Raw genomic sequence first — 72089 nt, 5'->3', positions numbered from 1 at the left:
TGGATAATGAACTGTGTTTCAACTTCTTCATTTATGATCAACATCAATGGAAATTTTCATGGTTATTTTCAAGGGAAGAGAGGATTGAGGCAAGGCTGTCCTTTGTCTCCCTATCTTTTTACCCTTGTGATGGAAGTCTTCAATTTGATGCTTAAAAGAACTATTCATGAGAATATTAGGTTTAAATATCATTGGAGATGTAGAGCTCAGAAGATAACCCATCTTTGTTTTGCAGATGATTTGATGCTTTTTTGCCATGGAAACACTGGATCCATTAGAATTATTAAGAAAGCTATGGATGAATTTGCTGGAACTGCTGGTCTTATTCCAAATTTGTCAAAAAGTCACATTTTCTTTGGTAATGTGAAAGAGCCTTTTAAGAGAAGAATTCTTGATGTGCTTCCTTTTGTTGAAGGCAAACTTCCCATGAAGTATTTGGGAATTCCTTTAATTTCTACTAGACTTTTTACTAGAGATTGCAAGATCCTTGTTGAAAGAGTGAAGTTAAAAGTTAATAATTGGAAGAATAAAATGCTGTCATATGCTGGGAGATTTCAATTAATTAGATCTGTTCTTGCTTCTCTTCCTGTTTATTGGGCCTCTGTGGTTTTGATTCCGAAAAGCATTACCAAAGACATTAAGAAAATCATGAGAAACTTTCTTTGGAATAGTGGGGAGAGTAGGAAAGGAATAGCTAAAGTTGCCTGGAATGAGATTTGTAAGCCTAAGGGTTATGGTGGCCTTGGGTTAAAGAATTTGAGAGATCGGAATATTGCCCTGTTATCTAGCAGAATTTGGAAGATTTTAAGTGGGCATGACTCTTTGTGGGTGAGATGGGTGAATTCTCATCTTCTGGAGGGTAGAAGTTTTTGGGATGTGCATTATAAAGACAAAATAAGCTGGAGTTGGAGAAATCTCTTAAAAATTAGGCCTCTTCTTCGTGATTATTTTTATGTTCAAATTGGAAGTGGGGATGGAACCTTCATGTGGTTTGACAACTGGCATCATTTGGGGCCTCTAAGCTATGTTTTGTCTCCTAGGGAGATAGCCAATGCTGGATACAACATTAGAGATAAAGTGAGTGATGTTATTATTAATGAAGATTGGAGATGGCCTGAAGAGTGGCTTAGATTGATCCCACAACTAGGAGATTACCATGTTCCTAACCTGATCAGAGGAAAAAAAGATGTTGTGTTCTGGTTGAATTACAAAAATGACTTAGTTCCTTTTGCTGTGAATCAGGTTTCTGCTTCTCTTAATTGTCGTGAGGTTCCTGTTGAGTGGCATGATTTAGTCTGGTTTCAAAATAGAATACCAAGTCATTGTTTTATTTTATGGCTTGCTATTTGTGGAAGGCTCAGAACTCAAGACAGAATGGAAAATTGGAAGAATTCGAATGATTTCTGGTGTGCGTTTTGTAACAACCAAATGGACTCTCATTCCCATTTATTTTTTGAATGTAATTTTCCTCTGATGGTGTGGGAGAGTGTGAAAAATAAAGTGAAATTAAGGCATAATTCGGGTGATTGGTTTCATATTGTCCAGGAGCTTCAAATCTCTCTAAAGAGAAAATGCATTGGTAATTTCATTCAAAAGGTTGCTCTAGCTGCTTCTATATATCACATTTGGAATGAAAGAAACAGGAGATTGTTTGGAAGGAAAAGAAATTCGGTGGATGATGTAATAAAGAATATCATGGAAGACATTAGACTAAAGATGTTCAGCCTTAAATGGGGTTATCTTGGTCTTAATGAGGAAATTTGTAAGGAATGGAATGTTCCTATTAAAAACAAAGATTATTTCCATGGAAGTCGAAATTAATTTGAAAAGCAGGCTGTATGAAGAATTATCAGAGGGGCTGGCATGGAATTGGAGGGATTTGAGCTTTTATGGAGCTCGGATTGAGAATATAAGAAAGAACGTAAATAAAAGCGGAAATTCAAATAAGATAATTAAAGGGTATTTTGGTCAAAAATGGAATTGTAATAAATTGGATGAATTATTAGTGATTATCTTGAATTTTGAAGGTAGCGGCTATAATTCTGATACAGGGGATGGGAAGAAGATGGATTTGGATAATAAAGATAGCAGGTGTGTTTCTTTTATTCAGGGGCTGTTTGGAGTTTGGTCTAATAAAGAAGCGAGTGGAACAGTATATGTCGTGGGTGATAAGCTTAGTTATATTGAGAGAAGGAAGTCCTTGCGTCTCAGCAGTAGTTGGTACAGAGAAGGAAAAAATAAGAAACAGGGGTATTCTGGGATTGAGGGGTATTTCGGTAATTCTAAACTTTTCTGGTTTTTTCTTCCTGTTCGAGATAATTGTGGGGGAGAGGATAATTGGAAGACTCTTACAAAAAATGAAAAATTAAAAATTTGGATTAAAGGATATTGTGGTCAATGTTGGGGAAAAATTAATATGGATGATCAAACTGTGAATTGCTTGGGGATGATCGAAATTTGGAGGAAGGGCATAGCGAATGGGAGTCTGAAGGGTGGGTTATTTGATAAACAAGTGAAAGATGAAATTGGAAATGGGTGGAGTGATATTCAGCGGTTTTTGGATTCAAATAAGATAAATAACAAGCGAGGGCAATTTGGGCATTTTCATAATATTGATGAATTTTGGTGCTGGAAAGATCTTAATGGAGGTTGGCTGGAATTGCAAAATGGCTGGAATAAAATTACTGAGAGTCAAAATTCTTTTCATGTTCGTTTGAAGAGGCAGGGGCATTTTGGTCAAAATTATGAGAAGAGAGTCATTTTTATTCAATACATGATGATCCTTTGGAGTTTGGAAATTAAGATACAAAGAAGGAACTATTGGATATGGATGAATTCTTTTGTTTTAGAAGGAGTTCATATCCAATATCTTTACAAAAGAATTGACGGATATGGGATTTTTACCAATTTTTCCCTTAAAATTGGATTGCAACTCGGTTTAATCTCGAGTATCATTTGGTTTATACCTCATGATGTGGTTAATTTTCATCAATATATGGAATTTATTTCCATTTATTGTGAAATTCCGCCTTGGAAACAAGGTGTGTACTACCAAGGATTTGACGGAAATGGGAGTTTTTTCATTTTTTCCCTTAAAAATGAATTGCATCTTGGTTTGATCCCAAGTTTCATAAGAATTTTTTCTTGTGAAGTGGAATTCATAAATTTGCATATGGGTCCTATCCCCATAAGTTGTGTTTTTTATCCTATTCATTTAGGATTCTCCACGTTTGTGGGTGCCACTACTGGTTCGATCAGTAAGTGGTGGGATATTCACCCGTTAATAACCAGGCTTGGGTACGTCATCCTTAGACTGTACCACCATATTTTTGGCATTTTTTGGTTAACAAAATGTCGCTTTTTTTGGTTTTTTTTGTCTTGGAAACGAGACATGTATATAAAAGGAATTGACGGAATCAGGATTTTTATCACTTTTTCCCTTAAAAGTGAACCCCCGCCTTGGAAACAAGGTGTGTATATCAAAGGAATTGACGGTCTTGGGATTTTTATCACTTTTTCCCTTAAAAGTGAACCCCCGCCTTGGAAACAAGGTGTGTATATCAAAGGAATTGACGGAATCAGGATTTTTATCACTTTTTCCCTTAAAAGTGAAATTTTGTCTTGGAAACAAGATAGCTTATTCAAGGAATTGACGGTTTTGGGATTTTCTCACTTTTTCCCTTAAAAGTGATTTTCCGCCTTGGAAACAAGGCGAGTATATTCAAGGAATTGACGGATACGGGATTTTTATCACTTTTTCCCTTAAAAGTGAACACAAACCATGGAAACATGGTTTTTACATTCATGGAATTGACGGATATTCTCCTTTTAGTTTTGTTGATGATGGAGAAATTATAGAAAACTTATTAAGAGTTGTTGGGTTTGAAGAAGATTGGAAGACCTTATTGTTGAGGATTTTGAAGAGCTTGGATATGCAAAGAAGAGGGTTTGATGCAAGGAAGAATTGGAGAGAATTTGAATATTCATATATTTTTTGGGAGTCATAGGGATAAGGATTGGAAAAATTGGAAAATTGTGAATAGAGATGATAAAAGAATGTCTACTTTTAGCATTACTTTTTCGCTTTGTTTATATGGTAATAAAGATGAAAGAAGGGAAAAAAGAAAGAAGATTGCTATTATGGGTTTTTTTGGGAATTGTAATGTAGATACTTCAAGTATTTTATTGTGGAATTTTTGGGGTATCTTTAATCATGGGAATTGCATTAAGTTGAGCTTTGGGATGTGGAGCATACTTAGAGATGGTTTATATGAAGATTGGAAGAGAAGATGGCAAGTTCAATTTGTGTTGGAATGGATTTTTGAAGACCACTCCGGTTTGTGGAGTTGGGATAAAATAAATTGTATTTCCATTGGTTACAATGTCGTTAGGCCTAGTCTTTATTTTTGGTATCTTCGTGATATTTGGATTCTGGTCATTTTTGGGGTTTGTCCAAAAATGACATAACTCTTGTTTTTCTTTTTCTATTTTATAAAATTTTGCCGGGGCTTCGGCCTCTTTCCCAAAAAAAAAACAAAACCGATAACGGCAGAATACGTTTCGGGGTGGATGACGTAGTGTACGGTATCATCACAATTGCATAATAGTAAAAGCAAGAAACATACAACCATTTCGTTTACATAATAGTAAAATAAAGTGTATTTATTTACAAGTGTGTTTTATAATGTTTGACAAACACCAAAAGTAAACAAAAATAAGAGATGGGTCTTGCATGCTCCATCTTCTCCGAAAATGCTGCAGTTGTACCTGTCTATCTTTGACCTGAAGATACAAGTTATTTTGAAAAGAATATCAGCATAAAGCTGGTGAGTTCATAAGAGTTTAGTGTGAGTTCTTATATAAAAAGCATTAAAATCATTAGTATGAAAGCTGAAGTTTATAGTCATAAGTAGTGGTAAAACCTATAAAATCCTATATTTTCCAGAAATGTATAGTAAGTGAAAATCTTTAAGAAATATGATGTTTCTATCTTTGAAAACCATTTATCGTAGAAGTATAATAGTGACTCACCAATAAGTAAAGCAATATGGTAAATTATACTTGAAGTAAATAATAGTGGTGCAGCTTCCTTTAGTATTAGATACTTGTTTACTTCGGGGTATTCACTTTATCTTTTGATTAACGTTTTAGCACGGTTATAGTGTATTTCCTGTATGTTGCTAATAGTGTGAGTAATAGCGGACCCCCAGGGTTGCCCACTATTTATACCACCTTATAGCCCCCATCCTCGCCTCCCTCACCCTGAGAACGCAGTGTTAGAACCCTAAACCTCCCTTGAAGAGCTTATATGTGTTTTGGTGCCATTTTGTGAAGGTGTGAAGAAGGAGAAGAAGGAAGAAGCAAGGAGAAGTGTTGTAGTGCAAAGATCCAAGGCCAAATCAGAGTTAATTGAGGTATTTTCGGAGTTCCATCTTGTTATATGCTTTAAACTTCCATTAGAGCTCTCCTAAGAGCTAGTTGATGCTTGTTCCAAGCCTTACACTTGCATGAACGTCTTATTAAGTCGAAATAGCTATGGATCTGAATGTTGGGGTGTTGTAGAGCCCAGATCTACTGTCTTTTTGGAGTTATATTGCATGATAACCATAGATCTACCCATTTTATGCATCTTTTAGCCTTATTTCCCTTATTCATGAGGTTGTGCACGTAAAGTTGGAAACTTTACGTGGTAAATCAGCTTATTGGACTCAGATCTATCAATTGTATGCATTGGATTCAAACAAAATCGAGTAAAAATCAGTTGCATGGCGGCAACTCGGCGAGTCGGAAGAACGACTCGACGAGTTGGGTTGCGAGTCCCGAGTTCTTCAGTTTTATCAGTGTCGAGTGGACGAGGTGAGTTAGAGAGTGGACTCAGCGAGTTGAGGGTGAACTCAGTGATGGAGGGACTCGGCGAGTTGTTCATCAACTCGGCGAGTCCAAGGCAATCTTCTTGGGATCAAGAACAACTCGTCGAGTCTGTTCATACGACTCGGCGAGTCGGATGAAGATTGTCTGAGTTCTTGGATCAAGAGGGTACTCGTCGAGTCGATGCCAGACTCGACGAGTAGCAGTGAGTAAAAGTGAAAAGTGAGAGTAGGACTCGGCGAGTTGGGTGGCCCAACTCGGCGAGTCAACCCAAAGGAGAGTTGACTTTGACCGAGGGTAAAAGAGTCATTTTACCCCAAGCGCAGTATTTAGTATTTGATTGAGTGTGTTTATGGATTTGTAGCCGAGGAGATTCAGGAGCAGCCGCCGTTAGCTTTCCGAGCCACACACTCAGCAGCCAGCTTACGAGGTGAGTTTCCTTCCAGTAGGAACGGGTCTAAGGCCACAATGCCGGCCCGTTCAGTTAGCAGTAGTTTCCGGATTTAGGTCCGATGCAGTAGTTAGTATGTTCGATGCCTTCGTGGTTCGAACAGGATTTGTGTGCTATGTTTTATGTGTTAAGTATTGTGTTCCGGGCCACGGCCCGATGTAGCATGTCGTATATGTGTTATGCTAGTTGATGTGTATTGCTATGCCATGTTCAGTCAGTCAGTTCCGGACTTCGGTCCGATGCAGTTAGTTCCGGACTTCGGTCCGATGCAGGGGACAAGGTCCCAGTCAGTTCCGCACTTCGGTCCGATGCAGTTAGTTCCGGACTTCGGTCCGATGCAGGGGACAAGGTCCCAGTCAGTTCCGGACTTCGGTCCGATGCAGTTAGTTCCGGTCTTCGGTCCGATGCAGGGGACAAGGTCCCAGTCAGTTCCGGACTTCGGTCCGATGCAGTTAGTTCCGGACCTCGGTCCGATGCAGGGGACAAGGTCCCAGACAGTTCCGGACTTCGGTCCGATGCAGTTCCGGGCTTCGGCCCGATGCAGTGGGCAAGGCCCAATATGTGTTTATGTGTTATTGTATGGTATGTGGTAGTTTGGGGGAGCTCACTAAGCTTCGTGCTTACAGTTTCAGTTTGGTTTCAGGTACTTCCGCAAGCAAAGGGAAGAGCTCGGGGTGACAGCATCGCACACACCACAGCATAGCTTTTATCCTGGGGATGTCTCTTGATGTTTTGGATTGATGTAGTATGATACAGTTTTCCGCACAATATTTTATTATGTTTTGGGGATACATCGCGTATGTTTTATGTTATGATACTTATATTATGGTTTTGATTACATGGAAAAACGAAAAAAATTTTGGGTCGTGTTTTTGGGTCGTTTCAAGTTGGTATCAGAGCCCTGGTTTGAGGGATTCGGATACACTTCCGGGTGTATCTGAACTCAAACTAAGGGAAATAAAAGATTTTAGTAAAATAAAAATGTGTTACAAGAAGAATTTTGAAAGCACTTAGAAAGAAAAAAAAATTGTTTTTAACAAGATAGAGGTGTGTGCATGCGGTCAGCCGAGCTCAAGTAAGTACTCCCAAATTACCCATACAAGTTATTTGTTCAGTTTCAGTTTCAGTAGAACAGCATGCTAGTATAGGGCTAAGGATCTAGGAGAATGCCTTATGTGCCTGCTTATGTGTTACAGCTTTATGAGTATTGCATGCTAGAATTGAGTAGACAGCAGTAGGATAGCCTGTTTAGGTTATGCCTGATAGTATGAGCTTAGCATCCTATGCTAGTGCAGTTTCTTGTTATAAGAATAGTTTTGCCTGAGTCTGTTTCCCTTGTCCGAATGCTGCTTGCTTCGTGCTTGGTGGGGCTCTGAGTAGTGGGAGTTAGCCATTAGGTGAACACGTCACACCATATGTGATCAGGTTTGAATAATCCCAGAGTGCTGGAACTGGCCCTATTGCGCAGCTCTTGTTTAAGTCCAACCGTTGTAGGGACGGATCTTTTACTTGAAGGATTATCTGATCCTCATCACATGTGATGGTGTTTAGGTGGTGGCTAACTGGCATTATGAGGAGACCTACAGCAGCTGAGGACCAGTCGCGTTGAGCTTGAAGTTTCCCTAGGGCAAGCCTAGGATGAGAGTAGCAGAGAATGGCAGTAGTAGAAGTGACTTGGTGGAGTCAAGGCAGTTCTTGAGGAAAGTACGGATAGATGTGGAAGGTAGTAGGGGCCCATACTACTGAAAGCAGAGGATCCGTACTCGAATTAAGGAAGGCCAAGACAAGACCAGGAAGCTAGTAGTAGTATCATGGTCCCTTGAGATATTTCAGTGTTCTGGTGTTGTTATGATATGTTTCAGAATGGTAGTTTTGCGTCCGAGGCCAGCAGCCGGCAGTTCAGATACCGGAGGGGGATCAGGATCGGGATCAGGCCCGGAGGCCGGGCAGATGGATGAGCAGACTAGGGAGTTCCTTTCTTCTGAGGTTACCCGCATCATACTAGAGCAGACTCCTGTGATCTTCGGTTCGATCAAGGAGAGTATTTTAGAGCTGATGGATGAGAGATTGAGTACTTTCCGTGCTGAGATAGCGGCCGTGATGGGGTCGCGCACACTTACGTTCAGGGAGTTCAGGGCATGCGGGGCTCCAGACTATCATGGGGCGCGGGACCCCATAGCGAGTACTAGATGGTTGGCGGATGTGGCCAACTCTTTCCGCACTAGCAGGTGTCCCGAGGGGGACAAGGTCAGATTGGCGTCCTGTCTTCTGAAGGACAGGGCACAGGATTGGTGGGAGGAGGTCGGACATGCCATCGGGGATGATGCGGCATTAGATGCCATGACCTGGGCTGATTTCTCTACCAGGTTCAGGGCGGAGTTTGCACCGGTCATTGAGGTGCAGCAGTTAGCTAGGGAGTTTCAGGACCTTACCCAGACTACAGAGACAGTGGCGGAGATCACCGCCAAGTTCAGGGAGAGGGCCCTTCTTGTTCCTCAGTATGCAGCCGATGAGGATATGAAGAAGGCCCGTTATCATGAGATGTTGCGGAGTGACATTCGCATGTTTGTGAGCCAGTCCAGTTGTAAAACGCTGGACGACATGATTGCCAGAGCTAGAGAGAGGGAGATTGATCTCGAGATGGAGAAGAAGAGGAAACCGGAGGCGTTTTCGGGTTCAGGCAGTGTGGGCAAAAAGCCCAAGGTTTCAGATCACAGGTCTAGGGGTCAGCAGAGCCACGGTCGGTGTGGCAAGTGTGGGAGATTGCACGAGGGGGCGTGCAAGGCAGGGAGTTCCGGTTGCTACAAGTGCAGTCGGACTGGGCATTTGAGTAGGGATTGTACGGCCCCTGCTACTACGGTTACAGCATCAGATCTGATTTGCTTTAAGTGCAATCAGAAGGGACATAAAAGGTCCCAGTGTCCCAGTTTAGCTGCAGCAGGGAAGGTGGTTGCACCTGCCCCTGCCACCTTGAGGATTACGGATGGCCGGCAGGGCCGAGCTGATGCGCCGGTGGCGAAGAGCAGGGCATTTCAGATGACAGCAGAGGAGGCGCGAGCGACTCCTGATGTGGTGACGGGTATGAATCTTTCCTTCATCTTTAATTGTTATTATATCGTTTGAATATTACTTGATGATATGTTTTATTTAGGGTCGTTCTCGGTGAACGGCATTCCTGCTTTGGTATTGTTCGATTCGGGGGCTACCCGATCATTTGTATCGCTTGCGCTTAGCAAGAGATTTAGTAGAGCTCCAGGGGAGCTGGATTGTCCACTAGAGGTTGAGATAGCAGATGATAGGACCGTGAGGGTCGGCAGAGTACATAGAGGGTGTTCCCTTCAGATATTTGATGAGCAGTTTTCAGTGGACCTGGTTCCTATTCCCCTGCGTGGGAATAAAGTTATTGTGGGCATGGATTGGCTGAGCCCCAATGGGGTGGTGGTTGATTGTGAGCTACAGCTAGTGAGGGTTCGCACTCCCAGTGGGGGAGAGATAGTGATTCAGGGCGAGAGGCCCCAGCGAGGACCGATCTTTTCTTCCGCCGCAAGGGCGAGGCGCTATGTTCAGCAGGGTTGCGCCGGTTTTGTAGCTTACGTCTTGGATGCCCGGGAGAAGGGCAAGATGACGATTGATGATGTTCCTATTGTTCGTGACTACCCGGATGTGTTTCCCGAGGATTTGCCGGGGATACCTCCAGAGAGGCAAGTTGAGTTCAGGATCGACCTAGTTCCTGGTGCGGCTCCGATAGCCAAAGCACCGTATCGACTTGCTCCCCCTGAGATGCAGGAGTTGTCTACACAGCTTCAGGACCTGTTAGACAAGGGTTTCATTCGGCCGAGCAGTTCGCCTTGGGGAGCGCCGATCTTATTTGTGAGGAAGAAGGATGGGTCGCATCGTATGTGCATTGATTATCGGGAGTTGAACAAAGTAACGGTGAAGAACCGTTACCCACTTCCGAGAATAGATGACTTGTTTGATCAGCTTCAGGGAGCGTCTTGGTTCTCCAAGATCGATCTACGCTCCGGTTATCATCAGATGAGGGTTAGAGATGAGGATGTACAGAAGACTGCTTTTAGGACCCGGTATGGTCATTATGAGTTCGTGGTGATGCCATTTGGGCTCACCAATGCCCCAGCCACATTCATGGATCTCATGAACCGCGTGTGCAGACCGATGCTGGATCGGTCAGTGATAGTGTTCATAGATGACATCTTGGTGTATTCCAAGACACAGAGGCAGCACGAGGAGCACCTGCGGGAGGTGTTGGAGACTTTGAGGAGGGAGAGACTTTTCGCAAAGTTCTCTAAGTGTGAGTTCTGGTTGCGCGAGGTGCAGTTTCTTGGTCATCTTGTCAACCAGAAGGGTATTTTGGTAGATCCGGCCAAGATTGAGGCCGTTATGCAGTGGGAGGTCCCGAGGTCTCCATCTGAGATTCGGAGCTTCCTGGGGTTGGCAGGGTATTATCGGAGATTTATTCAGGACTTCTCCAAGATAGCAGTGCCGCTCACCCGACTAACCAAGAAGTCGGTGGTTTTTCGTTGGGGGCCTGAGCAGCAGGCGGCGTTCGAGACTCTCAGGCAGAGATTGTGCGAGGCTCCGATCCTTACCTTGCCAGAAGGAGTAGAGGATTTCGTAGTCTATTGTGATGCATCGATCACAGGTATGGGAGCAGTATTGATGCAGCGAGGCCATGTAGTAGCTTATGCCTCGAGACAGTTGAAGCCTCACGAGGCTAATTATCCTACCCACGATTTGGAGCTGGGGGCAGTTGTGTTTGCCCTCAAGATTTGGAGACATTACCTTTATGGGGTCCGCTCAACTATATACACGGATCACAAGAGTTTGAGATATCTTATGGATCAGCCGAGTTTGAACATGAGGCAGAGGAGATGGTTAGACGTGCTGAAGGACTATGACTGTGAGATCCTTTATCATCCAGGGAAGGCCAATGTGGTGGCCGACGCCCTGAGCCGCAAGGTGTCGACGGCCCCTATCAGAGATCTGTATATGAGGATGACAGTGATCACTCCGTTGTTGGAGCGGATCAAGGAGGCTCAGATGGAGGGCTTCAAGGAGGAGAGGCAGAAGTGTGAGAGGATAGTGGGCCGAGTAGCTTCATTTGATTACGACAGTCGGGGTTTGTTGACGCTTCATGGTAGGATATGGGTACCGTACTGGGGTGGGGTACGGCAAGTATTGATGGACGAGGCTCATAAGTCTCGATTTTCTATCCACCCAGGAGCGACGAAGATGTATCGAGATCTTCGATCTGATTATTGGTGGCCCTGCATGAAGCGAGATGTCGCTTGGTATGTGGAGAGATGTTTGACCTGTCGGAAGGTCAAGGCGGAGCACCAGAGACCTCACGGCAAGATGCAGCCGTTAGACATTCCTGTGTGGAAATGGGAGGACATCACCATGGATTTTGTCACCAAACTCCCCAGGACCGCACGCGGGGTGGACTCGATATGGGTAGTATTGGACCGGTTGACGAAGAGTGCCCATTTTATTCCGATTCAGGAGAGTATATCGGCGGAAAAGTTAGCCGATATCTATGTGCGAGAGATTGTGGCACGTCATGGAGTCCCGGTATCGGTGGTGTCGGACCGAGATGTTCGTTTCACGTCCAGATTCTGGAAGCGGTTCCACGACGAGATGGCTACTCGTCTCCATTTCAGCACCGCTTTTCATCCTCAGACTGACGGGCAGAGCGAGAGGACGATTCAGACTCTCGAGGACATGCTTAGGGCATGTGTTCTAGATTTTGGGGGCAGTTGGGATACGTATCTTCCGTTAGCGGAATTCTCGTATAACAATAGTTATCATGCGAGCATTGATCGACCTCCTTTTGAGATGTTATATGGCAGGAAGTGCAGGACCCCGATTTGTTGGGGCGAGGTCGGTCAGCGAGTCATCGGGAGCACCGAATTGGTGCTCAAGACGACTGAGTTGATCCAGCAGGTCCGTAGTAGGCTGCAGACTGCGCAAAGTCGGCAGAAGAGCTATGCCGACAGGAGGCGTTCGGACTTGGAGTTCCAGGTGGGCGACATGGTTCTTCTGAAAGTCTCACCTTGGAAAGGTGTCATTAGGTTCCGGAAGAGGGACAAATTGGGCCCCAGATTAATTGGTCCTTTCAGGGTTTTGGCCCGGGTGGGTCGGGTTGCTTATCGGTTAGATCTCCCTGAGGAGCTTAGTCAGATACACAACACCTTCCACGTGTCGCAGTTGAGGAAGTGTTTGGTGGATGAGACAGCAGTCGTTCCCTTAGAGGACATTCAGGTTGATAGCGGCCTAAATTATATCGAGAAGCCGGTCGCGATTCTGGAACGGAAGACCAAGACCTTGAGGAACAAGGTAATTCAGCTAGTAAAGGTGCAGTGGCAGCACCGAAAGGGGTCTGAATGGACGTGGGAGGCTAAAGGGGAAATGAGAGCGCACTACCCGGAGTTATTTGCAGATCCAGCCGTAGCAGACTTCGAGGACGAAGTCTGAGACAAGTGGGGGAGAATTGTAACGACCCGTTCCCGGTATGTTGATTTATTGGTAATTATAGTGAGTTTTTCAAGAGGGACTCGGCGAGTTCTAGCCTGACTCGCCGAGTAGGGTCGCGCCTGAGGGCACGCGTGAGCCGGGGACTCGGCGAGTCCATATCCCTGACTCGGCGAGTCCATCTGTCTGGGTAAAACCCTAAAATCCCCGGGTTGCCCACTATTTATACCACCTTATAGCCCCCATCCTCGCCTCCCTCACCCTGAAAACGCAGTGTTAGAACCCTAAACCTCCCTTGAAGAGCTTATATGTGTTTTGGTGCCATTTTGTGAAGGTGTGAAGAAGGAGAAGAAGGAAGAAGCAAGGAGAAGTGTTGTAGTGCAAAGATCCAAGGCCAAATCAGAGTTAATTGAGGTATTTTCGGAGTTCCATCTTGTTATATGCTTTAAACTTCCATTAGAGCTCTCCTATGAGCTAGTTGATGCTTGTTCCAAGCCTTACACTTGCATGAACGTCTTATTAAGTCGAAATAGCTATGGATCTGAATGTTGGGGTGTTGTAGAGCCCAGATCTACTGTCTTTTTGGAGTTATATTGCATGATAACCATAGATCTACCCATTTTATGCATCTTTTAGCCTTATTTCCCTTATTCATGAGGTTGTGCACGTAAAGTTGGAAACTTTACGTGGTAAATCAGCTTATTGGACTCAGATCTATCAATTGTATGCATTGGATTCAAACAAAATCGAATAAAAATCAGTTGCATGGGGGCTACTCGGCGAGTCGGAAGAACGACTCGACGAGTTGGGTTGCGAGTCCCGAGTTCTTCAGTTTTATCAGTGTCGAGTGGACGAGGTGAGTAAGAGAGTGGACTCAGCGAGTTGAGGGTGAACTCAGTGATGGAGGGACTCAGCGAGTTGTTCATCAACTCGGCGAGTCCAAGGCAATCTTCTTGGGATCAAGAACAACTCGTCGAGTCTGTTCATACGACTCGGCGAGTCGGATGAAGATTGTCTGAGTTCTTGGATCAAGAGGGTACTCGTCGAGTCGATGCCAGACTCGACGAGTAGCAGTGAGTAAAAGTGAAAAGTGAGAGTAGGACTCGGCGAGTTGGGTGGCCCAACTCGGCGAGTCAACCCAAAGGAGAGTTGACTTTGACCGAGGGTAAAAGAGTCATTTTACCCCAAGCGTAGTGTTTAGTATTTGATTGAGTGTGTTTATGGATTTGTAGCCGAGGAGATTCAGGAGCAGCCGCTGTTAGCTTTCCGAGCCACACACTCAGCAGCCAGCTTACGAGGTGAGTTTCCTTCCAGTAGGAACGGGTCTAAGGCCACAATGCCGGCCCGTTCAGTTAGCAGTAGTTTCCGGATTTAGGTCCGATGCAGTAGTTAGTATGTTCGATGCCTTCGTGGTTCGAACAGGATTTGTGTGCTATGTTTTATGTGTTAAGTATTGTGTTCCGGGCCACAGCCCGATGTAGCATGTCATATATGTGTTATGCTAGTTGATGTGTATTGCTATGCCATGTTCAGTCAGTCAGTTCCGGACTTCGATCCGATGCAGTTAGTTCCGGACTTCGGTCCGATGCAGGGGACAAGGTCCCAGTCAGTTCCGCACTTCGGTCCGATGCAGTTAGTTCCGGACTTCGGTCCGATGCAGGGGACAAGGTCCCAGTCAGTTCCGGACTTCGGTCCGATGCAGTTAGTTCCGGTCTTCGGTCCGATGCAGGGGACAAGGTCCCAGTCAGTTCCGGACTTCGGTCCGATGCAGTTAGTTCCGGACCTCGGTCCGATGCAGGGGACAAGGTCCCAGACAGTTCCGGACTTCGGTCCGATGCAGTTCCGGGCTTCGGCCCGATGCAGTGGGCAAGGCCCAATATGTGTTTATGTGTTATTGTATGGTATGTGGTAGTTTGGGGGAGCTCACTAAGCTTCGTGCTTACAGTTTCAGTTTGGTTTCAGGTACTTCCGCAAGCAAAGGGAAGAGCTCGAGGTGACAACATCGCACACACCACAGCATAGCTTTTATCCTGGGGATGTCTCTTGATGTTTTGGATTGATGTAGTATGATACAGTTTTCCTCACAATATTTTATTATGTTTTGGGGATACATCGCGTATGTTTTATGTTATGATACTTATATTATGGTTTTGATTACATGGAAAAACGAAAAAATTTTTGGGTCGTGTTTTTGGGTCGTTTCATAAAACAATCACATGTGATTCTAGAAATTTATACAAGCAATTTGAGTGTATTTGATGCATCATTAACATAGTTTCATGAGTTTACGGCAAAGGGTATGCTCCTAGGCCGTAAACTCTTATAAGTGACATTTTTGATGTGTTTCAAACCTTTAAACTATTTTTAGATGCATCTAGATTTTACCACAAGGCTATTGGTTGAGTTTCAAGGCATTTGGACATGTTTTAAGGCTCTAAATCCCCCTTTAAGTGGAGTTTACGGCCCAAGAATATGTCTTGGCTGTAAACTCTCTTTTGCCCCTCAAAAATCATGTTTAAGGTGTTTAGATGCTAAAACCAATGTCCCACAAGTCATATCTAAGTCCCAACTATGATTTGGAAGGGTTAATTGGCTCAAAAACCCTTGAATATGAGTTTACGGCCCAAGAATATGTCTTGGCCGTAAACTCACTTTTGTCACTTAAAATCAATGTTTTAATTGTTATAAGTCCCTTCCATTAAGTCATTAAGCCATTACTAAATGTCTAACATTGCTTAGGAGGGGTTTTAGGGCTTAAAAACCCTTGTTATATGAGTTTACGGCCCATGAAGGAACATGGCCGTAAACTCATGAATGTAGACTTAAATCATGCTTTGAACTCAAATTTGAAGGCTAAGGAGGTTATAATACAAGCTAGGGAAAGTACCTTAGAGATTTGAAGCCTTAAATTTGAGATTTGATCCCTTAAACTTGGATGAGGTGAGAGGTTGGAAGTGTTTAATGATAAATTGGCCAAAGGCTTCAAATGGAGTCTTAACCACGTTTATATAGTGTTTAAATTTTGGACACGGTGGAATTCTACCCGATACCGGCGTTAAACGAGGCTTTTGGTCGTACCCGATTGAGTTACCGTAACCCGATACGGTAGTTTCTAGAAATATTCCGATCACTAAAGTTGGGTGTTAAAATGATTTCTAAATGTATTAAGACACCCATTAAGTCATTTTAAATATGTACAAGTTAATGACTTAATTAAACGGAAGATCGGAAATCAAATTTGGAAACGACGATTGGTTGCACGAATTGTACTACGAAAGAGTTATAATAAATGGTACGGAAATTTCAGGTTGTTACATTATCCCCCCGTTAAAGGGAATTTCGTCCCGAAATTTAAAGTTTAGAACATAAGACAAGATACAAATCATGGATCAGAAAAGAGTTGTGGGTACTTCTGTTTCATTGAATCTTCCCGTTCCCAAGTGAATTCCGGTCCCCGCTTGGCATTCCAACGAACCTTCACTAACGGGATGCGACTTTGTTTTGTACGTTTGACTTCTCGATCCATGATTTCGATCGGTTCCTCCACAAAGTTAAGGTTTTCATTGATCTCGATCTCGTCTAAGGGAATTGTTAGGGTTTCATCGGATAGGCACTTTTTGAGATTTGAAACATGGAAGAAAGGATGAATGTTACTGAGTTCATGAGGTAAATGAAGTTTACAGGCAACTGGACCGATCCTGGAGAGGATCTCAAAGGGTCCAATGTACCTTGGATTAAGTTTCCCACGCTTACCAAAGCGTACAGTGCCTTTCCAGGGCGAGACTTTTAACAGGACACGGTCTCCAACCTGGAATTCTAGTGCCCTAAGCATGTCCTCCAGGGTTTGAATTGTTCTCTCACTCTGTCCATCGGTCTGAGGATGATATGCCATGCTCATATCTAGTTTGGTTCCAAGGGCTTTCTGGAGGGATTGCCCAAATCTGGAGGTAAACCTGCTATCTCGATCAGAGATAATAATTACAGGTGCACCGTGTAAACGTACTACTTCCTGAATGTAGATTCGTGCAAGTCTCTCCATCTTGTACGATTCTTTGATCGGAATGAAGTGAGCGGATTTTGTCAAACAGTCGACAATTACCCAAATGGTATCGTACCCACTAGAACACTTGGGTAGTTTGGTGATGAAGTCCATGGTAATCATCTCCCATTTCCACTCGGGGATCTCGGGTTGTTGGAGCAGACCTGAGGGTTTCTGATGTTCAACTTTAACTTCGGCTCGGAAGTGGTAGTGATTTCCTTAACATCGTCGCTGTGATCAATCAGAATTTGAGCTAAAGTCTTGGCACTATCATAGGTATCCGGACGAGCAGCCAAAACGTGACTCTTTGTTGGTTGAGATAACCCCCAAACGAACCTTTCGATCTTTTTGTTTTCAGGAGTGACTAATCCCGGGCAGAGAAGTGTGATATCATCAAATCGGGAAGTATATGCAGCAACGTCGGAACCTTTCATCTTCGGGTTCTAGAGCTCGTGCTCTAATTTCTGCATTTCACCACGGGGGCAGTACTCGGCAATGAGAAGTTCTTTCATGGCCTCCCAGCCCATGGCATTGGCTACGGGTAAGGTCAGAGATTTGACTCGGCCATTCCACCAAGTTAAGGCTTTATCAGCGAAGGTACAGGCCGCGAATTTAACTTTATCAGACTCCGCACAAGCACAGGTTTCAAAGATAGACTCTATTTTCTCGAACCATCGAGATAAGGAAATGACACCTCCAGCGCCATTAAAGGATGTTGGTTTTGCGTTCATGAAATCCTTGTAAGAACCCCCTCTTTGGTGCCCCTGGCTAACTTTAGGGTTTTGAGATTGAGGACCACCTCCTGAACCACTAGGGTTCATTTGTCACATAGCTGCTACCATTGCAGCTGTCATCATCGTCGGGAGCGATGCTAGATCGAACTGAGGAGGAGGTGCCGGCGAAGAAGGATTGTTGTTGTTCTTTGAGCTAGGTCTCTTTCGGGGAGGCATCTTGATCTAATAAGATCAAGAAAAAGAGGATGGTAAGTCCTCTACAATGAATCGATAGATATGACAGTTATATGATTCGAATAAGCGAATAAGCAGGGAAGAGTTATCGAACAAATAATTTATCGCTAAGAATAATCACAGAAAGCCACTCGAATAAGGATTACTACAGAGGATCGGGAGCGAGAAATACTCCCATAGTATTTCATGAATTGATTACGACAATGGTTCGATGTTTGGGATATTAGGGTAAGTTTTAGGCATGCCGCATACCACAGTCACTCCCAAGCACATGTTGGCCGTGTCTCGAATGAATATAGTTGGCCAGACTATATTGACCCTAGACACGACTACATAACTGCCTAGGTTTAACCATAGTACACAACACCCAATTACTTATGTTCTGTTCTACTTGTGATTACGGGTGACGACGATTCGGTATACTTGCATACTTTTGAAAATACTTGTAGTTTGAAGATACTTTTAATTCAGAGCACTAAGGCCCTTTAGTGTTTATAGTTTTATACCATGTAAGGTTTGGTATACTTCATTCACTATAAACAAGGGCTCTGATACCAATCTGTCACACCCCGAAAACCGAAGGCGGAAACATTTCCGGGGTGGGCTACCACGTTGAGTATCAAATCCAATGCACATAGTAAGTAAAGTAAAGCAACCATACATTACATAATAAAGTTTTACAGTTGTTTCAAAAGTAAAGTTTGTACAGTTGTGATACAATATATATATATATATATATATATATATATATATATATATATATATATATATATATATATATATATATATATATATATATATAACAAAAGAAACGGATCTTCATGTACACCGTCTTCAAGCAAAAAGGATCTTCGAGTACCTATTCTAACGCTGACCTGAGAACACAAGCGGTTTGAAAATCAGCATAAAGCTGGTGAGTTCATAAGCGGTTTTTGTTTGTGAAAATGTTTCGAGTTTCCTTTCTGTTTCTGAAATGTTATATGCACCAAGAAAATCCCATATTTTCTTAATAGTTGGTTATTGTTTCACAAATGTAAAGTTTAGTAAGTTTGTACACTGTAAACATGTTTATTCATGTGAAAATATATAGTTGGTTATCTTACTTGTTAAACTGTTCTGTTTACTTATCATGTGTTACCAGGAAAGTCCCATACTTTCCTTATTGTATGTTACCAATTGTAAAAGATGTATTGTTATCCAATTGTTACTCTTTCTTGTTATATAAGTGTTACCCAGGAAAGCCCCATGCTTTCCTGCATATTGGTTCTAATGTAAACGATGTTAAAGATGTAAAAGATGTAAATAGTGATTAGGTTCCATGTTTTCCCCAGGAGAGTCCCGTACTTTCCTGAATGTTAGTTACTATACGTGAAAGATGTAAAAGATGTAAAAGATGTAAAAGATGTATAAAGTGGTTCACTATTACTATAAGTAAATCTCTGTTATCCTAATTGCGAGTTCCATAACCATACAATAGACTGAAAACCTGTGGCAATAAGTAGTCCACATGTGGCAATAAGTCGTCCACATACTTATGACTTTCGTCACCCTTGAACCATTTCAGTTCGGCTGTAGCTAGCAGCCAGGTATGGGGTAGTCAGCCCCGTATAGATCTATACACTCAAGTCACGCTCTCTAAATACCAGAGATTCTGGTTATGGGTGTAGTCCTCCACTCGCATATCTCGGTGGAGTGTTCTCCGAGGACGTGTCTCCAACCATACAGGATTAACAAATTTACTAGTAATAATAAGATAGTCCTCCACTCGTGTATGTGTGTGGAGTGTTACCGAGGACAAAACAGTGTACACGTATTATGTTCAAATGTCTAATGTTATGCTTTTAACTGGTAAAATGTGGAAAACCATTTGTGAAATATATGTAGAACATAACAGTTTAAAGACCTATTTCACAAATACAGGTTACGTGATCTGCAAGTTCAATATGTTATCAGTTGTGGTAATCAAATATAAAAGCATAGCTATTCTAGCTTTTTCGCTTTCTCTCTCTACTTTCTCTCTCTTATCCTGATTCTTTCTGACGGTGGTGCGATCTAGCTTAGATTCATCGGTGCTGCTTTTCCGACGAATTTCTTTTAATTGGTGAAGCAATAACTTTCATTATTTCGTTGATTTAATGGGAGCATCTTCCAAATCGGATAGATTGAAGGACGTGAAGGTAAACCTCCGGATAAAAGTGTTGCAGTTCGTTATACAAAAACTGAAATGGAGGTGAATGATCTTGTTCCTCCTAGGGTAATTAAACAATCATTTGCCACGATCTATAAAGCTCGTCGCAAACCAAGTGTGACTGGAGCTGTTGCATCTGGGATTAGCAAAGCTGGATGGAAAATGGAGGGGAAATCTTTCAGGATTAAGAACAGAGCTAGGAAGAAGGTGGATATATTAGCTCCGATGGATACGGAAGAGTTCTTCAATGAAGATGGTTCAGAGGAGGAAACGGGAGAAGAATCGGAATCTGTCTCAGTTTGGGAGTCGGATTCTAACATTTCTATTCCTGGATCTGAAGGAAAGGAGAAGGAATTGAAGATAGGGTTGTCTGGTGGTTCTAAAAAGGTAAGTTCTCATGTTGTTTCTATCCCAACTGGTAATACTGCTAATTTGATGAGAAATTGGGATGGGTTGATGATGAGTAATGAAGTTTTGAGTCCAATCTCTGAATTGAAGAATGTTATTAGTGAAATGGTTAATGTGAACCCTACCATATCGATGATGGATGATAAAATTCAGAATAACACTAATAGGGAAGATAATGAAGTTGTGAAGATTATAACTGATGGGGAGAAAAGGGCTAATAATAATGAAGATTTCATTCCAGGAGTTGGATTTCAATTTCTGAGTGAATTGAAGGAAGAAGGACAGGTGGAAAAGGGAGTTGAGAAGACTATGGGGAAAGATTTAGATAGTGAGAAGAATCAGAAAATGGATGTTGATATGTCAAATTTGGAAAAGAAAGACAAGGAGATAGAAGGTAATACTGATGATGATGAGAATACTGACGAGGAAGGGGATAATGATTCAAGTGAGGATGATACTAGTGGGGATGAGGAAATTGAAATAGAAGAAGAGGTTAATGCTAAGAGTAATATGGATACTAGCTGCAATGAGAAGTCAGGTACTGTTATTAATAGCATTAATTTACTTCCTTCTATTTTGGGAAATGCTAAGATTAGCAATAAGGAGGAAGGAGGAATGCAGGGGAATGTGATGAACTCTTATGCTGGTGTGTTAAAAGGTAATAGACATAAGGGTAAGATTGATGTTAGATTCATTCCAGGGGAGAAAGGGGAAGAGGATGGTCCTGTTATAATTCCAATAGAGAATCTAAAGAATGCAAGTATTCCTTTTACTAATACTCCTTATGATTATATGATTGACAAGAAGTTGGCGTTTCCTGTAATTCAGAAAGAAGTTAGAAGACTGTGGAAGAATGTGGGTTTGGAAGAGGTATTCATGAACAGCAAAGGATTTTTCTTCTTTAAATTCAGTGATGAAAAGGGGATGTTATCTGTTTTGGAGGGTAGTCCTTGGTTAATGTTTAATAATATGCCTTTATTTCTTCAACGATGGAGACCTGGTTTGACATTAACTAAGAACAAGCATGATAAAATTCCTGTTTGGATTAAAATATTTGATTTGCCCTTGGAAGTTTGGAGTGGTGAAAACTTATGTAGAATTGCTAGTAAGATAGGTATTCCTTTGGCTTTTGATTCCTTTACTGAGGATATGTGTTTGGAACATAAAGGAAGGAATGCTTATGCTAGAATTCTTGTTGAAATGGCAGCTGGGAAGGAATGGAGAAAGAAGATTGATATAGCTACTTGGGATTTTGTCTCTAATTCTGCTGTGATTCAAACTTTTGATGTTGAATATGCTTGGATTCCTTCTAGATGTAATCATTGTAAAGTCTATGGGCATGTGGATAAAGTTTGTGCTGCTGCTATGAATGTTGAGAAGGAGGATAATAATGGAGAAGTGAGAAATTTAAAGAATAATAAAGGGAAGGAAGTAGTTAATGGGGATGGTTTCACAGAAGTTAAATATAAAAAGGTAATGGGTAACAATGATGGTGAAGGCACTAGCAAGTCTCAAGAGGGTTATAATCAATTGAATAATATGAAGAATAATGGGAAGAATGGGAATTGGAGAAGGAGTATTTTCTCTAAAGGCAATAATGGGAACAAAGGTGGGAATGGTAAAGGGCAAAATTGGAATTGGAGTAATAAAGGAGTAAGTAACTGGAATTTAGAAAAGAATAGAAATTATGAGAAGTTTGTTAATGGGCAGGATGTTATAGGTAGTAGGGGGTTGAAGGAGAATAATAAGCAGGAGGTTGTAGTTAAAAAGGATAATAAGGTAGAGATGGGCAATTTTAGTCTTGGTAGTGAGAATATAACAGGGGAGGGATTAAGTAATAAAAACAGTTTTGAAATCTTGGGAGAAATTGAAGAGGAAGTTTTGGATAAAATGGAAGAGGATAATAAGATTGTGAAGACAGTTGCTAATCAAAATGTTGATAGTGGTGATGCTGGAATGGGTTCTAATGATAGCAAGAATAACAAATTGATTTCTTCAATCAAGGGAGAGGGGAAGAAGAAAGGAAATGAAAGTAATAAAGTGAATAAAGATAAGTTGAAGTCGGATAATAATAGAAGTAAGATGGGGAGTTCTCAGGCATTTGAGGAGGTAAATGCCAAAAATACTATTAATTCCCAATGATGTCTGTTGGTGCTTGGAATGTTAGGGGATTGAATAAATCCGTTAAGCAGAAGGAGGTTATTGATGTTATTAGGTGTAATAACCTTGGTATTTGTGCTGTGATTGAATCTCATGTCAAAATCTTAAATCTCAAGAGTGTTTGTGATAAGACTTTTGGACAATGGGATTGGGTTTCTAATAATAGTTGTTGTAAGGCTGGAACTAGGATCATAGTTGGATGGAATCCTAGAATTGTGGATGTGATGGTGATTTCTCAATCTAGACAAGTTATTCACTGTTATGTTAGATTCTGTGAATCTAATTATAGCATGTATTTGTCTTTTATTTACGCTGCTTCCAATTATCTGGATAGAAGAGATTTATGGGAGAATTTGAAGAAACATAAACTGGTGGTTAAAGAGGATGCTTGGGGATTATTAGGAGATTTCAATGTTGCTTTAAAACATTCGGAATATTCTGAAGGATGTTCTAGGTTTCCTAAAGGTGTTGAAGACTTTATAGAATGTATTAACTGTTTAGAAATTGAGGACCTGAATTCGACTGGTTTTCAATTTACTTGGAATAAAACTCCTGCTGGAAGTATGGGCCTCCTGAAGAAACTGGATAGAGTGATGACTAATTTGAAGTTTGTTTCGGATTATCCTTTGGCTCATGCTATGTTCAAACCCTATAGAATTTCAGATCACTGTCCTGCTGTTCTTAATATACCATTGAGTAAAATGAGATGGCGACCTTCTTTCAGATTTGCTAATTTTATTACTGAGAAGGAAGAATTTTTACCTATGGTCAAGGAAGTTTGGGATGAAAACATTGAAGGGTTTTATATGTTTAAGGTTTGTCAGAAATTGAAGATTCTTAAAAAGCATTGTAGGGATCTTTGTAACAGCTACAGAGGATATGGGAAGCGAATTCATGAGTTAAGGAAAAAGCTGGAAAGTAAACAAGTGGAAATTGATTGTAATCCTTGTGATTATAAGATTAGGAATGAGCATGCTGATCTTTTGTTCAAATTTAATGAAGCTTGTAATGATGAAGAGAAGCTTTTATTCCAAAGAGCTAAAATTAAATGGATTCAGGAAGGAGATAATAATACTAAGTTTTTTCATAGTATTGTGAAGAGCAGGGGCAATAAAAATAGAATTATGAAGGTTTTGGATGAAGATGGAAGATGGGTTAGTGGAATTGCTTTGAAGGATAAATTTGTTTCGTATTTCAAAAATTTCTTGGGGTGTAAGGATGATTCTGTTAAGCCGGAGTTAATTGAAGATATTTTCCAAAATAGGTTAGACAGTACTGATGCTACTAATATGATCAGAGTGGTGACAGATGAAGAAATTAAAGCAGCTATGTTTGAAATTGATGACAATCGTGCCCCTGGGCCTGATGGATATTCTTCAAAAATTTTCAAGAGTGCCAGGAATATTATTGGATCGGAGGTTTGCAAAGCAGTGAGAGAATTTTTTTGGACAGGGAAGCTTCTTAAAGGGATAAATGCTACGAGAGTTATTTTAATTCCTAAAGTGGATATGCCGAGGAAGGTTGCTGATTTTAGACCTATAGCCTGTTGTAACACTTTGTATAAGTGTATTAGTAAGGTTATAGTGAATAGAATTAGAAGCTGTTTGGGGAAAATTGTTAGTAAGAATCAATCTGCTTTCATTCCTGGAAGATCGATCTTGGATAATATTCTTCTTGCGCAGGAATTGATGGTGGGATATAATAACAAGAGGGGAGTTCCAAAGTGCACCTTAAAAATTGATATTCAAAAAGCATATGATACAGTGGATTGGGAGTTTCTTAATAGAAGTCTTAAAGGGTTTGGATTTCATCCGATTATGATTCAGTGGATTATGGCTTGTGTGTCTTCCCCATGGTTTATGATCAATTTTAATGGTGAAGACCATGGGTATTTTGAAGGAAAGAGGGGTCTTAGGCAGGGTGATCCTCTGTCACCTTACTTATTTACTATAGTGATGGAAGTATTCAATAAGATTCTTGGTAAGAAAATAGAAGACAGCCATTATTTTAAATACCATAATAAGTGTGAGGTGCTTAGCATTTCTCATTTATGCTTTGCTGATGATCTTCTGGTATTTTCTTATGGTAATGGGAATTCGGCTAGAATCATAAGGGAAGCTCTTGATGATTTCAAAAATGTTTCTGGGCTGAAGGTTAGCATGGAAAAGAGCCAAATCTATTTCAGTTGTGTTAAACCGAATATGAGGAGAATTATTTTGGGAATTCTTCCTTTTGATGTTGGGAAATTTCCTTTTAAATACTTGGGTGTTCCTATGTGTGTTACTAAACTTTTTGAAAGAGATTGCAAGAAGTTGTTAGAAAAGATTAGAATGAGAATTTTCAACTGGAAATGCAAAACTTTATCGTTTGCTGGAAGATTGCAGCTCATTAAATCTGTGTTGACTTCTATTCATGTGTATTGGGCTTCAATTTTTAAAATTCCCATTGCAACTATAAAAGAGATTGAAAAGATGTGTAGAAGCTTCTTATGGGCTAATGGTGAAAAAGTTAATGGGAAAGCTAAAGTCAAATGGGATGATGTTTGTAAACCTAAAGATTATGGAGGATTGGGGATTAAGAATTTAAGGAAATGGAATGATGCTTTACTTGCAAAACATGTGTGGAATGTTGTTAATAATAAAAATTCTTTATGGGTGCAATGGGTGAAAGCTTATTACATTGGAAAGAGGAATTTTTGGGATATAATGCAAAAGAAAAGCATGAGCTGGACCTGGAAGAAATTTTTGGAAATTAGGAAAATTGTTAGACCTCATATTGTTGCTTGTGTGGGAAATGGGAGGAACACCTCTTTATGGCATGATTGGTGGCATCCTTTAGGTATTTTAAGCACTATCATTCCAAGAAGAGAATGGTTTAGTAATGGATTTAATGACTTTTCTTTGGTTAGTGATGTGCTTGATTATGATACTTATTGTTGGCCTGTAAATTGGGTTGATAAATTTTCAGGTCTAAAGGATGCTCCTATGTTTTGTATTGATCCTAATATGAGAGATGTTGCTGGTTGGAGAGATAAGGAGGGTAATTGCAAGCAATTTTCGTGTAATCAAGTGTGGAGAGATATTAATAATTTTGGGAATAAGGTGCCATGGAAGGAAATTGTTTGGTATGGTAAGGGCATTCCTAGAAATTCTTTCATTTTATGGATGGCTATCTTGAATAGATTGAAAACTCAGGATCGTGTTAGAGTTTGGGAAACTTCAGGAATTCTCCTCTGTCCTTTTTGTAATCTTATTCCTGATTCACATGATCATCTCTTCTTTATTTGTGAATTCTCACAAAGTATTTGGAGACATTTTTGTGATAAGATGAGAATTAATTTGGTGATGGGTGGCTGGAATGAGCTGATTCTGAAGTGCTGCAAACTGTTGTACAAGGATTCTGGTGAGAATTTAATTAATAAATGTATTCTTGCGAGTTGTGTGGCACATATTTGGAAGGAAAGGAATGCTAGGATTTTTAATAAGAAGAGATTAACAGCTGAAGGAGTGATAGCTTGTATTGAGAATGAAATCAGATTAAAGCTGTTGGGTTTAAGGAATAATAACAATTTGATTAATGAAAGAATCTATAAGGATTGGGGCATTTATGGAAAGGACAAAAATAAGAGATGATTTACTGGTTCAGAATTGTGAAGTCGATGGTTGATGTGATTTTTAATTGGGGTTGGCAGTGGAGAAATTATTTTGAGTTTGTTCTTAGTATTGGTTTTAGATGGGGGCAATTTTGGAATAAGTGGTTTTACAAAGGAATTGATGGAAATTGTCAATGGTTGGGGAGTTCTCTCTCTAATCATTTGACTTGTACCATTGGGATTTTTAATTTGGATATGATCTTTTATGTGATTATTCAAATTGAAAATCCTAGACATGTGATTGATGCCATGTCAAGGCTGAAACTTATTCTGAATTTCTGGAGTCTTGGTATTGGTTTTTGGTTCGTTGGGTTTTGTATTCTTTGCAGGAATCTTTTGCATTGGATGAAGATGGACAGTAGTGAAAAGAAGGAAGAGAGTTTCATGCAGAAAATCAAGAGGAGGATGAAGAACTGGAAAAGGGACAGAAGAAGTGATTTTGGTCAGCTCTTGGAGTTTAATAGGGATTGCATTGTTATTTTGTTTAGCGGTTTTAAATATGTTTGGTTTTTATTTGTGATTTGTTGGTTGAGGTTTTTGGTCTTAGTTGGATTTTCCTTAAAGTTTAGTCTTTGGACTGAGGGTTTTTTTTAAGGGCCTTATCCCTTGCTATTTTTTTATGGTTCTCGGAGTTTTTGGAGGTTACCTTTTTTCCCTCATTCAATAAGTCCTTGGGCTAACTTTAAGGATTTTAGGGATTATTGGGGTTGTGAGTGGTTAGTTCTTATTCTTAGGAAGTGGTTTGGTAGTTGGTTATGGATAGGCTGGTTATTTTTGTTATTTGTTTGAATTTTTGGTGATTGTATTCTTTTATTCTTATTAATAAAGTTTGCTGAGCTTTGGCTCTTTCAAAAAAAAAATATATATATAAAAGCATATGAAATATGAAACACACATTTTAAAAAATGTTTTGAGTACAAGAATTCCCTTGTACTTTGCTTGTGTTCCCCCCCTGAAAACAGTGAAAATAGTAAAAAAAAAAAAAAAAAAAAGGGTAGGGGTATGAACTCACCGGACTCGGAAACGTGTCGATTTTGAATACTAGATGTTGGTTCGGGGTTTGATTACTCGCGATGTCCCTATGTAAAATGATATAATGTTCATATATATACAATTAGAGATACATTCACCAATCATATGGAACATTACACTCCAATGAAGTTAAACACTTCAAAACGAGTGTTCGGAGTGACCCGGGTGACATCTTTGGACGTGTAATGGCACTAGGGACTTGGGACTTGAGTTTACTCCCCAAGAGTAAACATTTGAAGGAGTTTACAGCTATTGAATACACACATACATGAGTTTATGGCCGTAAACTCATGTGGGTGTGATTTTGGGTGTTTAAATGGCATAAAAGGACATGGGGATTGTTGGAATGAATTTCTAAAATGCCTTGGAATGGATTTCATGATATTATAACACTAAAAAGGGAGTTTACAGCCATACCATAAGAGTTTATGGTCGTAAACTCACCTATGGCCATGGAAATTTCATTTGAGCTTCAAAGGACGATCACATGTGATTCCAGTTAATTTTCCAAACCTTGTTATGAATTTAAAACATCATTTTACATACTTTTTGGAGTTTACGGCCTAGAGGCATGTTCTAAGGCCGTACAGTCTCTTATACCCTTGAAAAAGATAGTTTTTGATGCTTAAAACAATCACATGTGATTCTAGAAATTTATACAAGCCATTTGAGTGTATTTGATGCATCAGTAACATAGTTTCATGAGTTTACGGCCAAGGGTATGCTCCTAGGCCGTAAACTCTTATAAGTGACATTTTTTATGTGTTTCAAACCTTTAAACTATTTTTAGATGCATCTAGATTTTACCACAACGCCATTGGTTGAGTTTCAAGGCATTTGGACATGTTTTAAGGCTCTAAATCCCCCTTTAAGTGGAGTTTACGGCCCAAGAATATGTCTTGGCCGTAAACTCTTTGTTGCCCCTCAAAAATCATGTTTAAGGTGTTTAGATGCTAAAACCAATGCCCCACAAGTCATATCTAAGTCCCAACTATGATTTGGAAGGGTTAATTGGCTCAAAAACCCTTGAATATGAGTTTACGACCCAAGAATATGTCTTGGCCGTAAACTCACTTTTGTCACTTAAAATCAATGTTTTAATTGTTATAAGTCCCTTCCTTTAAGTCATTAAGCCATTACTAACTGTCTAACATTGCTTAGGAGGGGTTTTAGGTCTTAAAAACCCTTGTTATATGACTTTACGGCCCATGAAGATTCCATGGCCGTAAACTCATGAATGTAGACTTAAATCATGCTTTGAACTCGAATTTGAAGGCTAAGGAGGTTACAATACAAGCTAGGGAAAGTACCTTAAGGATTTGAAGCCTTAAATTTGAGTTTTGATCCCTTAAACTTGGATGAGGAGAGAGGTTGGAAGTGTTTAATGATAAATTGGCCAAAGGCTTCAAATGGAGTGTTAACCACGTTTATATAGTGTTTAAGTTTTGGACACGGTGGAATTCTACCCGATACCGGCGTTAAACGAGGCTTTTGGTCGTACCCGATTGAGTTACCGTAACCCGATACGGTAGTTTCTAGAAATATTCCGATCACTAAAGTTGGGTGTTAAAATGATTTCTAAATGTATTAAGACACCCATTAAGTCATTTTAAATATGTACAAGTTAATGACTTAATTAAATGGAAGATCGGAAATCGAATTTGGAAACGACGATTGGTTGCACGAATTGTACTACGAAAGAGTTATAATAAATGGTACGGAAATTTCAGGTTGTTACAATATAAAACATAACAGTTTAAAAATCCATTTGATAAATATATGTTTACGTGATCTGCATGTTCAAACGGTTATCAGTTGTAGCAATCAGTGTTAAAAGCATATAAAATGTGAAACACACACATGAAAACAAGAAAACAAATAAAAATCTTTTTGTTGTTTTTGTGTTTTTCGAAAAGGAATGACAAAACAAACGAAAAATATTTTTGTTGTTTTTGAATGTTTTGAAAATAAATGACAAAACAAACGAAAAATCTTTTTGTTGTTTTTTGAATTTTTTTCGAAAATAAATGAAAAAACAAACGAAAAATCTTTTTGTTGTTTTTGAATTTTTCGAATATAAAAACTACTTAACGAAAATATTTGAAATGTATTGGACACACAAAATTTTTAGTGCCAACTTACGAAGACGAAGGGTAATGAAGCGTTGATTATGAACAGTAACCTTTAAATCTGACAAATATCCAGTTATCACCATTCTTTCGAAATAGAACGCCCCCCGCCCCCCTTTAACCATTCCAAGTCCACCTAAAATTCTCACAAATGATTTTTCATCTAACGGTTTTGTGAAAATATCAGCCAATTGATCAGTGGTTTTCACGAAATGCACTTCAATATTACCATCCTCTACATGATCTTTTATGAAATGGTAACGAAGAGCAATAAGCTTAGTCTTCAAATGCGGCACAAGATTATGACAAATACGAATTGCACTTTGAGAATCACAATATAAAGGAATTCTCTTCATGTTTATTGCATAATCACACAATTGAATTTGAATCCAAATTATTTGTGATGTGCTAGCAGCAGCAACAACATATTCTGCTTCCGCAGTCGAAATTGAAACACATGTCTACTTCTTCGATTGCCAGCTCACCAATTTTCCATAAAGTAATGGACATCCTCCACTCATGCTTTTGCGATCAATATTGCAACCTCCCAAGTCAGCATCTGAGAAAGCTTGAATAAAGAAACCAGTTTTCGAAGGATACCACAATCCTAACGAAATTAAGCCTTTGAGATAACGAAAAATATTCTAGACTACAGATAGATGTGGTTCTCGAGGATTTGACTGGTACCTAGCATAATTACACACAAAAAACATGATATCAAGTCTACTTGCTGTGAGATAAAGTAATGAACCTATCATGCTTCTATAAAGAGTTAAGTCAACTACAGGTTTATCTAACGAAGGTGTCAGCCTTGTTCCAGTTGCCATCGGTACTCGTAATTTTGTGCTATTCGTTAATCAAAACTTTTCGAGCAAATTCTTCGTATACTTTTCTTGGTTGATAAAAATTCCTTCTCTGCTTTGACAAATATTTAGACCAAGAAAATTATTAATTTTTCCTATCATGCTCATTTCAAATTTGCTTTTCATCAGATTTTCAAATTCTTTAGACAAAGCAGGGTCAGTAAAGCCAAAAATAATATCATCGACATAAATTTGAACAAGCATAAGATGATTCTCAACTTTCTTTCGAAATAACGTGGGGTCAACTGATCCTTGTTTAAATTTCGACTGTTTTAAGAAAGAGGTAAGAGTTGCATACCAGGCTCTTGGTGCTTGTTTTAACCTATAAACTGCCTTATCTAAAATATAACAATAATCAGGATGATCCTTATTGACAAAACCTGAGGGTTGTTCCACATATACTATTTCTTCGAACTCTCCATTCAAAAATGCACACTTCACACCCATTTGATATACATCGAAATCTTTGTGAGCTGCATAAGACAAAAATATACGAACAACCTCGAGTCTTATGATAGGGGCGAAAAAGTTTCTTCATAGTCTATTCCCTCTTGTTGTGAGTAATCTTTTACAACAAGTTTGGCTTTGTTTCGAATAATGTTTCCATCTTTGTCGGTTTTATTTTTGAAAATCCATTTTAACCCGACAATCGAAATATTTTCAGGTTTGGGAATTAATCTCCAAACCTTATTTCGTTCAAACTCAGCCAATTCAGGTTGCATTGCTACAACCTAATCAGAGTGTTCCATTGCATCCTTAATTGTCTTTGGTTCGATTTTCGAAATGAAAACATTGAACATGCAAAATTTTTGATGAATATTTAATACCTCATTCTTTGCATGAAGTTGAGCTCTCATTAAAACTCTATATTGTGGATTCCCATGTACTTATTCTTTCAAATGATCTTCTGTCTATTTTTTGAGTGGTGGATACGCTGGTTCAAAATCCAAATGTGCATCTTCGTATAAATCTTCATTTTCTGATCCTGCAATAGAAAGTGTAACAACCCGAAATCCAGGTATTCTTCTATTTTGGTTATGTTGTCATTTTAGGGTTTTCATGATAAGCGAGTACGCTGGGCGTACAAGGTGTACGCTGCGCGTACTCGCGCGCCTTATTTGGACGCGTTCACCCTCAGGTACGTTGGGCGTACCCAAGGTTACGCATGGAGTAATGATCTAAAAACCCTAATTCCTTTGGAGGGCTATAAAAGGAATGTTTGGCTGGACTTCTCAGCCACCATTCATCAGCGTGAAACCCTAAATAGAGTGTGCCTTCGTTCTTAAGCCATTTGGTGTATATTCTAAGCTTGGTTGTGCCATTCCAAGGTTGTAAAGGAGAAGAAGAGCTCATTGGAAAGGCTAGAAGTGGTGTTCAAGTGTAGATCTGAGCTTTGCAAGGGTTAAAGCTTCATTATCAGGTAAAAATTTTGGATCTTGTCATTTGGTTCATGATATATGCTTCAAGTACCATTTTCTAGGGTTTTAGTCCCAAAGGTGGAGACTTTTTGTGCAAATGGCCTCCATAAGCTTAGATCTTTTATATTTCTGGTCTATTGGAGTTGTAGACTCATAAAAATGACATCTTGGACATGAATATTGCTCCATGCATGAGATCTAGGTCCTTGAGTTGGAATAGAATGTTGTTAAGAGGTGTTGGAGCCTTTACAGCCATGCCAAGGCTTAAAGGTCTCGACTTTATGGGTTTAGACACATTAACAGAGTCAGATCTAGAAGTTGGAGTAATGGCTTAACCGATTATGACCAGAAATGAAGAGTGTTAGAATCTGATGGTTACGCTGGGCGTAACTTCTAGTACGCGCAGCGTAAGGGGTGGAGACCCCGATCCATGGGTTGGCGATGTATACCCCGCGTACATCTAGCAGTACGCCCCGCGTACTCTCAGGATTGACTTTTGTTGACTTCTAGGGTTTTGGTCAACATGAGGACTTTAGGTCAAGGAAGGATAAAATAGTCTTTTACCCTCTAAGGAATGATGATAAGGGGTAAAGTTTTAGTGGTGGAAGTCTTTGAGTATTAAATGATATTTTTATGTTTTGGCGAGGTAGAGTTGTCGTTGGGATTTGGAGATAGCGAGGACGCGAGATCTTAGACTTTCCACGAGGTGACTTTTCTCACTATACTGTACCCGGAAGGGCTTGACTGTGTGACCGGAAGGTCGTATATGTTATGAGATATATGGATTATGTATGATAAGTTAATGGTTTATATGTGCCATGTATGATATGCTTGATATGGGCCGGAAGACATTGTGTTATGGGCCGGAAGGCGAATATGTTATGGGACGGAAGGCGTTGTGATGTGGACCGTAAGGTTGACGTGGGTAGGACCAGAAGGTCTACCTATTCGGGACGGAAGTCCCCTGAGACACATGGACCGGAAGGTCAGGGCCTGGAAAGGCGTATGTGTGTAAGTTGTATTTTGGGGAACTCACTAAGCATTTATGCTTACAGTTGTTGTGTTATGTGTTTCAGGTACTAGCGAGGACCGTGGGAAGGCGCCGGCGTGATCGAACACATTGTCGGAGAAAAACTATTTTATGATCATGGGGATGTATTATATTATGATAACATTGTTCACGTTTGAATTTGGAACATTAATCGATGGTTTTTGACGCTTACAAAAATGAAAATTTTGTTTTAAATTTACGTTGTTACAGAAAGATTATCATTAATTTCGTGAAATTCATCATTTAGATCAATACTTATTGTATCACTGTTATTTTGATTCTATTGCTCCCCCTCAACTAGATGCTCCCCCTCAACATCTTCATTCATTCTCCCATTCTCTCCCTCGAAAGAATGCTCCCCCTCAATTTGAGTATTCGTATCCTAGTGCTCCCCCTCCACTGAATTATTTAGCATACTTTCGCCAATTCTTGGAGAATTCGATGTTGAAAAAGTGTCATCAGGAATTTGGGTAAGATCTAATCCCTCAATGTGCTTCGAAGATTCTGATTGATTATTAGCATTCGTGTGAACTTTAGCATTCACAACCCTATCAGGAACACCAAAAATTAAATCATAATCAAAATCAGATGAATTTATGTCACACCCCTGAACCGTCAGAAATAATGGCGGAAACGTCCGAGGGCGGCGACATCATGTGTAGTATCACAACAATTCTATCATAGCAATCAAACTAAACACAACCATTACATTACAATAAGAATATTTACATCTATTTGAAAAAATAGTTTGTGTACATCAAAAGTAGCAAAAGATAAAGACGAGACTCCAAAATGCTCCGTCTTCTCCAAAGCTGGCAGTAGTACTTGTCTATCGTTGTACTGAGAATACAAGCGGTTTTGAAAACATATCTGCATAAAGTTGGTGAGCTCATAAGCATGTTTTTGTATTGAAAACGTATCAGCATAAAGTCGAGGAACTCTGAACTAAGATACTCACCACCTCGATCGGATCGAAGCATCTTAATGTTCCTGCCCAATTGATTCTCGACTTCCTTTTTAAATTCCTTGAACCTTTTGAAAGTCTCTGACTTATGCTTGATTAAGTAGACATATCCATATCTACCGTATTCATCAGTAAAAGATTAGCATCCTTTGTGGCATGTTTGAATGGTCCACACACATCCGTGTGTACAATATCCAACAAACCTTCACCCCTATCACAAGAACCTGTGAAGGGTGACTTTGTCATTTTTCCAAGTAAGCATGATTCGCAACTATCCTCTGACTTTAGGTTAAACGACTCCAAGACTCTATCCTTTTGCAGTTGGCCTATGTGTTTCTTGCTTATATGTCTAAGATGACAATGTCATAGTGATGCTTCATCCAAGTGATTATTATTAATAGAATCAATACAAAATACATTATTTCCTAAGTAATCAACCACAAATACTGTTTCATACACGCCATCACAAGGTAATGCTTTAAAATAAAGAACATTATTAAAGAAAGCATCAATAGAACCAACTTCATTATTAAATGATAAGGTAAACCCTTGTTTATACAATGCATGAAAGGAAATAATATTTCTTGCCATTTCTGGCGAATAACAACATTTATTCAAATCTAAATTTAACCCACTATTTAGCGACAAAGTATAACCTCCAATCTTTTTTTTTTTTTTTTTTTTTTGAAAGAGCCAAAGCTCAGCAAACTTTATTAAAAAGAATAAAAGAATACAAGGAACAAAACATCAAACAAAATACAAATATAACCATCCTATCCATAACCAACTACCAAACCATTTCCTAATAAGAAGCAATAACCACTCACAACCCCAAAACACCCTAAAATCCTTAAAGGTAGCCCATAAACTTATTGAAAGAGGGAAAAAAGGTAACTTCACCCTCTTGCTCCAACCAAACCTCCAAAAGATAAAGAAACCAAAGCAAGGGGTAAGGCCCTTAAAAAAACCCTCAGTCCATAAGCTAACCTTTAAGAAAAAAACCCTCAAGTTCAAAACCCACAAACCACAAAAAACAAGGAAATCCCAATAAACTAAACCACAAATAAACATAACATCAAAGAGAAAACAGGAAAGCCCCTCACGACAATTAGTCCCAAAGCTCCTGTCGCAATCCTTGTCTTTTACATCCTTCAAAGTCCTCATCAGGGAATCCATAATCTCTCCACAGCTATTGCCCACCACCAACCTTAGCTTCGCCTTTCTGCACCACAAACTCAAAGAGAAACACAAGAAAATAACACCAAAACACCAGTGAATCAAATTAAGTTTCATACTAGACATGGCATCAATCACATGTCTAGGATTCTCTATTTGGGTAATCTCAATTAAGATCATATCCAAACAGCAAATCCCATAGGTACAAGTCACATGATTTAAGAGTAAACTCTCCAACCAGTGACATATTCCGTCAATTCCTTTGTGCATATTTTTATTCCCAAAATACCCCCACCATATACCATTAATAACATCATCCTTATTTAACTGCCACCACTGCCAAACCCAAAACCATAACCAACCACACTCCAAACAGCAAAACCAGAAAATGATCTCCATTATTCAACATTCTCAATTCCCGAAATACCCCAGATCAAACAAACCTTATTATTGATCATTTTAACTCTTTTCCTTAATCCCATCAGCTTCAAACGAATCTCATTCTCAATACTAGCTATAACCCCCTCAACTGATATTCTGCTAGAACCAAAAAGTCTAGCGTTTCTCTCTCTCCAAATATTAGACACACAGCTAGCAATCATACATTTAATGATCAAATTCTCACCTGTCTTCAGTTTAAGCATTCTGCTCAACATTAAAATAAGATCATTCCATTCAACCGTTCTCAAATTTAGCCCTACTTTACTGCAGAAAAATTTCCAAATTCTAGAGGAATACTCACAATTAAAGAATAAATGGCTATGCGAATCAGGCACATTATCACAAAAAGGACACAGCAAATTACCAGCCAATTCCCATCCTCTAACCCTATCCTGAGTTTTTAATCTGTTAAGGATAGCCAACCATAAAATAAAAGAGTTGCGAGGAATGCAATTATTATACCAAACAAGATCAAACCAAGGCACAATATCCCCAAAATTATTCAAATCATTCCACACCTGTTTGCATGAGAATTTTCTGCATATACCTCCCTTATCCCTCCATCCAACAACATCATTCAAATTAGAATCAATACAAAACATAGGAGCTTCAGTCAATCCAGGGAACTTATTAACCCATTCAACCGGCCATGAATAAGAATCAAACTCAAGAACATCACAAACTAAAGCAGAATCACTAAGACCATTACTAATCCACTCTCTCCTAGGGATAATAGTACAAAGAATACCTATTGGATGCCACCAATCATGCCATAAAGAAGTGTTCCTCCCATTACCCACACATGAAATAACATGAGGCCTAACAGTATTCCTTATCTCCAAAAATCTCTTCCATGTCCAGTTCATACTCTTTTTCTGCAGAATATCCCAAAAATTCCTGCTGCCTATATAATTGATTCTCACCCACTGCACCCACAGGGAATTTTTGTTATTAACCACATTCCAAACATGTTTAGCAAGTAAAGCATCATTCCATTTCCTCAAATTCTTTATTCCCAGCCCACCATACTCCTTAGGTTTGCAAATTTCAAGCCACTTAACTTTAGCTTTACCTTTGACTATCTCACCATTAGCCCATAAAAAACTCCTGCACATCTTCTCAATCTCATTAATAGTAGCAATTGGAATTTTAAAAATAGAAGCCCAATAAACATGAATAGAAGTTAAGACCGAATTAATGAGTTGCAATCTGCCAGCAAAAGATAAGGTTTTACACTTCCAATTGAAAATTCTCAACTTAATCTTTTCAATCAACTTTTTACAATCTCTATCAAACAATTTAGTAACACACATAGGAACCCCCAAATATTTAAACGGAAATTTCCCAACTTCATAAGGAAGAATACCCAAAATAATCCTTCTCATATTAGGCTTAACACAACTGAAATAAATCTGACTTTTTTCCATACTAACCTTCAGCCCTGAAATCTTATTGAAATCATCAAGGGCATTCCTTATAATTCTGGCCGAATTCCCATTACCATAAGAAAAAATTAACAAATCATCAGCAAAACATAAACGGGAAATTTTGAGGCTCAAACACTTACTATGGAACTTAAAATTCAAAGAATCTTCAATAAGCTTACCCATAATAATATTGAAAACCTCCATAACTATAGTAAATAGGTAAGGAGATAAAGGATCTCCCTGCCTAAGCCCACGCTTTCCTTCAAAATACCCATGATCTTCACCATTAAAATTGAGCATGAACCACGGGGAAGAAACACAAGCCATAATCCATTTAACCATGACTGGATGAAACCCAAATCCCTGCAGAACTCTATTAAGAAAATCCCAATCCACCGTATCATAAGCCTTTTGTATATCAATCTTTATCGTACATTTAGGGGTACCTCTCTATTTTTTGTACCCCACCATCAACTCCTGAGCAAGAAGAATATTGTCCAAAATAGATCTACCAGGAATAAAAGCTGATTGGTTATTACTTACAATATCACCCAAACAATTTCTAATTCTATTCACTATAATCTTACTGATACACTTATAAAAAGTGTTACAGCAAGCTATAGGTCTAAAATCAGACACTTTCCTCGGAACCTCAACTTTAGGGACCAGAACAATTCTCGTGGCATTAATCCCATTCAACAATTTACCAGTCCAAAAAAATTCTCTCACAGCCTTACAAACATCTGGACCAACAATACTCCAAGAACTTTTAAAAATTTTTGAAGAATACCCATCAGGCCCAGGGGCACGATTGTCATCTATGTCAAACATCGCCAATTTAATTTCTTCATCAGTAACCACTCTAATCATATCAACAGCCACCCTCTGTCCAATTTTTTAGGAAAAAACTCATCATTTAAGCCCGACAGATCAGTATCATCCTTACATCCCAAAAACTTATTAAAATGAGACACAAATTTCTCTATCATAGCCTTCCCACTCACCCAACGACCATCTTCATTCAGAACCATCTGAATACGATTATTGATACCCCTGCTTTTAACAATTTTGTGAAAGAATTTAGAGTTATTGTCCCCATCCTGTAACCATTTGATTTTAGCACGCTGAGCAAGAATCTTTTCTTCATCGTTACAAGCAATATTAAAATCTAATAGAATATTAGCATGCTCTTCCCTAATCTTGCAATCAAAAGGATTATTGTCAATATCTTGTTGTTTACACTCCAAATCCTTTCTTAACTTCTGAATTCTTTTTCCAGCTCCCCAATATTTATTACACATCTCCCTGCAATGTTTTTTGAGAATCTTCAACTTTTGTGTCACTTTAAACATAAAAAAACCATCAATATTCTTATCCCAAACCTCCTTAACCAAAGGAAGAAATTCCTCCTTCTCAGAGATAAAATTCGCAAATCTAAAAGAAGGTTTCCACTTCACTTTGTTACCAGGAAAATTTAAAATAGCAGGGCAATGATCCGAATTTCTGTATGGTTTAAAGACAGCATGAGCAAGAGGATGGTTCGACATAAATTTTTGATTAACCATAACTCTATCAAGCTTCTTCAACAGCCCCATATTACCCATAGGAGTTTTGTTCCAAGTAAACTGAAACCCATAAGACTTCAAGTCCTCCACTTCAATAAAACTCAAACAATCAACAAAATCTTCTACTCCTTTAGGAGTTCTAGAACAGCTTTCAGAATATTCCGAAGGTTTTATAGCAACATTAAAATCACCTAATAAACCCCAAGCTTCCGTATTAACAACCAAACTATGTTTTTTCAAATTATCCCAAAGTAATCTTCTTTCAATATAATTCGAAGCAGCATATATAAAAGACAAATACATGCCAAGATCCGAATTACACAATTTAACATAACAATGAATAACCTGTTTGGATTGAGAAAGCAGAATCACATCAAAAAGTCTAGGATTCCACCCCACTATTATTCTAGTACCAGCTTCACAACTATTATTATTAGAGATCCAATCCCACTGCCCAAAAGTCTTAGCACAAACACTCTTGAGCTTTAAGATTTTGACATGAGATTCAATCACAGCACAAATACCAAGGTTATTACACCTAATAACATCAATAACCTCCTTCTGCTTAACAGATTTATTCAATCCCCTAACATTCCAAGCACCAACAGACATCATTGGGAAGTAATAGAATTTTTGGCATTTACCTCCTCAAATGCCTGAGAACTCCCCATCTTACTTCTATTATTATCCAACTCCAACTTATCTTTATTCACTTTATTACTATCATTTCCTTTCTTCTTCCCCCCTCCCTTGATTGAAGAAATCAATTTGTTATTCTTGCTTTCATTAGAACCCATTCCAGCATCACCACTATCAACATTTTGATTAGCAACTGTCTTCACAATCTTATCATCCTCTTCCATTTTATCCAAAACTTCCTCTTCAATCTCTCCCAAGATTTCAAAACTGTTTTTATTACTTAATCCCTCCCCTGTTATATTCTCACTACCAAGACTAAAATTGCCCATCTCTGCCTTCTTATCCTTTTTAACTACAACCTCCTGCTTATTATTCTCCTTCAACCCCCGACTACCTATAACATCCTGCCCATTAACAAACTTCTCATAATTTCTGTTCTTTCCTAAATTCCAGTGACTTACTCCTTTATTACTCCAATTCCAATTTTGCCCTTTACCATTTCCATCTCTATTCCTATTATTGCCTTTAGAGAAAATACCCCTTCTCCAATTCCCATTCTTCCCATTATTCTTCATATTATTCAATTGATTATAACCCTCTTGAGACTTGCTAGTGCCTTCACCATCATTGTTACCCATTACCTTTTTATATTTAACTTCTGTGAAACCATCCCCATTAACAACTTCCTTCCCTTTATTGTTCTTTAAATTTCTCACTTCTCCATTATTATCCTCCTTCACAACATTCATAGCAGCAGCACAAACTTTATCCACATGCCCATAGACTTTACAATGATTACATCTAGAAGGAATCCAAGCATATTCAACATCAAAACTTTGAATCACAGCAGAATTAGAGACAAAATCCCAAGTAGCTATATCAATCTTCTTTCTCCATTCCTTCCTAGCTGCCATTTCAACAAGAATTCTAGCATAAGCATTCCTTCCTTTATGTTCCAAACACATATCCTCAGTAAAGGAATCAAAAGCCAAAGGAATACCTATCTTACTAGCAATTCTACATAAGTTTTCACCACTCCAAACTTCCAAGGGCAAATCAAATATTTTAATCCAAACAGGAATTTTATCATGCTTGTTCTTAGTTAATGTCAAACCAGGCCTCCATCGTTGAAGAAATAAAGGCATATTATTAAACATTAACCAAGGACTACCCTCCAAAACAGATAACATCCCCTTTTCATCACTGAATTTAAAGAAGAAAAATCCTTTGCTGTTCATGAATACCTCTTCCAAACCCACATTCTTCCACAATCTTCTAACTTCTTTCTGAATTACAGGAAACGCCAACTTCTTGTCAATCATATAACCATAAAGAGTATTAGTAAAAGGAATACTTGCATTCTTTAGATTCTCTATTGGAATTATAACAGGACCATCCTCTTCCCCATTCTCCCCTGGAATGAATCTAACATCAATCTTACCCTTATGTCTATTACCTTTTAACATACCAGCATAAGAGTTCATCACATTCCCCTGCATTCCTCCTTCCTCCTTATTGCTAATCATAGCATTTCCCAAAATAGAAGGAAGTAAATTAATGCTATTAATAACAGTACCTGACTGCTCATTGCAGCTAGTATCCATATTACTCTTAGCATTAACCTCTTCTTCTATTTCAATTTCCTCATCCCCACTAGTATCATCCTCACTTGAATCATTATCCCCTTCCTCGTCAGTATTCTCATCATCATCTGTATTACCTTCTATCTCCTTTTCTTTCTTTTCCAAATTTGACATATCAACATCCATTTTCTGATTCTTCTCACTATCTAAATCTTTCCCCATAGTCTTCTCAACTCCCTTTCCCACCTGTCCTTCTTCCTTCAATTCACTCAGAAATTGAAATCCAACTCCTGGAATGAAATCTTCATTATTATTAGCCCTTTTCTCCCCATCAGTTATAATCTTCACAACTTCATTATCTTCCCTATTAGAGTTATTCTGAATTTTATCATCCATCACCGATATGGTAGGGTTCACATTAACCATTTCACTAATAACATTCTTCAATTCAGAAATTGGACTCAAAACTTCATTACTCATCATCAACCCATCCCAATTTCTCATCAAATTTCCTATTCCCCATGATTAAGTTTATCCTTCCTTGCTCCACATTCTCACTTCTTCTTAGTCTCTGTGAATTAGAACATATATGAATACCACAAACGGTATCAAGGACCCAAGAATTAGAATGGGGTGAGTTATTAGAAATGATAGTGTAAATACCTGCATGGTTGGGTTTTACTTTCCCATCCTTCACATCTTGCTGGTACTTTGGGTAGTTTCGCTTCCAGTGTGCCTTTTCATGGCAATAGAAGCATTCAGCCTCTTTTGGGTGAGAAGAAGGGGTGATGAAACCTTTCTTGGTTCCACTTGAAGAAGAGCCATCAAGGGTCCTAACCTTGGTACCCTTAGAAGAACTCTTTCTCTTCTTCCCTCTTCCTTTCCCGATTGCCAAGACAGGGGCAGAGTTGGTAGGAGTAGGAGTAACAATCGCCTTACCCTTAAGACCACTTTCCGCGGTCTTTAAGAGTTCTTGAAGTTTGCTGAGTGTGACCTCTTCCTTGTTCACATGGTATGTCATGCAGAATTAATCATAACATGAAGGTAAGGAGTGCAAAATTATATATATTGCTAGCTCCTCAGGGAAGTTCACACTTAGCTTCAGCAAACGGTCCACAAATCTTTTCATTTTTTGCATGTGGCCCGTGATGGGTTCACCATCCTTCATGCGAGTTGTTATCATGGAGGAGATGATTTCATACCTCTCTTGACGAGCACTTTGATGGTATCTTTCCATCAAGTCTTGGTGCATCTCATAGGGGTAGAAATCTTCATAGGATTTTTGGAGATCAACGGTCATAGTGGCCATCAAGATGCATGCCACTTTCGTGGCATCCCTTTCATGTGCCCTAAACACAGTGATCTCTTGAGGAGTTGCAACTGTCTCATTAATCTACTTAAGCTCCTTATCGAGGACATATTCTTTGTCCTCGTAGCGGGTAATCATTCGGATGATTCTGATCCACTCATTAAAGTTGGATCCATCAAAAGTGACTTTCCCACACAAGTTCATAAGAGAAAATGAGCCATTAGGATTAGAGCCAGAAGCAGCAGTGTTTGCAGACATCTGAGAAGAAGAAACGTTTAGTTTAGAAATAGGAATAGTCCTTAATAAAACACCGAAATGTAGTATTTAGGCTAGGACCCAATCACAATATATTATACTTAGAAGAGGTATGTCGTAATCTAAGTAATAACATATTTGAAAGGTAGGTGAATGACGATTCACCAATTTCCACCAAAGTCGAAATATTAAAATATTTAATTTGGTTCTTAGAAACTCCTAGATTCTTTTGAGATTTAATGAACTTTTCAAAGGCATGTTTCAATCTCGAGTGTGCCCCCCAAGTTTTGTGACTGGGATGTCGAGGATCACAAAACGAGGTGTGAAGTAACCATGCAAATTACTTGGTACCCTTAATAAATTACCCCTCAATCGATGTGCCGGTTAACCACACACGCTCCATCGATACTATGATAAATATTAAGTCACCCTTTACCTACCTTGTTAAGTCCAAGTTAGTGTACCGGTTAGCCACACACGCTCCACTAACGACTTAGACAAAGTGTAAAGTGTAATTTCATGGATTAGCACCTTATTCACATTTTTCCTAAAGTAACTAAGATTAGGAATTTAATAAAACATTTAGTTACTTTATAGTATTCATCATACTTTTAATGAGAATTTATATGTCCTTGTCTTACCCGTTCGGCTAACGACCCTCTACTAGTCAAGCAAGTGGTGGGTGAGAGTGGACACCCATTAAGTTGCCATTTTATAGGCAACAACCTTATACCCACCTTATAGACTAGCTTCGTGAATGAGGCGTACTAGCGGTAAGACGACTTTGATCTTATACATATATATATATATATATATATATATATATATATATATATATATATATATATATATATTATTAACTTATAATATTATAAGTATAAGGGTTGAATTTTATCTTTTAAAATTCTAAGGGTTGAACTAAAGTTTTAATATGACTTTACTTGTTCCAAAACTTGAGGGCAAGTTTTGTAAACTTTCAAAACTTTTCATTTCTTGTAACTTATGAGTTAAATAGAGTAATAAAATGAAGACTCTTCATTTTTCTAACTCTTGTGTTCTTTTAATGGTTTTAATTCAAGTGTGACTCTTGGTTTTCCATAACTTGAGGACAAGTTATGGACTCCATTAAAACACATTATGATCAAGAACATAAATATGAACACTTTCATGAATCAAAAATTACACATAAAACTTTGTAATTTTGATAACAAGTTGTTGTAAATGGATTAGTAAAGACATTACACCATCTAAAATGAGTTTTCAAGTACCAAAACAGTTTAGGGTAATGTTTCTAGTCCATTTCCAGCAACTAAAGTCGAAAATCTGCACTCTGTCGCTCCTACTCATCGAGTGCATAAACCTACTCACCGAGTAGGTTGAAGATACACATGAACTCGGTGAGTCACCCCATGGACTCAGCGAGTTCAACTGGCAGACAACAAGTTTTTCGACTTTTTCAACTATATTGCATCGAGTATCAACTGATGGGTTTTGAGCATTCTAACACTTCCTAAGTGTACATGCAACCCTAATAAACCTTGCAACCCTAACAAATTTCTGTGGGTGTCTTTGGTGCTGACCAATTCTCTATCGCTTTAATCTTGGAAGGATCTACATGGATACCCTCCTCGCTTACCACGTGACCGAGGAAAGTTACCTTCCGTATCCAGAATTCACATTTGGAAAATTTCGCGTATAACTTTTCGGATCTAAGGGTCTCCAACACTAATCTCAAGTGTTGCTTGTGGTCTTCTTCGCTTCGGGAGTAGACGAGAATGTCGTCAATAAACACGATGACGAATTTGTCTAAGAAAGGACGGCACACCCGGTTCATCAGGTCCATGAACACAGCCGGTGCATTGGTTAGACCAAAGGGCATCACTACGAACTCGTAGTGTCCATACCGAGTCCTGAAAGCTGTTTTGGAAACATCATTTTCCTGGACTCGTAACTGATGGTACCCTGACCGAAGATCTATCTTTGAAAAGTAGCTGGCTCCCTGGAGTTGATCGAAGATGTCGTCTATTTTTGGAGGAGGATATCGGTTCTTAACGGTTAACTTGTTCAGTTCACGATAGTCAATACACATCCGAAAGGATCCATCTTTCTTCTTGACAAACAGAACCGGAGCTCCCCAGGGTGAGGAACTCGGTCTAATGAATCCTTTACTGAGCAAATCATTGAGTTGACTGGATAACTCCTGCATTTCTGCCGGAGGTAAGCAATACGGAGATTTTACTACGGGAGTAGCTCCAGGAATTAGGTCAATACAGAACTCGACCTGACGTTCGGGAGAAATTCCTGGAAGTTCTTCGGGAAACACATCTGGAAAGTTACAGACTTCAGGGATGCTCGCGAGGTCTCTAACTTCTTGTTTCTCGTTGATCACATGAGCTAAGAATGCAACGCACTCCTTCCGTAGGAGCTTTCGAGCTTTGATGCAAGAAATGATATGAGTGTTGGAACTCGGTTTTTCACCATAGATTACGAGAGTTTGATCTGAAGGAAGATTGAGGCGGATAGCTTTTTCGTAACAAAGAATGTCAGCATGATTGGGACTCAACCAATCCATGCCAATGATAACATCAAAGCTCTTAATGGAAATGGGCATGAGATCTATGGGAAATGAGTGATCGTTTAAGGTAAGCGTACAACCTATGAATACATCGTTAGCGCTTTCTTTCTCACCGTTCGCCATCTCGACGGTAAACGTTTCAGTTAGGGGTTGAGGATTAGGTTTTAGATTATGTTTGAATGCATGACTAACAAAACTCCTTTCAGCACCCGAATCGAAAAGAATACTAGCATATGAGTTGTCGAGAAGGAACGTACTCGAAACAATAGTGGGATCAGCAACTGCTTCCTCCCGTCCCATGGTTAGAACCCTTCCATTGTTACCAGCAGTTGACTTCTTGGGATAGTTCCTTTTAAAGTGCCCAACTTCTTCACAGTTGTAGCAGGCTTGACTAACACCTGCTCCAGATGATTGGTTGGCTGATTGGGTAGGAGTTCTGCAGAATCGAACTGTGTGCCCTTTCTTACCACAGTTGGTGCAAGACAATTCTCGGCAGGGACCAGGATGATGATGGTATTTACACTTGTCACACAGAGGGAGGTTACCAGCATATTTACTGGTAGGAGTTGGAGCTGTGGATCCCATGACAGAAGCAGCAGCAATAGGGGTAGTAGTAGCAGCATGGACTGCTACCGTCTGCTGTTTCTTGGAAGATCCTTGAGAAGATTGACCCCTCTTCTTCTTCCAGAATTTTCTCTTTTCACCACTCCTTTGAGTCGGCTCTGAAGTGGTAGTGATTTCCTTAACATCGTGGCTGTGATCAATCAGAATTTGAGCTAAAGTCTTGGCACTATCATAGGTATCCGGACGAGCACCCAAAACGTGACTTTTTGTTGGTTGAGATAACCCCCAAACGAACCATTTGATCTTTTTGTTTTCAGGAGTGACTAGTCCCGGGCAGAGAAGTGCGAGATCATCAAATCGGGAAGTATATGCAGCAATGTCGGAACCTTTCATCTTCAGGTTCCAGAGCTCGTGCTCTAATTTCTGCATTTCACCACGGGGGCAGTACTCGGCAATGAGAAGTTCTTTCATGGCCTCCCAGCCCATGGCATTGGCTACGGGTAAGGTCAGAGATTTGACTCGGCCATTCCACCAAGTCAAGTCTTTATCAGCGAAGGTACAGGCCGCGAATTTAACTTTATCAGACTCCGCACAAGCACAGATTTCAAAGATAAACTCTATTTTCTCGAACCATCGAGATAAGCTCTATTAAAGGATGTTGGTTTTGCGTTCATAAAATCCTTGTAAGAACCCCCTCTTTGGTGCCCCTGGCTAACTTCAGGGTTTTGAGATTGAGGACCACCTCCTGAACCACTAGGGTTCATTTGTGACATAGCTGCTACCATTGCAGCTGTCATCATCGTCTGGAGCGATGCTAAATCGAACTGAGGAGGAGGTGCCGGCGAAGAAGGATTGTTGTTGTTCTTTGAGCTAGGTCTCTTTCGGGGAGGCATCTTGATCTAATAAGATCAAGAAAGAGAGGATGGTAAGTCATCTACATTGAATCGATAGATATGATAGTTATATGATTCGAATAAGCGAATAAGCAGGGAAGAGTTATCGAACAGATAATTTATCGCTAAGAATAATCACAGAAAGCCACTCGAATAAGGATTACTACAGAGGATCGGGATCGAGAAATACTCCCATAGTATTTCATGAATTGATTACGACAATGGTTCGATGTTTGGGATATTAGGGTAAGTTTTAGGCATGCCGCATACCACAGTCACTCCCAAGCACATGTTGGTCGTGTCTCGAATGAATATAGTTGGCCAGACTATATTGACCCTAGACACGACTACATAACTGCCTAGGTTTAACCATAGTACACAACACCCAATTACTTATGTTCTGTTCTACTTGTGATTACGGGTGACGACGGTTCGGTATACTTGCATACTTTTGAAAATACTTGTAGTTTGAAGATACTTTTAATTCAGAGCACTAAGGCCCTTTAGTGTTTATAGTTTTATACCATGTAAGTTTTGGTATACTTCATTCACTATAAACAAGGGCTCTGATACCAATCTATCACACCCCGAAAACCGAAGGTGGAAACATTTCCGGGGTGGACTACCACGTTGAGTATCAAATCCAATGCACATAGTAAGTAAAGTAAAGCAACCATACATTACATAATAAAGTTTTACAGTTGTTTCAAAAGTAAAGTTTGTACAGTTGTGATACAATATATATATATATATATATATATATATATATATATATATATATATATATATATATATAACAAAAGAAACGGATCTTCATGTACACCGTCTTCAAGCAAAAAGGATCTTCGAGTACCTATTCTAACGCTGACCTGAGAACACAAGCGATTTGAAAATCAGCATAAAGCTGGTGAGTTCATAAGCGGTTTTTGTTTGTGAAAATGTTTCGAGTTTCCTTTCTGTTTTTGAAATGTTATATGCACCAAGAAAATCCCATATTTTCTTAATAGTTGGTTATTGTTTCACAAATGTAAAGTATAGTAAGTTTGTACACTGTAAACATGTTTATTCATGTGAAAATATATAGTTGGTTATCTGACTTGTTAAACTGTTCTGTTTACTTATCATGTGTTACCAGGAAAGTCCCATACTTTCCTTATTGTATGTTACCAATTGTAAAAAATGTATTGTTATCCAATTGTTACTCTTTGTAGTTATATAAGTGTTACCCAGGAAAGCCCCATGCTTTCCTGCATATTGGTTCTAATGTAAACGATGTTAAAGATGTAAAAGATGTAAATAGTGATTAGGTTCCATCTTTTCCCCAGGAGAGTCCCGTACTTTCCTGAATGTTAGTTACTGTACGTGAAAGATGTAAAAGATGTAAAAGATGTATAAAGTGGTTCACTATTACTATAAGTAAATCTCTGTTATCCTAATTGCGAGTTCCATAACCATACAATAGACTGGAAACCTGTGGCAATAAGTAGTCCACATGTGGCAATAAGTTGTCCACATACTTATGACTTTCGTCACCCTTGAACCATTTCGGTTCGGCTGTAGCTAGCAGCCAGGTATGGGGTAGTCAGCCCCGTATAGATCTATACACTCAAGTCACGCTCTCTAAATACCAAAGATTCTGGTTATGGGTGTAGTCCTCCACTTGCGTATCTCGGTGGAGTGTTCTCCGAGGACGTGTCTCCAATCATACAGGATTAACAAATTTACTAGTAATAATAAGATAGTCCTCCACTCGTGTATGTGTGTGGAGTGTTACCGAGGAAAAAACAGTGTACAGGTATTATGTTCAAATGTCTAATGTTATGCTTTTAACTGGTAAAATGTGGAAAACCATTTGTGAAATATATGTAGAACATAACAGTTTAAAGACCTATTTCACAAATACAGGTTACGTGATCTGCAAGTTCAATCTGTTATCAGTTGTGGTAATCAGATATAAAAGCATATGAAATATGAAACACACATTTGAAAACATGTTTTGAGTACAAGAATTCCCTTGTACTTTGCTTGTGTTCCCCCCTGAAAACAGTGAAAATAGTAAAAAAAAAAAAAAGGGTAGGGGTATGAACTCACCGGACTCGGAAACGTGTCGGTTTTGAATACTAGACGTTGGTTCGGGGTTTGATTACTCGCGATGTCCCTATGTAAAATGATATAATGTTCATATATATACAATTAGAGATACATTCACTAATCATATGGAACATTACACTCCAATGAAGTTACACACTTCAAAACGAGTGTTCGGAGTGACCCGGGTGACATCTTTGGACGTGTAACGGCACTAGGGACTTGGGACTTGAGTTTACTCCCCAAGAGTAAACATTTTAAGGAGTTTATAGCTATTGAATACACACATACATGAGTTTATGACCGTAAACTCATGTGGGTGTGATTTTGGGTGTTTAAATGGCTTAAATGGACATGGGGATTGTTGGAATGAATTTCTAAAATGCCTTGGAATGGATTGCATGATATTATAACACTAAAAAGGGAGTTTACGGCCATACCATAAGAGTTTACGGCCGTAAACTCACCTATGGCCATGGAAATTTCATTTGAGCTTCAAAGGACAATCACATGTGATTCTAGTTAATTTTCCAAGCCTTGTTATGAATTTAAAACATCATTTTACATACTTTTTGGAGTTTACAGCCTAGAGGCATGTTCTAAGGCCGTAAACTCTCTTATACCCATGAAAAAGATAGTTTTTGATGCTTAAAACAATCACATGTGATTCTAGAAATTTATACAAGCCATTTGAGTGTATTTGATGCATCAATAACATAGTTTCATGAGTTTACGGCCAAGGGTATGCTCCTAGGCCGTAAACTCTTATAAGTGACATTTTTGATGTGTTTCAAACCTTTAAACTATTTTTAGATGCATCTAGATTTTACCACAAGGCCATTGGTTGAGTTTCAAGGCATTTGGACATGTTTTAAGGCTCTAAATCCCCCTTTAAGTGGAGTTTACAGCCCAAGAATATGTCTTGGCTGTAAACTCTCTTTTGCCCCTCAAAAATCATGTTTAAGGTGTTTAGATGCTAAAACCAATGTCCCACAAGTCATATCTAAGTCCCAACTATGATTTGGAAGGGTTAATTGGCTCAAAAACCCTTGAATATGAGTTTACGGCCCAAGAATATGTCTTGACCGTAAACTCACTTTTGTCACTTAAAATCAATGTTTTAATTGTTATAAGTCCCTTCCATTAAGTCATTAAGCCATTACTAACTGTCTAACATTGCTTAGGAGGGGTTTTAGGGCTTAAAAACCCTTGTTATATGAGTTTACGGTCCATGAAGGTTCCATGGCCGTAAACTCATGAATGTAGACTTAAATCATGCTTTGAACTCGAATTTGAAGGCTAAGGAGGTTACAATACAAGCTAGGGAAAGTACCTTAGAGATTTGAAGCCTTAAATTTGAGTTTTGATCCCTTAAACTTGGATGAGGAGAGAGGTTGGAAGTGTTTAATGATAAATTGGCCAAAGGCTTCAAATGGAGTCTTAACCACGTTTATATAGTGTTTAAGTTTTGGACACGGTGGAATTCTACCCGATACCGGCGTTAAACGAGGCTTTTGGTCGTACCCGATTGAGTTACCGTAACCCGATATGGTAGTTTCCAGAAATATTCCGATCACTAAAGTTGGGTGTTAAAATGATTTCTAAATGTATTAAGACACCCATTAAGTCATTTTAAATATGTACAAGTTAATGACTTAATTAAACGGAAGATCGGAAATCGAATTTGGAAACGACGATTGGTTGCGCGATTGTACTACGAAAGAGTTATAATAAATGGTACGAAAATTTCAGGTTGTTACAATATAAAACATAACAGTTTAAAAATCCATTTCACAAATATATGTTTACGTGATCTGCATGTTCAAACGGTTATCAGTTGTAGCAATCAGTGTTAAAAGCATATAAAATGTGAAACACACACATGAAACATGTTTTGAGTACAAGTAATCCCTTGTACTTTGCTTGTGTTCCCCCCTGAAAACAGTGAAAATAGTGAAAAAGGGTAGGGGTATGAACTCACCAGACTCGGAAATGCGACGATTTCGGACACTAGACGTTGGTTCGGGGCTTGATTACTCGCAATGTCCCTATGTAAAATGTAATAATGTCCATATATATCTAATTAGATTTACAATCACTAATTATATGGAACATTACACTCCAACGAGGTTAAACACCTCAAAACGAGCGTTTGGAGTGACCCGGGTGACATCTTTGGACGTGTAGTGGCACTAGGGACTTGGAATTTGAGTTTACTCCCCAAGAGTAAGCATTTAAGGGAGTTTGCTTCCATTAAACCCATACACATGTGAGTTCGTGGCCGTGAACTCATGTTTGGGTGGTTGTGAGTGTTTTATGGCTTGTTTGGACATAGGAATTGTTGGAATGGACTTCTAAAATGCCTTGGAATGGATTAAATGAACCTATACCATTTAAAAGGGAGTTCACGGCTCTAAACTTGGAGTTTACGGCCGTAAACTCTCCCATGGTCAAAGATAATTATTTTGAGGTACAAGGAACAATCACATGTGATTCTAGTTAATTTTCCAAGCCTTGTTATGAATTTAGGGGATCATTTAACACACATTTAGGAGTTTACGGCCTTGGAGCATGTTCTATGGCCGTAAACTCTTGTATGTGGTGTTTTGTTATGTTTAAGGTTCCCAAACTATTTTTAGATGTTTCTAGGATTTACCACAAGGCTATTGGATAAGTTTCAAGGCATTCTAACATGTTAAAAGGAGTTTACTCTCCATGTTTGAGGAGTTTACGGCCCAAGCATGTGTCTTGGCCATAAACTCATGTTTACCCCTTAAAATCCAAGTTTAAAGTGTTCCAAGTCCCGGTTTGTAAGCCTCAAGGTCGTATCTAAGTCCCAACAATGATTTAGAAGGGTTTAATGGCTCAAAAACCCCAATATTGTGTGTTTATGGCCCAGGCTTACTCCTTGGCCGTATACACATGTTCCAGGTCTGAAATCTCAACTTAAACATGGATTTGAAGGCCTAAGAGGTTAAATAACAAGCTAGGAAGGTTACCTCTAACATTTGGATCCTTAAATCGTTGATTTTGGACCTTAATCTTGAGTGAGGAGAGAGGTTAGAGAGAGAGAGAGAGTAGTGAGATGAAGCCAAAAGCTTCAAATGAAGGCTTAGAACACTTTATATAGTGTCTAAATTTTGGACACGGTGGAATTCTACCAGATACCGGCATTAGGCGAGGCTTTTGGTCGTACCCGATTAAGTTTCCGTAACCCGATGTGGTCGATTCTAGGAATATTCCGATCACTAATATGGGGTGTTAAAATGATTTCTAATTGTATTAAGACACCCATTAAGTCATTTTAGATCGATACAAATTAATGACTTAATTAAACGACGAAATCGGAATCGGATTTGAAGCGTTTGGTTGATCGAATTGGATTACAATTTGAGTTACAAGAAGTGGTACGGAATTTCGGGTTGTTACATTATCCCCCCGTTAGAGGGAATTTTGTCTTGAAATTCAAAGTTAAAACACGAGACAAGATACAAATCATGGATCTGGAAAGAGTTGTGGATACTTCTGTTTCATTGAGTCTTCCCGCTCCCAAGTGAATTCCGGTCCCCGCTTGGCAATCCAGCGAACCTTCACTAACGGGATGCGACTTTGCTTTGTACGTTTGACTTCTCAATCCATGATTTCGATTGGTTCCTCCACAAAGTTGAGGTTTTCATTGATCTCGATCTCGTCTATGGGAATCGTTAGGGTTTCATCGGATAGGCACTTTTTGAGATTTGAGACATGAAAGACGGGATGAATGTTACTGAGTTCGTGAGGTAAACGAAGTTTATAGGCTACCGGACCGACCCTGGTGAGGATCTTGAAGGGTCCAATGTACCTAGGGTTAAATTTCCCACGTCTACCAAAACGTACAGTGCTTTTCCAGGGCGAGACTTTCAACAGGACACGGTCTCCAACCTGGAATTCTAGAGGTTTCCGACGGTTATCAGCGTAACTCTTGTGGCGATCTCGTGAAGCTTTCAATCGGTCTCGGATTTGGATGATATTTTCGGTGGTTTCGCGGATGATTTCAGGACCAGTGAGAGCACGATCGGGGACTCGACTCTTGGCTAACTATGTATCCCCCACCTCGGCCCAGTACAGAGGGGATCTGCACTTACGACCGTATAGGGCTTCAAACAGAGCAGCCCTGATGCTGGTGTGGTAACTGTTGTTGTATGAGAATTCGATCAAAGATAGATGTGTGTCCCGCGACTTTCCAAAGTCAATGACACATGCCCTAAGCATGTCCTCCAGGGTTTGGATTGTTCTCTCACTCTGTCCATTGGTTTGAGGATGATAGGCCGTGCTCATATCTAGTTTGGTTCCAAGGGATTTCTGAAGGGACTGCCAGAATCTGGAGGTAAACTTGCTATCTCGATCAGAGATAATGGATGCAGGTACACCGTTCAGTCGGACTACCTCTTGGATGTAGATTCGCGCGAGTCTTTCCATCTTGTATGATTCTTTGATTAGAATGAAGTGAGCGGATTTTGTCAAACGATCGACAATTACCCAAATGGTATCGTACCCAATAGGACACTTGGGTAGTTTGGTGATGAAATCCATGGTAATGATCTCTCATTTCCATTCGGGGATCTCGGGCTGTTGGAGCAGAACCGAGGGTTTCTGGTGCTCAACTTTAACCTTGGCGCAAGTCAGACACTTGCCCACGAATGTAGCTATCTCAGCTTTCATGTTTGGCCACCAATATTGTTTCTTGAGATCCAGGTACATCTTGTCAGAACCCGGGTGAACAGAGTATTTGGTTTTGTGTGCTTCCTCCATGACAATTTCCCTGAATCCTCCGGACTTTGGAATCCAGATCCGATCCATGAAACAATAGACTCCGTCACCTCTGATCTCAAGTTTCTTTTCCATTCCTCTCAAGGTTTCGATCAACACGTTCTCGGGTTTGAGGGCTTCTAACTGGGCTTCTCGGATTTGCATGGGTACGTTGGAATGGATAGTCATCGTCTGGTTCTTCACTTTGTGGCCTGCACTTTCCTTTCGGCTAAGGGAATCTGCTACCGCATTGGCCTTGTCGGGATGGTAACGGATTTCACACTCATAATCACTGAGTAGTTCTACCCACCGCCGTTGCCTCATGTTCAAGTCTTTCTGATCAAAGATGTGCTGCAGGCTCTTGTGATCAGTGAAGATTGTGCACTTGGTTCCGTAGAGATAATTTCTCCAAATCTTCAATGCAAAGACTACGGCTCCTAGTTCCAAGTCATGTGTGGTATAGTTGACCTCGTGTGCTTTTAGCTATCTTGAGGCATAAGCAATCACTTTTCCTCTTTGCATAAGAACACAACCTTGACCTTGATTAGACGCATCGCAGTAGACAACGAAGTCCTCTGTCCCTTCGGGTAGGGACAGAACAGGTGCGCTGCATAAGGCTCTCTTCAACGTTTGGAATGCAGTTTCTTGTTTATCACTCCAACAAAAGGGTACACCTTTCTGTGTTAGAGTGGTTAAGGGTTTGGCGATTTTGGAAAAATTCTGGATGAATCTCCAATAATAGCCGGCGAGACCCAAGAATTGACAGATTTCTGTGGGTGTCTTCGGTGCCAACCAATTCTCTATTGCTTTAATCATGGAAGGATCCATGTGAATACCCTCCTCGCTTACTACGTGACCGAGGAAAGTTACCTTCCGTATCCATATTCACACTTGGAGAATTTCGCGTATAGCTTCTCGGATCCAAGGGTCTCCAACACTAACCTCAAGTGTTGCTTGTGGTATTCTTCGCTTCGTGAGTAGACAAGGATGTCGTCAATGAACACGATGACGAACTTGTCTAAGAAGGGATGGCACACCCGGTTCATCAGGTCCATGAACACAGCTGGTGCATTGGTTAGACCAAAGGGCATCACTACGAACTCGTAGTGTCCATACCGAGTTCTGAAAACTATTTTGGAAACATCACTCTCCTGAACTCGTAACTGATGGTACCCTGATCGAAGGTCTATCTTTGAGAAGTAGCTGGCTCCCTGGAGTTGATCGAAGGGGTCATCTATTCGTGGAAGAGGATATCGGTTCTTAACGGTCAACTTGTTCAGCTCACAGTAGTCGATACACATCCGAAAGGATCCATCTTTCTTCTTGACAAACAATACCGGAGCTCCCCAGGGTGAGGAACTCGGTCTAATGGATCCTTTACTGAGCAACCCATTGAGTTGACTGGATAACTCCTGCATTTCTGCTGGAGCTAAGCGATACGGAGACTTCGCTACGGGAGTAGCTCCAGGAATTAGGTCAATATGGAACTCGACCTGACGCTCACGAGGAATTCCTGGAAGCTCTTTGGGAAACATGTCAGGAAAGTTACAGACTTCGGGGATGCTTGCGAGGTCTTTAACTTCCTGTTTCTCATTGATCACATGGGCTAAGAATGCAATGCACTCCTTTCATAGGAGCTTTCGAGCTTTGATGCAGGAAATGATACGAAGATTGGAACTGGGTTTATCGCCATAGATTACGAGAGTCCGTACCGAAGGAAGTTTGAGATGGATGGCTTTTTTGTAACAAAGGATATCAGCATGATTGGGACTCAACCAATCCATGCCAATGATAATATCAAAGCTCGTAATGGAAACTAGCATAAGATCAATCGGAAATGAGTGGTCATTCAGGGTAAGGGTACATCCTATGAATACATCGCTAGCTCTTTCTTTCTCACCGTTAGCCATCTCAACGGTAAAAGTTTTAGTTAGCGGTTGGGGATTACGTTTTAGGTTATGTTTGAATGCATGACTAACAAAACTCCTTTCAGCACCCGAATCGAAAAGAATACAAGCATATGAGTTGTCGAGAAGGAACGTATGCAAAACAACAGTGGGATCGGTGATTGCTTCCTCTCGTCCCATGGTTAGAACCATTCCGGTGTTATCAGCTATTGACTTCTTGGGGCAGTTCCTTTTAAAGTGCCCAACCTCTCCGCAGTTGTAGCAAGCTTGACTAACGCGTGCTCTAGATGATTGGTTGGCCGATTGGGCCGGACTTTTGCAGAATCAAACTGTGTGCCCCTTCTTACCACAGTTGGTACAGGATAGTTCTCAGGAGGGGCTAGGATTGTTATGGTATTTTCACTTGTCACACAGAGGAAGATTACCAGCATATCTACTGGTAGGAGTTGGAGCTGTGGATCCCACAACAGAAGCAGTAGCAATGGGGGTAGTAGCAGCATGGACTGCTACAGTCTGCTGTTTCTTGGAAGATCCTTGGGAAGATTGACCCTTCTTCTTCTTATAGAACTTTCTCTTCTCACCACTCCTTTGAGTCGGCTCAGGAGTGGTAGTGGTTTCCTCAACATTATCGCTGTGATCAATCAAGGTTTGGGCTAAAGTCTTGGCACTATCATAGGTATCCGGACGAGCAGCCAAGACATGACTCTTTGTCGGTTGGGATAACCCCCAAATGAACCTTTCGATCTTTTTACTTTCAGGAGTGACTAATCCCGGGCAGAGAAGTGAGAGATCATCGAATCGGGAAGTGTATGCAGTAATGTCAGAACCTTTCATCTTCAGGTTCCAGAGCTCGTGCTCTAGTTTCTGCATTTCACCACGGGGACAGTACTCGGCTATCAAAAGTTCTTTCATGGCTTCCCAGCCCATGGCGTTGGCTACGGGTAGGGTCAGAGATTTGACTTGGCCATTCCACCAAGTCAAGGCTTTATCAACGAAGGTACAGGCTGCGAACTTGACCTTATCAGATTTCGCACAGGCACAGATTTCGAAAATGGATTCGATTTTCTCGAACCATCGGGATAAGGAAATGACACCTCCAGTGCCATTGAAGGATGTTGGTTTCACATTCGTGAAATCCTTATAGGAACCCCCTTTTTGGTTTCCATGACTGTCTTCGGGGTTCTGGGGCTGGGGACCACCTCCTGAGCTACCAGGGTTCACTTGTGACATGGCTGCCACCATTGCAGCAGTCAGGACTGTCTGAAGCGATGCAAGATCAAATTGAGGAGGAGGTGGTGGCGAAGAAGGATTGTTGTTGTTCTTTGAGCTGGGTCTCTTTCTGGGAGGCATCTTGATCTAATAAGATCAAGAAAGAGAGAGGATGGTAAGTCCTCTACATTGAATCGATAGATATGGCAGTTATATGTTCCGAATAAGCGATAAAGCAGGAAAGAGTTATCAAAACAGATAATTTATCGCTAAGAATGATCACAGAACACCTCTCGAACGAGGATTTCTACAGGGGATTGGCTCGAGAAATACTCCCATAGTATTTCATGATTTGTTTACGACACTGATTCGATGTTTGGGATATTAGGGTAAGTTTTAGGCATGCCGCACGCCACAGTCACTCCCAAGCACATGTTGGCCGTGTCTCGAGTGAATATAGTTGGCTAGGCTATATTGATCCTAGACACGACTACATAACTGCCTAGGTTTAACCACGGAATACAACACCCACTTATTTACGTTCTGTTCTACTTGTAGTTACGGATTACGACGGTTCGGTATACTTGTATACTTTTGAAAATACTTGTAGTTTGAAGATACTTTTAAATTCAGAGCACTTAGGCCCTTTAGTGTTTATAGTTTTATACCATGTAAGGTTTGGTATACTTCATTCACTATAAACAAGGGCTATGATACCTATCTGTCACACCCTATAAATCGAAGGCGGAAACATTTCCGGGGTTGACTCCACATTGAGTATCAAATCCAATGCACATAGTAAGTAAAGTAAAACAACCATTACATTACATAAAGAAAAGTTTTACAATTGTTTCAAAAGTAATGTTGTACAGTTGTGATACATAGTATATATATGAACAAAAAGAAACGGGTCTTCTGAGTACTCCGTCTTCGGACAAAAAGGGATCTTCGAGTACCTGTTCTAACGCTGACCTGAGAACACAAGCGGTTTGAAAATCAGCATAACGTTGGTGAGTTCATAAGTAGTTTTTGTTTGTGAAATGTTCAAGTTTCCTTTCTGTTTCTGAAATGTTACGCACACCAAGAAAATCCCATATTTTCTTAAAAAGGTTTGTTATCGTTTGCCAATATGTAAAGTAAAGTTGTACACTAAAAACATGTTTTATCTAGTGTAAATGTACAGTTAGGTTATCTGGTTTGACATACTGTTCTGGTTATGTACCAATGTATTCCCAGGAAAGTCCCATACTTTCCTGATTGTGTGTTACCAAATGTGAAATATGTAAAGTTATCCGGTTTGTTACCCTTTTCTGGTTATGAAAACATTTCCCCAGGAAAGTCCCATACTTTCCTGATTATTGGTTACTGTATGTAAAAGATGTATTCCTGTTAGACCTGGTTATGTACAAGGTTTCCTAAGAAAGTCCCATACTTTCCTGAATGTTGGTCACCGTATGTAAATGATGTTTTCCGAGTACGTGGTTATGTTCAATGTTTCCCCAGGAAAGTCCCATACTTTCCTGAATGTTGGTTTCCAATGTGAAAGATGTATACTGGAACCTGCTTATCTTGTGAATTGTATAAAGTTGTTCATTATTACCATAAGTAAATCTTTGTTATCCTAATTTCGAGTTCCATAACCATACGATGGACTAAACCTGTGGCAATAAGTAGTCCACATCCTTATGACTTTCGTCACCCTTGAACCATTTCGGTTCGGCTGTAGCTAGCAGCCAGGTGTGGGGTAGTCAGCCCCGTATAGATCTATACACTCAAGTCACGCTCTCTAAATCCCAGAGATTCTGGCTATGGGTGTAGTCCTCCACTCGCGTATCTCTGTGGAGTGTTCACCGAGGACGTGTCTCCAATCATACAAGATTAACAAATTTACTAGTAATAATATGATAGTCCTCCACTCGCGTATTTATGTGGAGTGTTACCGAAGACAAAACAGTACAGATTTTATGTTCAAATGTTCTAATGTCATGCTTTTAACTGATAAAATGTGGAAAACCATTTGTGAAATATATATAAAACATAACAGTTTAAAAATCCATTTCACAAATATATGTTTATGTGATCTGCATGTTCAAACGGTTATCAGTTGTAGCAATCAGTGTTGAAAGCATATAAAATGTGAAACACACGCATGAAAACATGTTTTGAGTACAAGTAATCCCTTGTACTTTGCTTGTGTTCCTCCCTGAAAACAGTGAAAATAGTGAAAAAGGGTAGGGGTATGAACTCACCAGACTCGGAAATGCGACGATTTCGGACACTAGACTTTGGTTCGGGGCTTGATTACTTGAAATGTCCCTATGTAAAATGTAATAATGTCCATATATATCTAATTAGATTTACAATCACTAATTATATGGAACATTACACTCCAACGAGGTTAAACACCTCAAAACGAGCGTTTGGAGTGACCCGGGTGACATCTTCGGACGTGTAATGGCACTAGGGACTTGGAATTTGAGTTTACTCCCCAAGAGTAAGCATTTAAGGGAGTTTACTTCCATTAAACCCATACACATGTGAGTTCATGGCCGTGAACTCATGTTTGGGTGGTTGTGAGTGTTTTATGGCTTGTTTGGACATGGGAATTGTTGGAATGGACTTCTAAAATGCCTTGGAATGAATTAAATGAACCTATACCATTTAAAAGGGAGTTCACGGCTGTAAACTTGGAGTTTACGGCCGTAAACTCTCCCATGGCCAAAGATAATTATTTTGAGGTACAAGGAACAATCACATGTGATTCTAGTTAATTTTCCAAGCCTTGTTATGAATTTAGGGGATCATTTAACACACATTTAGGAGTTTACGGCCTTGGAGCATGTTCTATGGCCGTAAACTCTTGTATGTGGTTTTGAGTTATGTTTAAGGCCCCCAAACTATTTTTAGATGTTTCTAGGATTTACCACAAGGCTATTGGTTAAGTTTCAAGGCATTCTAACATGTTAAAAGGAGTTTACTCTCCATGTTTGAGGAGTTTACGGCCCAAGCATGAGTCTTGGCTATAAACTCATGTTTACCCCTTAAAATCCAAGTTTAAAGTGTTCCAAGTCTCGGTTTGTAAGCCTTAAGGTCGTATCTAAGTCCCAACAATGATTTGGAAGGGTTTAATGGCTCAAAAACCCCAATATTGTGTGTTTACGGCCCAAGCTTACTCCTTGGCTGTAAACACATGTTCCAGGTCCGAAATCTCAATTTAAACATGGATTTGAAGGCCTAAGAGGTTGAATAACAAGCTAGGAAGGTCACCTCTAAGATTTGGAGCCTTAAATCTTTGATTTTGGACCTTAATCTAGAGTGAGGAGAGAGGTTAGAGAGAGAGTAGTGAGATGAAGCCAAAAGCTTCAAATGAAGGCTTAGAACACTTTATATAGTGTCTAATTTTTGGACACGGTGGAATTCTACTCGATACCGGTGTTAGGCGAGGCTTTTGATCGTACCCGATTAAGTTGCTGTAACCCGATGTGGTTGATTCTAGAAATATTCCGATCACTAATATGGGGTGTTAAAATGATTTCTAATTGTATTAAGACACCCATTAACTCATTTTAGATCGATACAAATTAATGACTTAATTAAACGACGAAATCGGAATCAGATTTGAAAACGGCGTTTGGTTGATCGAATTGCATTACAATTTGAGTTACAAGAAGTGGTACGGAATTTCGGGTTGTTACACACAGGAGGTGTCATTTCTCTAACTAGGTGGTTAGAGAAGATCGAATCTATCTTCGAGATCTGTGCTTTTTCAGAATCCGACAAGGTGAAGTTTGTCGCCTGCACTCTCACCAATAAAGCTCTGACTTGGTGGAACGGCCGAGTCAAATCCCTAACTCTACCTGTAGCCAATGCTATGGGTTAGGAGGTTATAAAGGAACTTCTACACGCAGGGTATTGCCCTCGAGATGAAATTCAGAAGCTGGAGCATGAACTCGGGAACCTGAAGACGAAAGGTTCCGATATCACCGCCTACACATCCAGATTTGATGACTTAACGCTTCTCTGTCCGGGATTAGTTACCCCGGAGAGTAAAAAGATTGAGAGGTTTATCTGGGGGTTGACCCAGCCAACCAAAGGGAACGTGTAACGTCATAAAATTTCCAACCAAAAATTTTCATTTTTACAACCATCAAAACATGAGTAATAAGTTTAGATTCCAAAGTAACAATGTAGTCACAACCGATTACATAACAAAAGATAACAGGATAGTTTCTCCGAGTGTGTGTGTACGGTCACGCTGGCGCCTTCCCACGGTCCTCACTAGTACCTGAAACACATAATGCAACAACTGTAAGCATAAAGCTTAGTGAGTTCCCAAAGTACAACATACGCACATACGCCTTTCCAGGCCTTGACCTTTCGGTCCATGTGTCTCAGGGGACTTCCGTCCCGACTGGGTAAACCCTCCGGTCCTACCCACGTCAACCTTTACAATCCATATTGTTGGGTTTTGAGCAATCTAACACTTCCTAAGTGTGCATGCAACCCTAATAAACCTTAGATCTATGTTTGTCTAAATACATGCAAAATAATAATTTTCCAAGGTTTATAACCTATCTAACATGGCATGGGGAACATTTCAACATAAAAGAGTTAGAATAGATTACATACCTTTTGGTGAGTTTGGTTCTAAGGAGTTTGAGGGCCAAGCACCAATAGTGTGAATGCCTCAAATGGAATCACAAACACCACAAACTCTTGGAAAACTTTGAGAGAGTATACACCTTGTATAAAATCGGCCACACACATGCACACACACACTAGTTCACTAGTTTTCTCTTAGGCTCCATTTCATGCTCCATAAGCATGCTTATATAGTGTGCATGGTTAGGGTGAAACCCTAATAACCCATGTCTTTTCCTTTTCCAAGGATCCATGGGTTAAAAGCTCCATGGATCATCCATGGACCTCCACATAAGCCTAGCCCATTAACAAATGAGTATTAGCCCACACTATATATAAAACAAATAGCCCATAATCTAATTAGTCTTCCTTTTAATCTCTAAATTAATTCTTAATTAATTTAATACTAAAACTAATTAAATAACGTAACTTCATATTAATATATTATAACTCATAATATATTAATAAACATATGTGTAAAACTCTCATAAAATTATCCATAATAGTTTGGATGAGATGCAACCCAAATGGACCATGCCGGTCGGGTCAAGTATATACCAAATAAGTTATGGACTTAGACACCTTATCCAACAGACTCCCACTTGGATAAGTCTAATAACTCTATTTGCCTATAACTTTAGGAACCAACCAGCAATCGTAGCTCTCAAAAACTCCCTCGAACAATGAAGACTCTGTCGAACTATGAAGCGCCATTTTAGATAAGTGATCACACAATCCTCTGTTCTCATGATATCAGCCGGACAAACACATGGAACTGTGTCTTGCTTATTGTCTAGCAGTTGTTTCTCGATTTTCCGATTTGTTTGACGAAGAACTTCACTGAACACATCGGTTTAGTTCTGACCAGGCCTGGTACATGGGTCAACACAAAATCATCGAGGGGCCCAAATATCGCTTCTATTTCTAGAAGGAACAGATAAACTTCGACTGATATGCTTGTTCTACTACTTATTGAATTGTACACAAAGGCACGTTTTATAACATCAAGTTACTGATGCGTTTACGTGCAATCAATGCACAACCAACTCATAGGTAACAACTCATATCTCTAGGTTTAAAGATTTATATGATGTTATCGTCTCACGATCACTCGAGATAAATTCCATGAAGTGATACAAGTGAGCATGGGTTTATACCGATACTCATTACTTATGAGTACTCATGAATGTTGCAGCAACCATTGCCATGTCTAAACACCTTTAAGGCATCTACAAACTCAATTCATGACAATCTTGACTCATACCTACTTCCGACGTATGATCGATTGTGGAGGTTTGAATAAATTAATTATTCTGGAAGTCAAAACATGCAAAACTGAAACAATAGTAAATAATTGACAATGATAGTAACACTTTACTCATAAATAAATCACAAATTTTATTCATCATCAAACGTCGATTACATTTTACAAGTTTCAGGAAAACTATCTAATCTGTAAAACTGATATCAAACTATCTAATCTGTAAAACTGATATCGTCCCTCAGCCCGATGCGTGTTCAGTTCTCTGTAATCAATGCACATTCGGAACGAACCATCTTTCTTTTTGACAGATAACACTGGGGCTCCCCAAGGTGAAGAACTTGGTCGAATAAACCCTTTGTCTAAAAGTTCTTGAAGTTGTCCGGATAGCTCTTGCATCTCGGATGGTGCAAGGCGATATGGTGTTTTTGCTACCGGTGCCACTCCGGTAATTAAGTCTATCCGAAATTCGACCTGTCTGTGAGGGGGTAGACCGGGCAATTCCTCCGGAAATACTTCGGGATAATTTTGAACCATCGGAATCTCCTTTAGTTGCTTAGCTTCAGGTTCTCTTTCTAGCACGTGGGCCATGAATGCAACACAATTCTTCTTCAGGTATTTGTGAATCTTCATGCTTGATACTATGTTTAAACTTCTTCCTGGATTCTCACCGTGTATGATAAGGGTTTCTCCATTAGGGAGAGGTACTCTAATGACCTTCTCGTAACAACCAATGTCCGCTCTATTTTTGGATAACCAATCCATCCCTATTATCACATCAAAACTACCTAGCTCTACAGGAATTAGGTCAATGCTAAAGAGTTTATCAGCTAAATTCAGAGTACAACCAGGAATTATATCTTTAGCCCTAATTTCATACCCATTAGCAAGTTCAATAGCATAAGCATTCCTCATCTTTCTCGATTTCAAGCCAATTAACGGTCTAAATGCTAAAGAAACAAAACTTCTATCTGCTCCTGCATCGAATATTACTGATGCAAAATGGTTGTTCAGGAGAAACGTACCTGTTATCACTTCAGGGTTCTGATGAGCTTCTTCTGCACCAATCACAAAGGCTACACCTCTTGGTCGTCCAACTTTATTTCCTTGGAAGTTTTGCCTGGATTGGCCTTGTCCATTGTTACCAGGCCCTTTGTTCAGTTTGGGACATGCTCTACGAAGATGATCTGTACTCCCGTACTCGTAACATGCCCTTTTTCCCTCCTTATTCAGCTTACAATACTTTGAGTAATGGCCTGTTTGTTTACAGTTTTGGCACACTGGGAAAGCTCCCTTGTGATGGAAGTTACACTTATTGCACTTCGGAAGCGGTCCTGAGTACTGCTTTTGCTCTTGCACTTCCTGTTCTTGAGTTTTCACGTGTTCTTGCTCCTGGGCTCTTACCATAAAGTTTCTTGAGACCTTCTGCTTCCTCCCTGACTTGCCTCCATACTTCTTCTCTCCCTAATCTGCTGGCTTCCTCTTGCTACTAGAGCTTTCCTTTGTCGATGCTCCCATCCTTATCACATGATGCGTGTATGGGCTTGATTTAGTGAGTAGGGTAGTGTTTAGGTAAATTAAGAGAGAATAGCAACCACAAATGATATGTGAATGGAAAGAAATAGATAGATTAGTATAGTAACAACTCAAGACCTATTAAGTTGTATACCGATGAAAACAATCCAAGACCTATTGGATTGAGTTCGTATCAAGTCAAGAACACGTCCCAACAAGATAATTTGAGAATTATAACAATAATTCAAGGTGAAAATAATGGTTCTTTGATTAAAATTCGTGTATTACTTTTTCCATGCATAATTTGGCTTTATATGAAGCCTTTATTACAAATTTGGTGGTTACAAGCCAACCAACCAATTATTCATTAAAACTAGTAAATAGAAATTAAGGTAACTCTTGAAAGAACACAAAAAAAAAAACGTCCATGAGACTTGTGAATGAAAAAAAACGGCTATGCTTGCTTAAGGAGCCATAAGAAGCATTAAGGAGTCATTATAAGCATTAAAGTGTAACCCTAATCCACCAAAGAGTGTCAAAAACGGCTAGGAGGCTTTATGAAGCAAATAGTAACGTTTTTAGCACTTATGAAGCCTTAAAAATGTTGCCCTAGTCTTCATGCAACCTTAACTGAATTTGTGGGTTACCATGCACAACCCAACCATTGAGCCCAAACCACCTTCTAGCCCACTAGTAATCACTAATCCATCACATTTTGGGCTTTCATGATCCATGCATGGATCATCCCTTCCCCCTTTGAAAGGAATTGACCTCAATTCATCAAGTCCATCATCATCAAGATAAGGTGAAAGATCTCCCACATTAAAGGTAGCATGCATTCCATGGTCTCCTCCCAAATCCACCTTGTAACCATTATCATTTTCATAATTTGTCACTTCCACACATGTATCATTCCCTCCTTCTTCGAAAGGAATTGTCCTCAATTCAGTAAGAACGAAATTGTGTTGTTCCCCTATACGAACCTTCCCTGACAGCAAGTCTTGAAAACAAAATTTTATTGCATAATGTGACCTTTTCTTTATTTCAACTTGGTCTTTTCTCCACATACACATGTTCTTCTTCAAATAACTCAAATAACTCGCCAAATTCAATCCTAACCGTATCTTCCATTTGTGGATGAAAAACCACTTCCATACATTCCCATGAACTCGGCCCTGCAAATTAACCTTGCAATAATTTAAATGGTTAATTGTAGTCATTTTAAAGAATGGGTCATGGTTTGTATTTGTAAGTTGATGAGCAGCATGCCCCAATATCACAGCTTCCCAATTAAAGGCACACCAAAAGAATATGAGTCCAAACATCATGAGCTCCCTCCTATGTAAATAATTAGGACTTGCATCTTCATATTTTCTCTTAGAAAGATGGTTTGTAAAAAGATGGATACCATCCTTCTTCTTTCGTTCCCAACAAACTTCACGCCGTCGGTCTTGGTGTTTTTGAACAATGAATGAAGAATTAATGAAAATATGTTTTGTTTGTGGATAACATAGAAAATAGGCATAAGAATTGCCACACAATGCCTCTTTTGGTGACTGATTGATACCACCATGAACACATATTTTTTTGGAAATCATCATAATGTCTTTTGAAGGGTACAAAATTCTGCCATCATCCAAAAATAATTGGTCTTGCTGTTTTTGAGCCACGAATGAAAAGTCTCCATCTCTAATTGCACAAAACTTTTTATCAAAAGTAATACACAAGTCTTTTTTCTCCTTTTGATCAATGAATGAAGACAAAACAAAAACATCATCATTAAGATCATAATTAGTAAAATCAAACCTCTCACCAAGGCCTTCAAAATGCAAAATATAAGCATTCCATGGCCTCCAAAGTGTAAAAATCTCCCACACTTTGAAACGAAAATGAAGATGAAAAACGAATAAACCTTCTTGATCAATGAAGCTTCCAATTTGGATTTCTTTAAGATCTTTAGAAAAGAAATTATGTTCATAAAAGATATGAGAACCTGAATTTTTGTGACACTTACAGTCATTTGTTCTCGTGGTTGTAAGCTCTTGGAATGAAATTTGTTGTTCAACAAAAATCACAATTTCTTCAACAATTTTGTCCATATCAACAAAATTGATTTCTTCCACAATTGCTTCAACAAATTCATCTCCGATCACGAAATTAGTTTCTTCTTCAATTTCTTCAATAAATTCCTCTTCATCCAAGAAATTTATTCTTTCACAAAATTCCCCTTCTCCATCGGTGTCGTAGATGGGACCGGAATCTTCTTCCTCCTCTTCTTCAAATTTATCTTCCTTTATTTGTTCTTCATCATATAATTTGCGCAACATTTTTGGACAATAACTTCTGAACAACTGAAATAAAAAAATAGCAAGAATTTTTCTTGAACAAGAACTCAGTTACACCCAATCGGAACTAGGCTCTGATACCACTTATGATGCGTGTATGGGCTTGATTTAGTGAGTAGGGTAGTGTTTAGGTAAATTAAGAGAGAATAGCAACCACAAATGATATGTGAATGGAAAGAAATAGATAGATTAGTATAGTAACAACTCAAGACCTATTAAGTTGTATACCGATGAAAACAATCCAAGACCTATTGGATTGAGTTCGTATCAAGTCAAGAACACGTCCCAACAAGATAATTTGAGAATTATAACAATAATTCAAGGTGAAAATAATGGTTCTTTGATTAAAATTCGTGTATTACTTTTTCCATGCATAATTTGGCTTTATATGAAGCCTTTATTACAAATTTGGTGGTTACAAGCCAACCAACCAATTATTCATTAAAACTAGTAAATAGAAATTAAGGTAACTCTTGAAAGAACACAAAAAAAAACGTCCATGAGACTTGTGAATGAAAAAAAAACGGCTATGCTTGCTTAAGGAGCCATAAGAAGCATTAAGGAGTCATTATAAGCATTAAAGTGTAACCCTAATCCACCAAAGAGTGTCAAAAACGGCTAGGAGGCTTTATGAAGCAAATAGTAACGTTTTTAGCACTTATGAAGCCTTAAAAATGTTGCCCTAGTCTTCATGCAACCTTAACTGAATTTGTGGGTTACCATGCACAACCCAACCATTGAGCCCAAACCACCTTCTAGCCCACTAGTAATCACTAATCCATCACATTTTGGGCTTTCATGATCCATGCATGGATCATCACATCATTGGTTAGTCGATTTGCTAGACTTATTGCACTCTGAATAGTAGTTGGGTTTGCTGAAGTAACCATTCCCCGAATCTCTGTTGCCAGACCCCAGATGTAACGATCTATCCGTTTCTCCTCAGGAGTAACCATGTGAGGTACTAGTTTTGCTAGTTCATGAAATCGGACTGTGTACTTCTCTATTTGTGTTCCAACCATAGAATGGTTCCAGAATTCAGACTCAAGCTTCTAAAGTTCATCCTTGGGACAATACTCCTCTATCAACAGCTTCTTTAGGTCTTCCCAAGTTAGTTGATATGTCGCTGTACGGCCTCGGGTTTGCACTAGAGTATTCCACCAGGTTAATGCCCTATCTTGGAGTATGCAAGTTTCATACTCAACTTTGTTGCGCTCGAGGCATTTGCTAATGTGAAGGACCGACTCCATGCTGTCAATCCATTTCAGCAACCCGACCGCACCTTCCTTTCCATGGAACTCCTTAGGTTTATAGGCCATAAAGGACTTGTAGTTGCATTCTCTTTCATTGTTTCCCCGGTTTCCTCCACTACTTCCTTGGTTAGCATTAAGTCCTGCAGTTACTTGAGTAACAATGTTTGGGATTGCTTCCATGAGCTGTTGTGCTACAACTTGAGCAACATCGGGTGTTTCGTTCTGTGGGCGCCCGTGACTAGGCCTTCTTGACATGGTTCTATGACACAGGAGAAGAAATACGTATAAATACATAAAATAATGTATAATATGTACTTCACTACTATTTTGAAAACCGTAAGTGTTGTCAAATCATTGGTTTGCATTAATACTAGGCATATAGAATTTTGAAAGAAAAGAAAAGAAAAATCTCTTTTATTCAACCATTTACCAAATAAATTCTAGGGTTTGACCTCATAGTAAAAGTTTTCAAACTTAAAATAAAATTCTTCATTACCATTTGAGATAATCTTAAAAGCAAACCAATATATCAATCCCAAAATAAAGTTTTAAATGTTTTTCCCAAAAGACACCCAACATGGGTTTTCATTTCATGACAAAATAAGATAAAATACTGAAATCAAAACCAAAAGCCAATCGCTATCCTAACAAGAAGCATCAACACCAAAATTAGTAATAGCCCACCAAGCACATAATATGCTGTCATCGCATGACCTGCCTCTCGTCTAGCAGCACTAGCAGTGTCAGCAGCCTCCATCGAATGCCGAAACAGGATTTCCATCCATGTCATCACTTCGTTCAACACCTCCTGATGCCCGGCTATTACAGCGAGGCTGTGACGCTGATCCGCTGCCATCGAATGCATCGTCCAAGACTCCTCCGAGGTCATACCTGGCTGCATGACAGGTATCCCTATAACTTGCTGCGGTGGTGGTGTTCTCGGTCCTGCAACCCTGGGCCCTGCTCCACTAGGTCCCGCCGTGCCAAATCCTGCTGAGCTGGTGGCTATCCTTCCTGGAATGGGAACACTCTTCCTCGCCGTCCTCCGAATGCGAAGCCCATAAAGCGGTGGTTGTGGCAATACCGATGAAGGCGATGCCTCGCATCGTTGACTCGGGGCGTTGTCATTGCTGATCTCCCCCGAGTTCCATGTATCTTCTGCGTCCTTCGATGGGTCTTCTTCTACCGAGGCGTGGGGGATTACGTCGAGGGATAACAGTGACGTAGCCGGACTCATCGGCTAAGGTGGTAGCGCGGGAAGATGACGATGTTGACGTAGTGGACTGAGACATAGTTTCAATGAGATATGAAATAAATGACAATGTATGCCTATAATATGTAATGCTTACACACACCAAAATTAACTGTTTTGAATTTTTGAAATAAAGTTTTCTCAAATATTTTTGTTGAGCATATTCCCATTATAATTAGCTCAGGCTTTGTATAAATCTTTCCTTAATTAAAGATAGGTGATTAGGCTATGTTTAATCGAGGTCCAATGATACAACTCCCGACCTAATTATACTAGTAATATGTTTGATGTAAAAAGAATTTCTTTGTAAGTTTTAGTTATAGGTTGTGTTTTCTTAAAGAAAAACCGATGTTCTCTATAACTTTAGCTCTGATACCACTTCTGTCACACCCCGCTAAAGCGGAAACGCAAGATATGACAGCGATAACGGTTTCATTGCAAAAGATAAAGATACATCACCATAGCAGTATTTAAAAGTTTACAACCCATAGCTTAAAAGAAACAAAGTACAAGTTTTTCCAAAACAACATTGTTCAAAATATAACTTCATAATAGCTTCAACATGATGTAGCATGCTCTATGATGATGAATCTTTACATCCACTTACTAATTATTTCCTGAAAAAGCATGTAAAACAAGCGTCAAATACGAAAATAGTTGGTGAGTTCACAAGTTTATAAAATCGAGCTTGAAATAAGGCTTTTCGTAATTACAAGTGCATTGCTTTAATGATAAACAAAGTTGATTGCTATTAATGAATACAAGTTTATTGCTATAACGAGAAACGAGTTTGTATGTATATGAGCAAACAATGAGTCTCAACCAAACCTATGACTGAAGCCCTATCGAGATCTATGCTTATCGTTCCATAGATGAATATGGTATCATGCACTCCAGCAATAGGGCGAGTGAGGAGTTGTCAATTCCTAATAGCATTATCCATAATGACCATTGGCTCAAAGAGTTAATGGTTAGAGATAAGGGAACGGTCTTAGTACGATAAGTTCTCATGTTCCGTGTTGCATAGACATACATAAAGAAACATAGCAATACAATAGCAATCATGTTTGATAATAATCATTTTAAATACAACATGCAAACAATAGTTTTTCTGGACATGCTTTTCCACCCCAAAACATAAAAACCGAAAATAGGGGAGTGCGTGAATACTCACAATGTTTCGAGTAGATACAAGTAGTGCCTCGGAATGCACCAACGTCTTACTACCGGGATCCTACGACATCAAACACACACTAGTGAGTTTCCATGTCGAAATCTAATGTTAATATATTAAACTCTACATATAGTGAAATGTCAATTTATGTTTTAGTATTGGATTTTATATTAATTGGTTACACTTTTCCTGAAATAATGAAATTCTACAAGTCGTGCAATTAATTACAACTTTGGAATATTAATTTTCTAGATTTAGTAATATAAATTAAAGGTATTTCTACACATTTAAAAGTGTTTTATATTCTTAAAAATGTAAAGTATTATCAAACAGTTTCCAAAAATTGTCAAACCTTGTATTTTCATTGTAAATACAATAGAGGTTTTCCAGAAAATTTTCCTTGAATTTTTAATATGGTTAATTATTTTTCAAATTTTTAAGTCTTCTTAACAACATAAATTCACGAAAAATAGCATTCAAAGGATAAAAATTCTCAAACTTTTTATTTTACTGTTATTACACAATACTAAGCTGGGAAAAATATAAAAATGGATTTCCAAGCTGTTTAATTATATTTTATGATTTTTGAGCATTTATTCCAATAAAAATTGAAATAAATAGAAAACAGTTTCCAAAATTACCCAAACTTTTAATTTAACTGTTATTATACGTAAGTAGGCTGGGAAAAATATAAAAGATATTTTTCAGTGGGTATTTCTATTTTTCTTTGTTTTATTCCTTTAAATAATCATTAATTGAAGAATAAATATTAAACAGTTAAAATAAATTACCAAAAATTTTGGTAACATCATTTACCGTGTAATTAATCTGGGAAAAATACCAAAAATGGTTTTCATATTGTATAATCCGGTTTTTGGTATTTATGTGTATTTAGGTGTATTTAAGTGTATTTAACTTTAGAAAATAGGAGAAACATAGTTTACAGTAGATAAAAATAACCATAATTTTTATGTGACCTTCTGTAAAACATGATGTTATGGTAAATTTTCATGAATTTTGGATAATCCGAACTATTTTTCCTATTTTTAGGCCATTATAACTACCAAAAATCGGGAAAAATAGTAAGGCATGATGAAAAATTCTGAAATGATTTTTCTGAGTTACCCACCACAGTTAAGGGCTGCAAAAATTGTTAGATATAATTTTCACACTCTCTAAAGTGGTTTTGTGATTTACTATACCCAAACGAAAAGAAAATCGGAAATCATACCAAACAACAACAAAAATTGATGAAATTTAGTGAGGGGTTATGATTCACCATAAGGGTCGTCCATGAATTTATTTCGGTTTTTTAGACCTCCGGAAGTATTTTATGTGATTTATGCCCTTGGTTTCTAACAATAATTTTAATAAATCAAAGAAATAATAAAAGCTCTTGGTATTTTACATATTATCACATGCATGAGAGGGCTTTCAAAAAGAAAAATGTTCAAAATTTATTCAGAAGGGAAATAGGGGTATTGAACCCAAACAAGTTAAGAAATTTTGCATATAATGGTGCATGAGATGTAAATGTGGCTGAAGTTCATGAATTTGAGTAGCCCATTCAGTAAGGTTTTAAGCCACGAAATTTCAGCCATCATTCACTGGATATGTTAAGTTTCTAAATTATTTTTCCTCAGATTTATGGTTGGGTTTCAGGCCATCGATCACGCAAAGCAAAAATGGTGATCACAGAAAAAGAGCTGTTTGCGCAACCATTTTGTAAAAATTTCCAAAAACCCGATATTTAATATTTTAGAGTGAGACCAGTTGGGTTTGAAAGTTAACTCGTGGAACTATCCAATTAAAAACGAATATCAGGATTTGGTTAAGTAATGACCGAGTTATGGCCGTTCAAATCTGAACAATGTAATCTGGCAGATTGCATGTTTGCTTTGAATGCATTCTTAGGGCATTTTGACAAGAACAACATGCATGCTTCTGTTAAGGTCCGATTTCTAGCACATACATGGAGTGAATGAGCATACAAGATGTAATAGAATGGTTTAAATGCTTTTGGCCATGCAAGAACACAAAATAAATGGAGAAGAAGATGTAATACTCGGTTTTGAAGTCACATGAACACATGTGCATCCTTTTCACTCCTTGCATGGGTTTGATCCTGGATTTTCACCATCTTAAACACATGCATTGTGTTATGGTGAGAATCTACAAACCACAAGGGAAAAAGTAAGGATTTCTAGCCATGGAAGGGCATAGAATCCGAAGAGTAGAGAAAACCATGAAGAAGAGGAAGTAAAATCATGAAACCATGAGGGAGGATTGTGTTGTTTACCTTGGTTCTGGTCTTGAGAGAAGTAAGAACACTTCAAGGCCTCCTTAATCTCAAAATTTTGGCAGAGAATGGAGGATTTTCGTGAGTTAGAGAGAGAGAGGAAGAGAGTTTGTGTGTTAGGAGGGTGGAGTGTGAGAGAGAGTGAAAAGAGAAGTGGAAGAGTGAAAGTTTAAGTTTAATGATTGAGTTTTGGGAAGAGAGAGGACATGGGGAGGGGAGAGTGGCCAGATTTTTAAGGCATTAAAGCCCT

General features: G+C 39.2%; 1 protein-coding gene across 1 annotated transcript; it reads right to left on the bottom strand.

Annotated features, from left to right (window-relative positions):
* Nucleotides 1–34869: 34869 nt before the first annotated feature.
* Nucleotides 34870–37066, bottom strand: LOC145040573 (uncharacterized). The gene is made up of 4 exons (XM_078988484.1): nt 36731–37066; nt 35300–36412; nt 34995–35192; nt 34870–34902 (listed from the first exon to the last, which is right to left on the bottom strand). The coding sequence occupies exons 1-4, from the start codon at nt 37064–37066 to the stop codon at nt 34870–34872; spliced, it is 1680 nt and encodes a 559-aa protein (XP_078844610.1).
* Nucleotides 37067–72089: the final 35023 nt, after the last annotated feature.

Source organism: Lactuca saligna, chromosome 4, assembly GCF_052625555.1.
Source record: "Lactuca saligna cultivar CGN05327 chromosome 4, ASM5262555v1, whole genome shotgun sequence".
Classification (NCBI taxonomy): domain Eukaryota; kingdom Viridiplantae; phylum Streptophyta; class Magnoliopsida; order Asterales; family Asteraceae; genus Lactuca; species Lactuca saligna.
Note: the sequence above shows the minus strand (reverse complement) of the source record. Positions and strands in the feature narration are given on the sequence as shown.

Excerpts from the sequence above, each read along its gene's own strand:
- LOC145040573 (XM_078988484.1), bottom strand. The coding sequence starts at position 37,066 with ATGGTTAAATGGATTATGGCTTGTGTTTCTTCCCCGTGGTTCATGCTC. Across the intron at positions 35,193-35,299 it reads TTAAAATGATCAATAATAAG|TGGTGGCAGTTAAATAAGGA; the intron begins GTTTGTTTGATC and ends TGGGTTTGGCAG. Across the intron at positions 34,903-34,994 it reads AAATAGAGAATCCTAGACAT|AAAGGCGAAGCTAAGGTTGG; the intron begins GTGATTGATGCC and ends TTTGTGGTGCAG.